The sequence below is a fragment of the Miscanthus floridulus genome, chromosome 5 (assembly GCF_019320115.1).
Source record: "Miscanthus floridulus cultivar M001 chromosome 5, ASM1932011v1, whole genome shotgun sequence".
Taxonomy (NCBI): Eukaryota; Viridiplantae; Streptophyta; class Magnoliopsida; order Poales; family Poaceae; genus Miscanthus; species Miscanthus floridulus.
In genome coordinates this window covers 41,077,116-41,149,204 of record NC_089584.1, presented here as the reverse complement: position 1 = coordinate 41,149,204, position 72,089 = coordinate 41,077,116, and the positions used below count along the sequence as shown (strand labels likewise).

The 72,089-nt window shown below is 43.3% G+C and overlaps 3 protein-coding genes across 6 annotated transcripts; 1 reads left to right on the top strand and 2 right to left on the bottom strand.

Moving 5' to 3' along the window:
- The first annotated feature begins 25,182 nt into the window (after positions 1-25,182).
- Positions 25,183-31,310, top strand: LOC136449870 (squamosa promoter-binding-like protein 1). 2 transcript variants are annotated; one of them, XM_066450089.1, is made up of 12 exons: positions 25,183-25,479; positions 25,567-26,214; positions 27,464-27,645; positions 27,752-27,967; positions 28,058-28,125; positions 28,599-28,673; positions 28,783-28,890; positions 29,000-29,117; positions 29,215-29,356; positions 29,437-29,578; positions 29,648-30,265; positions 30,637-31,310. In XM_066450089.1, exons 2-12 carry the CDS (start codon positions 25,700-25,702, stop codon positions 31,093-31,095), a joined length of 2,643 nt encoding a protein of 880 aa, XP_066306186.1. In that variant the 5' UTR covers positions 25,183-25,479; positions 25,567-25,699; the 3' UTR covers positions 31,096-31,310. The 2 variants fall into 2 exon arrangements, with proteins under 2 accessions (XP_066306186.1, XP_066306187.1); XM_066450090.1 differs by lacking the exons at positions 28,599-28,673; positions 28,783-28,890.
- Positions 31,311-31,877: 567 nt separating this feature from the next.
- LOC136449872 (S-adenosylmethionine synthase 4-like) lies at positions 31,878-35,033 on the bottom strand. Of its 2 annotated transcripts, none has more exons than XM_066450091.1 (2): positions 34,875-35,033; positions 31,878-33,274 (listed from the first exon to the last, which is right to left on the bottom strand). In XM_066450091.1, the coding sequence occupies exons 1-2, from the start codon at positions 35,015-35,017 to the stop codon at positions 32,074-32,076; spliced, it is 1,344 nt and encodes a 447-aa protein (XP_066306188.1). In that variant the 5' UTR covers positions 35,018-35,033; the 3' UTR covers positions 31,878-32,073. The 2 variants fall into 2 exon arrangements, with proteins under 2 accessions (XP_066306188.1, XP_066306189.1); XM_066450092.1 differs by having other exon boundaries at positions 34,820-34,957.
- Positions 35,034-42,219: 7,186 nt separating this feature from the next.
- Positions 42,220-44,565, bottom strand: LOC136452058 (transcription factor TIP2-like). Of its 2 annotated transcripts, XM_066452703.1 has the most exons (4): positions 44,433-44,565; positions 43,282-43,915; positions 42,709-43,149; positions 42,220-42,535 (listed from the first exon to the last, which is right to left on the bottom strand). In XM_066452703.1, the coding sequence occupies exons 2-4, from the start codon at positions 43,882-43,884 to the stop codon at positions 42,464-42,466; spliced, it is 1,116 nt and encodes a 371-aa protein (XP_066308800.1). In that variant the 5' UTR covers positions 43,885-43,915; positions 44,433-44,565; the 3' UTR covers positions 42,220-42,463. The 2 variants fall into 2 exon arrangements, with proteins under 2 accessions (XP_066308800.1, XP_066308801.1); XM_066452704.1 differs by lacking the exon at positions 44,433-44,565 and having other exon boundaries at positions 43,282-44,413.
- Positions 44,566-72,089: the final 27,524 nt, after the last annotated feature.

Here is a 72,089-nt window from a genome sequence, read left to right as displayed (position 1 = left end):
CAAAATACAATAAAATAAAGGTAGAAAGATACTTACCTGAATGGCGGGGGCTCCTCCCCAGGCTGGTTCTTGTCGTGTCTTCAATGTGGCTAGATGCCGAAGTGGCGGAACAGCGTGTCCATTTGTTGGAGTTGAAGGTTTTGTTGTTTCTGCACTTGAGCTACCTCATGTCCCATTGTCCCTTGCCATGTAGTGCGTTCATGCAAGGTCCCTTGTATTTCACTTGTTCTTTGTTCTAAGGTCTCGAGTCGGTTGTAGGTCTGCTGCATGTCATGATAGCCACGTCCAGAGAACGTCCTCCCTAGGATGAATGGTGTCCATAAGAATTTACCTCTTGTTCTGGCCAGCTATACTGTCCAGTGCTAGGATGATATAGTGAGGGGTGTGCTGCTTGCCATTGACCACTTGAGGCCTCCTGCCATCCACCTTCTGATCCTTCAGGAGTTTGTTGGCTCCAGGCGGAATGTTGACCTGCTGCAGGGTGAAACCTTCGGGAAGTTTCCCATTGTTCCCAATCGGCATAGCTCGTGTATGCTGCTTCTTCTGGTGCTGGATCCACGTTGGCATGTAGATGTGGCTGATACGCTCCACGTGTCATTCGAGCAGAGGCACTTCTGCGAGGTGCTGCATCATTTCTTTCTAAGGGCAGGGTTAGTGAATACACAGAATACAAACCGAAATTCCAGCTAAGTAACGGAATCTTGTTCGTATACCCGCGATAAATCATAGTATATGTATCATTTGCACCTGCCTTCAACATGTTTGCCTGGCGAAAGTATTCAAAATATATATACGTGCGCTGATCAGGAAGATAGAGAACTGAAGCGTTGGCTAGCAAGCCCAAATTATTAGCAATACAAGTGACTAAGGAAGTGCACTCAACGTCACCTGTCTGAGTGAAAATTTCTAACCATTAGGTCATCATGCATTTTACGGGTAAACCTTTTTATGCTTGACCATAGCATATAGCAATTTTAATTCATCAATTCTGACGGTACGAGTATCCATGCTAGGTGTCGAATATCGATATTAGGGATATTCAAAGTAAGGAAGTTAGCGTCCACGCTGATTTTCTCGGATGGCTAGAGACGTATTAAAAGGTCTCGCCCGACCCCAAGGCCGTGAGCTCCGTCTCGCCCGACCTCGAGGCCGCGGGCTCCATCTCGCCCGACCCCAAGAACACGGATTCCATCTCGCCCAAAGCCGCAGGCTCCGTCTCGCCCGACCCCGAGGCCGCGGGCTCCGTCTTGCCCGACCTCGAGGCCGCGGGCTCCGTCTCGTGCCGACCCCTTGGGTGCGGGCTCCGTCTAGCTCGACCCCAAGGACGCGGTTTCCATCTCGCCCGACCTCAAAGACGTGGGTTCTGTCTCTTCCGACGAGGGCCCATACCGCGGCCAACCACTCCAGGTCCAAGCGTATGGGCCTAGGTCCAAACTCTGACACTAGGGAAGAGGCTGGCACACCTTAGGTAACTCGTGGCCATGACGGGCCATATCTGGGGATTCACATCAAGAACACTGTCGGGCATGCAGGTGCTGTTCTGCCTAACTCTCGTACGGACGCTGACAGGCGCGTCAGTTCACCACGGTGTCTGCTGGGACGGAGTGGAACACCATGACCGGCAGATGACGCCTGCGCATGGCGCCAGTGACGAATAGGACCGCAATGTGGAGCCATCCCTATTGACATCTACAGGATCGGCGGGATCCGCATGAAGGAGAAGAAGGATCCGACAACCTTGGAAGCCTTCTTCTCTCTCTCGTTCTTCTCCTTTTCCTCCTGTGTAACCCACGCTTTCCCTTTGCCTATAAAAGGGGAAGCAGGGCACCCCATGAAAAGGGAGGCTAGACACAGGGGAGATCTTGACACAAGAGCACGACACGAACACACGGCTGAGCGGCAAGCGAGCTCTCAGCACCCGTTCACTCCTTCTACCAGAGACTTGAGATCATCTCCCTCTCTCACATGTTTGTAACCCATACTGCAAACCAAGTGCCGGTAACACAAGCAGCAGTGAACTCGACGTAGGGACGTTCTGCCCGAACTAGTATAAACTCTTGTGTCCTCCGAGCACACCATCCGAGCGAGACACGTAAATCCAAATTTACTCATCGGTGGTCCAAAAACACCGACAGTTGGCACGCCGGGTAGGGCTTTTTGCGCGTCTCGACGTCCACATCAGGCCTCGGATGGCTAGTTACGGCGTCAGCTGGGTCCCGGGCACGCACGTGTGCTTCGAGAACCTGAACTTCATAGTTACGACAGAGGGAGAGTTGACGTAGGTTCCCACCGCCGTCCAGCCTCTCCACTCCGCCAGCCTCAACGCGATCGCCGAGGCGCTTGAGGAGCTATAGCTACACGCATTGGAGGCCCGCACCCCTAGGAGCGACCAACTCCTCAGCTTCGATTATGGGAGGCTAGAGCGCCAGCTCAGCACCTTCCTAGGTCCTCGAGCATTTCGGGAGGACCAACGCCGCCTCACCTTCTTGTTCGTCAATGTCATGACGCAACTTGCTAGAGGAGAGCCGCTCTCCCCGGAATACCTCATCCGAAGCGCCCCGATAGCGCTCCCGTTCGGTCTGCACAACGCCGCAGAGACTGTAAGCCACCTTGTGGCATAGCGCACGCCTCCATCCCCTACGAATGATGAGTTCTTGGGGGTGACTAAATACATCGTAGAATATTTCCATGACCTTCTCGCGGGAGAATCAGAGTCGCCCTCTGACTCTGACTCTAGCAGGGGGAACCATCACCCCTCGCGAGAATGTTTCATGGCAGGTACCCTCTAGGGATACATCGAAAGCATCCACGAGGGAGGGGCTACCCCAACAGACGATCTCATCGATGAGGTCAAGGGGGACGCAAGGGCCCCACCTGGCCTATGGGTAGAGCAGCTGAGGGCGTGGCACCAAGAGCTCGAAGAAGCACAACACCAGCTCGAGCAGGAACACGTGGAGCTCGAGCGAGAGATCGAGCGCCATGGAGACGGTGGGCGTGCGCACGCCATGGCCTGTGATGTGAACCGGAGGATCATCAAGGACGATGAAGCCCTCCCACACTTCACTCGGGCAAGCCAAAACATCGCTGCCATGGTGGCCTTGCTCCAGGGGCTTTCGGAGCCCGCGACACCCGAGGATCGTCGGGCCTGTCGTGAGATTTGCATCCTACTCGAGCGTGTGGCGGCGCAGCATCCTGAGAGCTCGCTGTCCCAATGACGCGAGCTCGATGCCAGCGAGCTTGATGCCCTTAGAGCGACCCGATAAGGATGTGTCAGTCCACTAGGCGCAGCGAGGCGGTAGGCCACACGCTGTGGCTTCGGTGCATGAGCGTCTCGGCCTCCACCGTGACGCGCGCAACACCCTAGATATCCACAGGCATGCCCGCGGTGATGAGAGGGAGGAGGCTAGCCGCGGCTACCACCCTTGTTGTGGCGGACGCTATGACAGCGGTGAGGACCGAAGCCCGAGCCCCGACTTGCTGGGACCTCAGGCCTTTGGCCGACACATCCTCAGCGCCATCTCCCCACCATGGTACCGACCGCCAACCAACATCCCGAAATACTCCAGGGAGACAAACCCCGGACTGTGGCTCAAGGATTATCGGCTTGCTTGCCAAGCCGGTGGAGCGGATAGTGACAATTTCATTATTCGCAACCTTCCATTGTTCCTGACCGATTCGACGTGAAAGTAGTTGGAACACCTTCCGTCCAACTGAATCCAAAGTTGGGCGGACCTAAAAGAGATCTTCGTGGGAAACTTCCAGGGCACATACGCATGTCCTGGGAACCCATGGGATCTAAAAAACTACTGACAGAAGTCAGGGGAAACTCTTCGTGGGTACATTCGGCGCTTGTCCAGGCAGTGCAACGAGCTGCCTAACGTCGCCGACGTCGACGTCATAAGAGCTTTCCTGTCTGGGACCACCTGCAAGTCCCTAGTTCACAAGCTGGGATGTAAGGGCCCAGTGAACCACCAAGGAGCTCCTCGACATCACCACAAGCCATGCCTCAGGTGAGGAGGCGGTCGGGGCAATTTTCGACCGCCCCAAGGGCAAGGAAAAGTGCGATGAGGATGCCGGCGAAGGCGCCTCCCACCGCCCCAACAAGAAGAACAACAAGTAGTGGTGCGAGGGCTCACTCATGGCCACTACCAACCGTAAGGGGGGTTAGAAGCCCGCCGAGGGTACCCCGGACCACTTCGAGAAGCTGCTCGAAGGGCCATGCCTAAACCATGCTTTCCCCGTCAAGCACATATACAAGGATTGCGTCCTCATGAAGCGGTTCTTGTCTGGAGGCTCCAACAAGGGAGAGCATGGGAAGGAGCCCAAGCCTACCATAAACAACGCCGAGGGGGAGGACGGCGGATTTCTAATGCTGGATGGCTGCCTCATGATCTTCGGAGGGTCTGTGGCCTACGACTCCAAGCGCTGCCAGAAGCTTGCATGCCGCGAGGTCTATACGGCCGAGCCGACCGTGCCTTCCTTCCTCCGATGGTTGGAGTCCGCCATAACCTTTGATTAGACCGAACACCCGGAAAGCGTCCCACAGCCGGGAAGATACCCGCTCGTGGTCGACCCGATCATCGGCACAAAGCGGCTCACCAAGGTACTGATGGATGGAGGAAGCAGCCTCAACATTATGTACGCTGAAACGCTCGATGCCATGGGCATTGATCGATCGTGCATCCGGCTGATCGGGGTGCCTTTCCACGGCATCGTGCCTAGAAAGTAGGTCATGCCACTTGGGTAGATCGATCTGCCCATCACCTTCAGGAATTCGACCAATTATAGGATGGAGACCCTTACCTTCAAGGTGGTCGGGTTCCACGGGACCTACCACGCCATCCTGGGATATCCATGCTACGTGAAGTTCATGGTCGTCCCTAGCTACACCTATCTGAAGTTGAAGATGCTAGGTCCATGTGGGTCATCACCATCGGCACCTCCTTCCAGCACGCCTACGAGTGTGAGGTTGAGTGCTGCGAACACGCCGCGGCAATTGTTACCTCCAAAGAGCTTGTGGCCATTAGGGAGGAGGTCGTCGAGGAAGCACCCGACCCCTCTATTGGCTTCTGAAGAAGGCCAACCGCTTCGAATGGACGTCCGAGGCCCAGGAGGCACTTGACAAAGTCAAGTAGCTCCTGACGAAGGCTCCAATCCTAGTCCCCCCAACCAATGGGGAACCGCTTCTGCTCTACATTGCGGCCACCATATAAGTGGTCAGTGCCACCCTAGTGGTAGAGCGAGAAGAGGAGGGACATGCCCTCAAAGTGCAGCGTCCGTGGTGGTAGAGCGACATAGTTGTTCGATGAAAAGGGCGTACGACAAATAGGGAGCTGAGGCGTCCCTCAAGGATGCCATGGACCAGCTAGATGAAGCATGCGACGTTGCCCTCCTCCGCTCGGCCAAGTACCAGCAAGTGTTGCACCGGTACCACAACCATCGAGTGCGGGGTTGGGCCTTCAACATCGGGGACCTAGTGCTCCGCCTCATCCAGAGCAACAAGAACCGCCACAAGCTCTCTCCGCCGTGGGAGGGACCATACGTCATCACTGAGGTACTCCGACCAGGCACCTATAGGCTCAAGACCATCAACGGTGAAGTCTTCATCAATGCCTAGAACATCAAACAACTACGTCGCTTTTACCCTTAATCTACGCACGCTTTCTCTTATCGGTTTCGCTATCGACTCCTCAAACTTTATGACACCCGACCCCAGCAACGGCAAGGGGTCGGGCCTCACTCAGGGGGCGATAAGAGCATATCTATTTGGTATACATTCTCTATGCTCAACCCTTTCTCATGATAAGATCTAGAAGCAAGGTTTGCAGAAACAAACGCTGAGTAAAACTGGTCGGACCGCAAGAAACCTATGCCCCAGCGGCTATGGCATTTTTGCTCACCAACGTGATCAAAGTTTTTTGCCCGCAACCCAATCTTTTTAGCCTTAACTATGGAAAGAGTCAGAACACATTAAAGAGTATATCTATCTGGTAGACATTCTCTATGCCCAACCCTTTCTCACGTTAAGATCTAGAAGCAAGGGTTGTGAAAACAAATGCTGAGTAAAACTGGTTGGACTGCAAGAAACCTACGCCCCAACGGCTACGATGTTTTTGCTCACTAGCATGATCAGAGTTTTTTCACCCGCACCCCAAGCTTTACAGCCTTAACAATGGAAAGGGTTAGAGTGCATTAACCTTTTTATATGCTTCGCCTCGTTCAGAGCAACAAGAACTGCCACAAGCTCTCTCCATCGTGGGAAGGACCGTACGTCGTCACGGAGGTGCTCCGACTAGGCACCTATAATCTCAAGACCATTGACGGCGAAGTCTTCATCAACGCCTAGAACATCAAACAGCTACGTCGTTTTTACCCTTAATCTATGCACGCTTTCTCTTATCGATTTCATTGTCGACTCCTCAATCTTTAATGACACCCAACCCCAGCAACGGCAAGGGGTCGGGCCTCACTCGGGGGCTGATAAGAGTATATCTATCCGGTAGACATTCTCTATGCCGACCCTTTCTCACTGTTAAGATCTAGAAGCAAGGGTTGCGGAAACAAACACTGAGTAAAACTGGTCAGGACCGCAAGAAACCTACACCCCAGCGACTATGGCATTTTTGCTCACCATGTGATCAGAGTTTTTTGCCTACTCCCTGAGCTTTTTAGCCTTAACTACTGGAAAGAGTCAGGAATGCATTAAAGAGTATATCTATTCGGTAGACATTCTCTATGCCTGACCCTTTCTCACATTAAGATCTAGAAGCAAGGGTTGCGGAAACAAACGCCGAGTAAAACTAGTTGGACTACTAAGAAACCGACTGCCCCAGTGGCTACGACATGTTTTGCTCACCAGCGTGATCTGAGTTTTTTCACCCACACCCGAGCTTTACAGCCTTAATGATGGAAAGGGTCAGAACAGCACTAACCTTTTTATATAAAAAGAGGAGAAGAGCTAAAAATTGGTTTGGCCATAACAAAATTTAAGAGCTTGTACACTTATTACGAGTTTGCCACCTGGCTTATCTACCAAACTAATTTCTTGGGGGATGATCTCATCCTCTATCTCAGTAGGTAAGTCCTATGCTAGAGGGCCACCTCCTTCTCGATGTCGTCCAGCTCGGTGTTGGGGTAGATAGGCGTGAGAACCATCACAGGTAAGGTGGGATACGGAGCCAAAAATGCTCCTACGGCCCATTCAGGCCTAGGAGTTCGAAGGCTGGCCCTCCGATGGGTTCACAGACGCTCCAGGGTGCCCTTAGAGTGAGGGGTGGAAAGGGATGGGACCACTAGCGGCCAGTACCCGGGCGCATGAGTGCCGCGAGCATCCCGACCCATGTTCAAGTCTTGGTCGGTTCCAAGTCCATGGTTTTTCCTCGAAGAAAGGCAATGAGCCTTTGGGACTGGTCGAACGGACCCAAGAACTATATGGATTGGCCACTGAGAATCTAGAGTCGGTCACCAGCTAACCCATGCCAAACCACCACGAATGGGAAGCCGAGGCCCCACTCAGACTAGCTTGTTAATAGCTCATCCAGCACCATTTTTTTGTCCATCGAGGGAAAACGTGGCACGGCTTAGCCCCTCCGTTTTATCGAAAAAACGCTTGAGGAATGACGATCACAAAGACGAGCTGACCCCTCGATTGGACCCCTACATTGCGTGGGGGGTCGAGGGAAGTTGGACTCACAAGGAGACTGAATGCATGGTCGTAGGACGATGGCTCAAAACCTAGGGAGGGGTACGTACAAAAACTAAGAATAACATTTTTGAAATAAAAAATGCTTTCTCTTACTAGTTTTGCTATCGTCTCCTTGATCTTTAGTGAAACCTGACCCCAGCAGCGACAAGGGGTCAGTCCTCATTTTGGGGGCTGATAAGGGTATATATATCCATTCTGAAATATTCATCGTGCCCGACCCTTTCTCACATTAAAAACCTAGAGGCAAGGTTTGCAGAAAACAAACACTGAGTAAAACTGGTCGGACTGCAAGGAACCTACGCCCCAACGGCAACGACACTCTTGCTTACCAGCGTGATCAGAGTTTTTTGCCCACACCTCGAGCTCTACAGTCTTAACAACAGGAAGGGTCAAAACACATTAACCCTTTTACACATAAAAAGGGAGAAAGAACGAATTTGTTCAACCGAAACAAAAGAACAAGCTTGTTTAAACAAAACAGAAGGGTTGGAACTTGTCTGCTTATTACAAATGTGTCGCCCGGCCTATCTAACTAAACTAACCCCTTGGGGCGATGATTTCATCTTCTATCTTGGCAGAAAGGTCATGCTAGGGGGGCCACCTCCTTCTCGATGTCATCCAGCTCGACATCGGTATAGACGGGCACGAAGCCTTGGCTCATCGTCTCCAGATCGATGTTCTCGTAATGAGAACGGGTGATCACGAACAATCAGTGAATGCCAAAGCGAAGCACGCCCCTTGCCATATCACGTGCTCGGTCCATGATCCGGGTGGCGTGAACCACGAGCGAGCTTATCTCCTCCTCTAGGGCCAGCTCGAGCTCATCGTAGACCAGCTGGATGGCGACGCACAGGTTGTCATGTTCATCGCTCTCCTTCTAGAGGGTGTCCTTCACCTCGCTGAGCTCCTTCTCTAGACCACGGCTCTTCACCACCTCTGCCCCAAACTTGTTCTCGAGACCTACCCAAGTCACGTACAGATCGTGTTAAAAGGCTTACCACGGATTTCAGGCAGAAAGACAACAAGGGAAACTGGAGACTTACCATTCACGTCCGACCGAAGCTTGCGCACCTCATTGCGCTGCCGAGTCACCTTGGCCTTCAGGCGCCAGACCTCTTCTTGGCACTGATCGACCTCCACGGTGAGCCCGGTGGCCATGCCTTCAGCTGCAACCTTCAGGTCCCTCTCCCCCTAAAGCTCATCCTTATGGTGGTCGATCCACTGCTGAGCGTCGGTGCACTCCTGGTGAGCCAGGTCAATCCCCATACGAAGCTCCTCTACAGCCCAGAGCAAATTGTCCCACTCCTTCTGTAGCCACTCGGCCTCCACAGCGTCTATGCGCACCCTCTCCATCAGGACTGCGAGCTTCTCCTTGGCCTCGCGGGCATCGTTGCGAGCATCCTTCTCCATGACTCGGAGGTCGGCCACCTCTCGGGTGGTAGGGACAAGCTCAGCCACCTTCTGACAGGCGACAGCGAGCTGTGCGGCCAGCCCCTTACTCTGTCGCGTCTCCTCGGCAAGGAACTAGGACTTCTCACAGCAGTAGGCCATAAGGATCTGCGAAGAAGACACGACTTAAAGGCGTGGAAGGAGAACATGAGGGTCAAAAGTACGATCAAATCATATCTAGCTAACCAGGGTGACAATGTCGCGCATCGAGCTCAGCATGGTGGTCAGGGTGCGAACCACGTCCCCAACCTCCATGTGGATGCTCCCCCATTCCCTCTCCTCTACTACGTCATTGAGGGCAGCCACCTGGACCAAAGACCGGGATGTCCCCGTGCCGACCTCAAGTGGCGCCGACCTCTCTCGCAGTGGCAGCTCCTCCAGAGCGGCTCCTCTAGCGATAGAGGGGGCGGGTGATGCGGACACGGAGGCCTGCCCTATCGCCACATCCACGAAGGATGCCTCGGGTGCACCCCCTTCCGTCTGCCCCACCGCGGACATGGCCACCTGCACGGACGACGGCTCTAGGGCACCCTTAGAGCGAGGGGTGGAAAGGGATGGGCCCACTAGCGGCCAGTACCCGAGCGCACGAGCACCGCGGGCATCCCGGCCCACGTTCGAGTCTTGGTCAGTTCCTAGTCCATGATTTTTTCTCGAAGAAAGGCAACGAGCCCTTGGGACCGGCTGAACGAACCCAAGAACTATATGGATTGGCCACCAAGAGTCTGGAGTCGGTCACCAGCTGACCCATGCCGGACCCCCGCGAATGATAAGTTGGGCCCTACTCGAAACTAGCACTGTTAACAGTCTGACCGAGCTCCATGTTTCGTCCATCGAGGAAAAACGTGGCACGTCTCAGCCCCTCTGTTTTATCGAAAAAAACGCTTGAGGGATGACGATCACAAAGATGAGCCGACCCTCGACTGGACCCCTGCTACATGTAGGGGCTTGAGGGAAGTTGCACTCACAAGGAGACCGAACACATGGTCGCCGTACGATGGCAGACCGATCGAATCCTAGGGGACCGAAATCAAGAAAAATCTTTCCAACCTCCCGAATCCTATGGTTACATGCCCCCAAGAAGACCGATCATGACAAAAGGGAATCACCGTCCTACCAGGACATGCCACGGGCTACAAAAAGAAGGCCAAGGCCCTCAGAGTCCTCCCATCCAAAAAAGCCTCCAAAGGAGTATTCTACTCCTCCGCAAGCTCGGGGGCTGTTGTCGGGTATTAATAATAGGGATACCCAAAGCAAAGAAGTTAGCACCCACGCTGACTTCCTCGGATGGCTAGAGACGTATTAAAAGGTCTCGCCCGACCCCAAGGTCGCGAGCTCCATCTCGCCCGACCTTGAGGCCACGGGCTCCATCTCATCCAACCCCTTGGGTGTGGGCTCTGTCTCGCCCGACCCCAAGGATGTGGGTTCCGTCTATCCCAAGGCCGCGGGCTCCGTCTCGCCCGACCTCGAGGCCACGAGCTCTGTCTTGCCCGACCTCGAGGCCACGGGCTCTGTCTCGCCCGACCCCAAGGACACGGTTTATGTCCCGCCCAAGGTCGTGGGCTCCGTCTCGCCCGACCTCGAAGACGCGGGTTCTGTCTCATACGACGGGGACCCATACCGCTGCCAACCACTCTAGGTCCAAGCGTATGAGCCTAGGTCAAAACTTTGATACCAGGGAAGAGGCTGGCACACCTTGATGTAACTCGTGGCCATGACGGGCTATATCTGGGGATTCACATCAAGACCAGTGTCGGGTGTGCCGGTGCTATTCTACCTAACCCTCGTACGAACACTGACAGGCGCGTTAGTTCACCACGACATCCGTGGGGACGGAGTGGAACGCCATGACCAGCAGATGACGCCTGCGCATGGCGCCAGTGACGAACAGGACCGCGACATGGAGCTGTCCCTATTGACGTCTATAGGATCGGTGGGACCCGTATGAAGGAGAAGAAGGACCCGGCAACCTTGGAAGCCTTCTCTCTCATTCTTCTCATTTTCCTCCTCTGTAACCCACGCTTTCCCTTCGCCTATAAAAGGGGAAGCAGGGCGCCCCTACCTGGGGAGGGATCTGAACATAAGAGCACGACACGAGCACACGGCTGAGCAGCAAGCGAGCTCTCAGCACCCGTTCACTCCTTCCACCAGAGACTTGGGATCCTCTCCCTCTCTTGCCTGTTTGTAACCCCTACTGCAAACCAAGTGCCGATAACACGAGCAGCAGCGAACTAGACGTAGGGACGTTTCGCCCGAACCAATATAAACCCTTGTGTCCTCTGAGCACACCATCTGAGCCAGACGCGCAAATACAAATTTACTCGTCGGTGGCCCGAAAACACCGACACTAGGAAACATGGTCATGCCTAACCAACGATAATGTCATTGGTTCGAGAATAATTAAACTCTCTTTTCCCCGTAATCTCTTGCCAAAATTGCCCTCTTTCAAATTCAGGTAATGTTAAATCTAAATCAACTAAGCAGCGTGCATGAAAACCAAGTAAAAGGCTTAGTTCCTTCCAACTAGGAGCAAATTCTTTTCCAAAGAACCTAAACTCTACCCCAGTGTCCGTTATTTTTAGAGTGCATAAAAATTCTAGTGTAAGCAGACGAGGATCAGGCTCGGGCTACCGTTGATCGAGAGCCTGGTGCTCGGGTGAGCCCCGGGGTCCGAGCAGCTGTCGAGGGCGTTCTCGGGTTTTTGCCCGATCCTTGGCTGGAAGGTGCGTGCGAGCGTACCTGATGGGTGTTGCCCCTGAGCGATCCTGAAGGCAGTCGGGGGTCCTTCGATCGGGAACCTCTTACCCTGATACTTAACATATCCCTACGTTTGAGTCTTGTCACAGGTATTTAGCTTTGCGTGACAAAAAAATGAATGGTCTATGTCATGCTTCTTGTGAGCTTTTAAGGCATGCACATTGTTGGATAATCGATGGACCAATTGCATGTTAGATACCGAAAAGTCATTTTTATTTTTATGCATCATAGGTCCCGTTCGCTGGTCTGAAACTTAGCTGAAACTGGCTGGTTATGTGAGAGAGAAATACTGTAGCGGCTGAAAGATGCACAGTGCTTTGTAAGAGAAGCAGCCGACTGGTCTGAAAAAATCAGACCAGCGAACGTAGTCTCGTCGATAATAATATGCTACTCCTCTAGGTCACCGCTAAGTAAGCTATCAAATTAGATACATGATTGTCAAAATTGATATATTTTGGTTTTTTCCTCTTTGGAGACGTCATTGATGATGCGTGAAGTATTCAATCAAGAGCACAGAAGCTAGGACACTTGGCGAGGACTTATATTGTATACAGAGTATGGATGAAAACGGTACGGATATTTATTCGACCGTCCGTTCGACCGAACAAATATGAACACTTATCTGGATAGTTACTCGGATATCCGTAATTTTTTTCGGATACGGATACTAAAACGGATATCTTAGGCGGATATCAAATACGGATGTAATATCATCGATATCTGGCGGATATCGGATAATCCGGTTAAGTATCGGATATATCCGGATATTTAAAAACGGATATTATCCGGATATTATTCAAACGACCTTGGATGGAGAAATGATCAAAATAAAAATTGTAGAACTCAAAAAGTTATGAAACTTTGTTGTTTACAACTTTTTCGTTTGAAATCATTTAGTGCTTCAAAATTTAAACCGTCCAAACTTTCTCAAATGGAAAACTAGTTTATAGGCGTCAAAATTTAAAAATCACAAATTTGAACCATCCAAACTATCTCAAATGGAAAGTTGACCAAAACAACAATTGTAGATCTTGATGAGTTGAACAAACTTGGTATTCAAAACTTTTCAATTTAAAGTCATTTAGAGTTCATAATACTAGAGTCAAAGTGTTGTTTTTTCATTTGACCAAATTTGACTTGGTCAAACTTGCTCAAATGAGACACTAAATGACCTCAGATGAAAAAACTCTGAATACCAAGTTTGATCATCTCAGCAAGATCTACAATTGTTACATAGCTCATTTTCCCATTTGAGAAAGTTTTATCAAACACTAGTCACAAATTCTTGAATCTCATATAGACTTTCTGAAACTATGTCATACACTTGTGAAATTTGAACTATATTTTGTTCAAACTTTCTCAAATGAAAAAATGGCCTATATAAGGATTGTAGATCTTGATGAGATGAACAAATTTGGTATTCAAAACTTTTCAATTTGAGACAATCTAGGGTTCCGAAAACTAGTTTGTTAACGTCGAAATTTAAAAATCACAAATTTGAACCATCCAAACTATCTCAAATGGAAAGTTGACCAAAACAATAATTGTAGATCTTGATGAGTTGAACAAACTTGGTATATAAACTTTTCAATTTAAAGTCATTTAGAGTTCATAATACTAGAGTCAAAGTGTTGTTTTTTCATTTGACCAAATTTGACTTGGTCAAACTTGCTCAAATGAGACACTAAATGACCTCAGATGAAAAAACTCTGAATACCAAGTTTGATCGTCTCAGCAAGATATACAATTGTTACATAGCTCATTTTCCCATTTGAGAAAGTTTTATCAAACACTAGTCATAAATTCTTGAATCTCATATAGACTTTCTGAAACTATGTCACACACTTGTGAAATTTAAACTATATTTTGTTCAAACTTTCTTAAATGAAAAAATAGCCTATATAAGGATTGTAGATCTTGATGAGCTGAACAAACTTGGTATTCAAAACTTTTCAATTTGAGACAATCTAGGGTTCCGAAAACTAGTTTGTAAATGTTGAAATTTAAAAATCATAAATTTGAACCATCCAAACTATCTCAAATGGAAAGTTGACCAAAACAACAATTGTAGATCTTGATGAGTTGAACAAACTTGGTATTCAAAACTTTTCAATTTGAAGTCATTTAGAGTTCATAATACTAGAGTCAAAGTGTTGTTTTTTCATTTGACCAAATTTGACTTGGTCAAACTTGCTCAAATGAGACACTAAATGACCTCAGATGAAAAAACTCTGAATACCAAGTTTGATCGTCTCAGCAAGATATACAATTGTTACATAGCTCATTTTCCCATTTGAGAAAGTTTTATCAAACACTAGTCACAAATTCTTGAATCTCATATAGACTTTCTGAAACTATGTCACACACTTGTAAAATTTGAACTATATTTTGTTTAAACTTTCTCAAATGAAAAAATAGCCTATATAAGGATTGTAGATCTTGATGAGCTGAACAAACTTGGTATTCAAAACGTTTCAATTTGAGACAATCTAGGGTTCCGAAAACTAGTTTGTAAGCATCGAAATTTAAAAATCACAAATTTGAACCATCCAAACTATCTCAAATGGAAAGTTGACCAAAATAAGAATTGTAGATCTTGATGATTTGAACAAACTTGGTATTCAAAACTTTTCAATTTGAAGTCATTTAGAGTTCATAATACTAGAGTCAAAGTGTTGTTTTTTCATTTGACCAAATTTGACTTGGTCAAACTTGCTCAAATGAGACACTAAATGACCTCAGATGAAAAAACTCTAAATACCAAGTTTGATCATCTCAGCAAGATCTACAATTGTTACATAGCTCATTTTCCTATTTGAGAAAGTTTTATCAAACACTAGTCACAAATTCTTGAATCTCATACAGACTTTCTAAAACTATGTCACACACTTGTGAAATTTGAACTACATTTTGTTCAAACTTTCTCAAATGAAAAAATGGCCTATATAAGGATTGTAGATCTTGAATCCATGACCATGACTCCATGAGACCCATGAAGCCATGAGCTTGGCTATTTCTACTCATGCCGCGAAGATTGGTGCTTGTATGATGTTTGATGTATGATGTATCTGTATCTTTATCTTATTTGTTGCTTTACTCTTTAGTCTTTCGGCTTAATCTAGATGGATTATGGACTCATAGAGTGGTGTAATGGTTTGCGCACGTATGATATATATATATATATATATATATATATATATATATATATATATATATATATATATATATATATATATATATATATATATATATATATGTATATGCTGCTTTTACTCAATATCTGAATAGATATTTGTATCCGACCTTCTCCGAATCCGATTCATACCGTATTCGATACTCATTATTCATATCCGTAACCGAGTCAATCCGTATTCGTATATGTATCCGAACGCTATCCGTGTCCGAATCCGAATCCGAACAGAAATATGAAAACAAATATAATATGAGTGATATCCGTTCGTATCCGATCCGTTTTCATCCCTAATACAGAGGCATAGAATTGGAAGTGCTACAGTGCTATATTTTTTTTAATGGATGTACCTGGTGGCCAACATGGATACCAAAGGCCATTTTTATTTTTATGCATCATAGGTCCTGTTCGCTGGTCTGAAACTTGGCTGAAACTGGCTGGTTGTGTGAGAGAGAAATACTGTAGCGGCTGAAAGATGCATAGTGATTTGTGAGAGAAGCAGCCGGCTGGTCGGAAAAAAAAAATCAATAATATGTTACTCCTCTAGGTCACCGCTAAGTAAGCTATCAAATTAGATACATGATTGTCAAAATTGATATATTTTGGTTTTTTCCTCTTTGGAGACGTCATTGATGATGCGTGAAGTATTCAATCAAGAGCACAGAAGCTAGGACACTTGGCGAGGACTTATATTGTATACAGAGGCATAGAATTGGAAGTGCTACCGTGCTATTTTTTTTTAATGGATGTACCTGGTGGCCACCATGGATACCAAAAAGCCATTTTTATTTTTATGCATCGTAGGTCCCATTCGCTGGTTTGAAACTTGGCTAAAACTGACTAGTTGTGTGAGAGAGAAATACTGTAGCGGCTGAAAGATGCATAGTGATTTGTGAGAGAAGTAGACAGCTGGTCTGAAAAAAATCAATAATATGTTACTCCTCTAGGTCACCGCTAAGTAAGCTATCAAATTAGATACATGATTGTCAAAATTGATATATTTTGGTTTTTTCCTCTTTGGAGACGTCATTGATGATGCGTGAAGTATTCAATCAAGAGCACAGAAGCTAGGACACTTGGCGAGGACTTATATTGTATACAGAGTATGGATGAAAACGGTACGGATATTTATTCGACCGTCCGTTCGACCGAACAAATATGAACACTTATCTGGATAGTTACTCGGATATCCGTAATTTTTTTCGGATACGGATACTAAAACGGATATCTTAGGCGGATATCAAATACGGATGTAATATCATCGATATCTGGCGGATATCGGATAATCCGGTTAAGTATCGGATATATCCGGATATTTAAAAACGGATATTATCCGGATATTATTCAAACGACCTTGGATGGAGAAATGATCAAAATAAAAATTGTAGAACTCAAAAAGTTATGAAACTTTGTTGTTTACAACTTTTTCGTTTGAAATCATTTAGTGCTTCAAAATTTAAACCGTCCAAACTTTCTCAAATGGAAAACTAGTTTATAGGCGTCAAAATTTAAAAATCACAAATTTGAACCATCCAAACTATCTCAAATGGAAAGTTGACCAAAACAACAATTGTAGATCTTGATGAGTTGAACAAACTTGGTATTCAAAACTTTTCAATTTAAAGTCATTTAGAGTTCATAATACTAGAGTCAAAGTGTTGTTTTTTCATTTGACCAAATTTGACTTGGTCAAACTTGCTCAAATGAGACACTAAATGACCTCAGATGAAAAAACTCTGAATACCAAGTTTGATCATCTCAGCAAGATCTACAATTGTTACATAGCTCATTTTCCCATTTGAGAAAGTTTTATCAAACACTAGTCACAAATTCTTGAATCTCATATAGACTTTCTGAAACTATGTCATACACTTGTGAAATTTGAACTATATTTTGTTCAAACTTTCTCAAATGAAAAAATGGCCTATATAAGGATTGTAGATCTTGATGAGATGAACAAATTTGGTATTCAAAACTTTTCAATTTGAGACAATCTAGGGTTCCGAAAACTAGTTTGTAAACGTCGAAATTTAAAAATCACAAATTTGAACCATCCAAACTATCTCAAATGGAAAGTTGACCAAAACAATAATTGTAGATCTTGATGAGTTGAACAAACTTGGTATATAAACTTTTCAATTTAAAGTCATTTAGAGTTCATAATACTAGAGTCAAAGTGTTGTTTTTTCATTTGACCAAATTTGACTTGGTCAAACTTGCTCAAATGAGACACTAAATGACCTCAGATGAAAAAACTCTGAATACCAAGTTTGATCGTCTCAGCAAGATATACAATTGTTACATAGCTCATTTTCCCATTTGAGAAAGTTTTATCAAACACTAGTCATAAATTCTTGAATCTCATATAGACTTTCTGAAACTATGTCACACACTTGTGAAATTTAAACTATATTTTGTTCAAACTTTCTTAAATGAAAAAATAGCCTATATAAGGATTGTAGATCTTGATGAGCTGAACAAACTTGGTATTCAAAACTTTTCAATTTGAGACAATCTAGGGTTCCGAAAACTAGTTTGTAAATGTTGAAATTTAAAAATCATAAATTTGAACCATCCAAACTATCTCAAATGGAAAGTTGACCAAAACAACAATTGTAGATCTTGATGAGTTGAACAAACTTGGTATTCAAAACTTTTCAATTTGAAGTCATTTAGAGTTCATAATACTAGAGTCAAAGTGTTGTTTTTTCATTTGACCAAATTTGACTTGGTCAAACTTGCTCAAATGAGACACTAAATGACCTCAGATGAAAAAACTCTGAATACCAAGTTTGATCGTCTCAGCAAGATATACAATTGTTACATAGCTCATTTTCCCATTTGAGAAAGTTTTATCAAACACTAGTCACAAATTCTTGAATCTCATATAGACTTTCTGAAACTATGTCACACACTTGTAAAATTTGAACTATATTTTGTTTAAACTTTCTCAAATGAAAAAATAGCCTATATAAGGATTGTAGATCTTGATGAGCTGAACAAACTTGGTATTCAAAACGTTTCAATTTGAGACAATCTAGGGTTCCGAAAACTAGTTTGTAAGCATCGAAATTTAAAAATCACAAATTTGAACCATCCAAACTATCTCAAATGGAAAGTTGACCAAAATAAGAATTGTAGATCTTGATGATTTGAACAAACTTGGTATTCAAAACTTTTCAATTTGAAGTCATTTAGAGTTCATAATACTAGAGTCAAAGTGTTGTTTTTTCATTTGACCAAATTTGACTTGGTCAAACTTGCTCAAATGAGACACTAAATGACCTCAGATGAAAAAACTCTAAATACCAAGTTTGATCATCTCAGCAAGATCTACAATTGTTACATAGCTCATTTTCCTATTTGAGAAAGTTTTATCAAACACTAGTCACAAATTCTTGAATCTCATACAGACTTTCTAAAACTATGTCACACACTTGTGAAATTTGAACTACATTTTGTTCAAACTTTCTCAAATGAAAAAATGGCCTATATAAGGATTGTAGATCTTGAATCCATGACCATGACTCCATGAGACCCATGAAGCCATGAGCTTGGCTATTTCTACTCATGCCGCGAAGATTGGTGCTTGTATGATGTTTGATGTATGATGTATCTGTATCTTTATCTTATTTGTTGCTTTACTCTTTAGTCTTTCGGCTTAATCTAGATGGATTATGGACTCATAGAGTGGTGTAATGGTTTGCGCACGTATGATATATATATATATATATATATATATATATATATATATATATATATATATATATATATATATATATATATATATATATGTATATGCTGCTTTTACTCAATATCTGAATAGATATTTGTATCCGACCTTCTCCGAATCCGATTCATACCGTATTCGATACTCATTATTCATATCCGTAACCGAGTCAATCCGTATTCGTATATGTATCCGAACGCTATCCGTGTCCGAATCCGAATCCGAACAGAAATATGAAAACAAATATAATATGAGTGATATCCGTTCGTATCCGATCCGTTTTCATCCCTAATACAGAGGCATAGAATTGGAAGTGCTACAGTGCTATATTTTTTTTAATGGATGTACCTGGTGGCCAACATGGATACCAAAGGCCATTTTTATTTTTATGCATCATAGGTCCTGTTCGCTGGTCTGAAACTTGGCTGAAACTGGCTGGTTGTGTGAGAGAGAAATACTGTAGCGGCTGAAAGATGCATAGTGATTTGTGAGAGAAGCAGCCGGCTGGTCGGAAAAAAAAAATCAATAATATGTTACTCCTCTAGGTCACCGCTAAGTAAGCTATCAAATTAGATACATGATTGTCAAAATTGATATATTTTGGTTTTTTCCTCTTTGGAGACGTCATTGATGATGCGTGAAGTATTCAATCAAGAGCACAGAAGCTAGGACACTTGGCGAGGACTTATATTGTATACAGAGGCATAGAATTGGAAGTGCTACCGTGCTATTTTTTTTTAATGGATGTACCTGGTGGCCACCATGGATACCAAAAAGCCATTTTTATTTTTATGCATCGTAGGTCCCATTCGCTGGTTTGAAACTTGGCTAAAACTGACTAGTTGTGTGAGAGAGAAATACTGTAGCGGCTGAAAGATGCATAGTGATTTGTGAGAGAAGTAGACAGCTGGTCTGAAAAAAATCAATAATATGTTACTCCTCTAGGTCACCGCTAAGTAAGCTATCAAATTAGATACATGATTGTCAAAATTGATATATTTTGGTTTTTTCCTCTTTGGAGACGTCATTGATGATGCGTGAAGTATTCAATCAAGAGCACAGAAGCTAGGACACTTGGCGAGGACTTATATTGTATACAGAGTATGGATGAAAACGGTACGGATATTTATTCGACCGTCCGTTCGACCGAACAAATATGAACACTTATCTGGATAGTTACTCGGATATCCGTAATTTTTTTCGGATACGGATACTAAAACGGATATCTTAGGCGGATATCAAATACGGATGTAATATCATCGATATCTGGCGGATATCGGATAATCCGGTTAAGTATCGGATATATCCGGATATTTAAAAACGGATATTATCCGGATATTATTCAAACGACCTTGGATGGAGAAATGATCAAAATAAAAATTGTAGATCTCAAAAAGTTATGAAACTTTGTTGTTTACAACTTTTTCGTTTGAAATCATTTAGTGCTTCAAAATTTAAACCGTCCAAACTTTCTCAAATGGAAAACTAGTTTATAGGCGTCAAAATTTAAAAATCACAAATTTGAACCATCCAAACTATCTCAAATGGAAAGTTGACCAAAACAACAATTGTAGATCTTGATGAGTTGAACAAACTTGGTATTCAAAACTTTTCAATTTAAAGTCATTTAGAGTTCATAATACTAGAGTCAAAGTGTTGTTTTTTCATTTGACCAAATTTGACTTGGTCAAACTTGCTCAAATGAGACACTAAATGACCTCAGATGAAAAAACTCTGAATACCAAGTTTGATCATCTCAGCAAGATCTACAATTGTTACATAGCTCATTTTCCCATTTGAGAAAGTTTTATCAAACACTAGTCACAAATTCTTGAATCTCATATAGACTTTCTGAAACTATGTCATACACTTGTGAAATTTGAACTATATTTTGTTCAAACTTTCTCAAATGAAAAAATGGCCTATATAAGGATTGTAGATCTTGATGAGATGAACAAATTTGGTATTCAAAACTTTTCAATTTGAGACAATCTAGGGTTCCAAAAACTAGTTTGTAAACGTCGAAATTTAAAAATCACAAATTTGAACCATCCAAACTATCTCAAATGGAAAGTTGACCAAAATAACAATTGTAGATCTTGATGAGTTGAACAAACTTGGTATATAAACTTTTCAATTTAAAGTCATTTAGAGTTCATAATACTAGAGTCAAAGTGTTGTTTTTTCATTTGACCAAATTTGACTTGGTCAAACTTGCTCAAATGAGACACTAAATGACCTCAGATGAAAAAACTCTGAATACCAAGTTTGATCATCTCAGCAAGATATACAATTGTTACATAGCTCATTTTCCCATTTGAGAAAGTTTTATCAAACACTAGTCATAAATTCTTGAATCTCATATAGACTTTCTGAAACTATGTCACACACTTGTGAAATTTAAACTATATTTTGTTCAAACTTTCTCAAATGAAAAAATAGCCTATATAAGGATTGTAGATCTTGATGAGCTGAACAAACTTGGTATTCAAAACTTTTCAATTTGAGACAATCTAGGGTTCCGAAAACTAGTTTGTAAATGTTGAAATTTAAAAATCACAAATTTGAACCATCCAAACTATCTCAAATGGAAAGTTGACCAAAACAACAATTGTAGATCTTGATGAGTTGAACAAACTTGGTATTCAAAACTTTTCAATTTGAAGTCATTTAGAGTTCATAATACTAGAGTCAAAGTGTTGTTTTTTCATTTGACCAAATTTGACTTGGTCAAACTTGCTCAAATGAGACACTAAATGACCTCAGATGAAAAAACTCTGAATACCAAGTTTGATCGTCTCAGCAAGATATACAATTGTTACATAGCTCATTTTCCCATTTGAGAAAGTTTTATCAAACACTAGTCACAAATTCTTGAATCTCATATAGACTTTCTGAAACTATGTCACACACTTGTAAAATTTGAACTATATTTTGTTTAAACTTTCTCAAATGAAAAAATAGCCTATATAAGGATTGTAGATCTTGATGAGCTGAACAAACTTGGTATTCAAAACTTTTCAATTTGAGACAATCTAGGGTTCCGAAAACTAGTTTGTAAGCATCGAAATTTAAAAATCACAAATTTGAACCATCCAAACTATCTCAAATGGAAAGTTGACCAAAATAAGAATTGTAGATCTTGATGATTTGAACAAACTTGGTATTCAAAACTTTTCAATTTGAAGTCATTTAGAGTTCATAATACTAGAGTCAAAGTGTTGTTTTTTCATTTGACCAAATTTGACTTGGTCAAACTTGCTCAAATGAGACACTAAATGACCTCAGATGAAAAAACTCTAAATACCAAGTTTGATCATCTCAGCAAGATCTACAATTGTTACATAGCTCATTTTCCCATTTGAGAAAGTTTTATCAAACACTAGTCACAAATTCTTGAATCTCATACAGACTTTCTAAAACTATGTCACACACTTGTGAAATTTGAACTACATTTTGTTCAAACTTTCTCAAATGAAAAAAATGGCCTATATAAGGATTGTAGATCTTGAATCCATGACCATGACTCCATGAGACCCATGAAGCCATGAGCTTGGCTATTTCTACTCATGCCGCGAAGATTGGTGCTTGTATGATGTTTGATGTATGATGTATCTGTATCTTTATCTTATTTGTTGCTTTACTCTTTAGTCTTTCGGCTTAATCTAGATGGATTATGGACTCATAGAGTGGTGTAATGGTTTGCGCACGTATGATATATATATATATATATATATATATATATATATATATATATGCTGCTTTTACTCAATATCCGAATAGATATTTGTATCCGACCTTCTCCGAATCCGATTCATACCGTATTCGATACTCATTATTCATATCCGTAACCGAGTCAATCCGTATTCGTATATGTATCCGAACGCTATCCGTGTCCGAATCCGAATCCGAACAGAAATATGAAAACAAATATAATATGAGTGATATCCGTTCGTATCCGATCCGTTTTCATCCCTAATACAGAGGCATAGAATTGGAAGTGCTACAGTGCTATATTTTTTTTAATGGATGTACCTGGTGGCCAACATGGATACCAAAGGCCATTTTTATTTTTATGCATCATAGGTCCTGTTCGCTGGTCTGAAACTTGGCTGAAACTGGCTGGTTGTGTGAGAGAGAAATACTGTAGCGGCTGAAAGATGCATAGTGATTTGTGAGAGAAGCAGTCGGCTGGTCAGAAAAAAAAATCAATAATATGTTACTCCTCTAGGTCACCGCTAAGTAAGCTATCAAATTAGATACATGATTGTCAAAATTGATATATTTTGGTTTTTTCCTCTTTGGAGACGTCATTGATGATGCGTGAAGTATTCAATCAAGAGCACAGAAGCTAGGACACTTGGCGAGGACTTATATTGTATACAGAGGCATAGAATTGGAAGTGCTACCGTGCTATTTTTTTTTAATGGATGTACCTGGTGGCCACCATGGATACCAAAAAGCCATTTTTATTTTTATGCATCGTAGGTCCCATTCGCTGGTTTGAAACTTGGCTAAAACTGACTGGTTGTGTGAGAGAGAAATACTGTAGCGGCTGAAAGATGCATAGTGATTTGTGAGAGAAGTAGACAGCTGGTCTGAAAAAAATCAATAATATGTTACTCCTCTAGGTCACCGCTAAGTAAGCTATCAAATTAGATACATGATTGTCAAAATTGATATATTTTGGTTTTTTCCTCTTTGGAGACGTCATTGATGATGCGTGAAGTATTCAATCAAGAGCACAGAAGCTAGGACACTTGGCGAGGACTTATATTGTATACAGAGGCATAGAATTCGAAGTGCTACAGTGCTATATTTTTTTTTAATGGATGTACCTGGTGGCCACCATGGATATCTCGTGCATACATGTAGGCCCTCCCGAGAGTGTGAGCTCGGGTTATGGAGAGGCAAATAAACTAATTAAGATTTCGATCTCTATTTTATCTCGTAATACTGCTTTTAATAAAACCTGTTAGAACTCTTATTCTATAGAGAGTGGAGGATATGCCTTTACCTTTCATAAGGTAGTTTATAATTGCATGTGTGGGTCAAAGTTGAGAAAACTTAGGCCCTGTTTGGTTCCAAATAAGTCACTTAATTATAAGTTAAAAAGTGAAAAAAGTGATTTATTTTGCCAAACACCACCAACTTATAAGTCACCCCTGCTTATAAGTTTTAAGTTGGTTCACCCCTGCTTAAAACTTATAAGTCACCCTTTTTCGCGTGGGCCCACACCTTTAATGAACTTATAAGTCATATACAACCAAACAGACATGACTTATAAGTCACTGGTTTTCAGTCATCTGACTTAATAAGTCACCTGACTTATGGAAACTAAACAGGGCCTTAACTTATAAAAAAAGCTAAAATGGACTATATAATTTAGGACAACAAATAATGTTAGTTCTATTAAATGCTCTTTCCGTCCATGAAAAGATGCAATTCTCACTTCTTTTGAGGAGTTAAAATGATTTAAAGCCTGAGCAAAGTTATATAAAAAAATATTAACATTATGATACAAAATTGTGTTATACGGTAATATTATAATCATCAAAATGGCATGAGGCTTCGCAGAGACAATACACCATGGAAACCTATTTTAATACGTACGTTTTCATTTCTTTATTACCTAGAAAAAAATCACATAGTATGTCCAATTTCAGTCGCCTGATGAACATGCAGAGACGAAAAGGCCTGCAGCGCAGCCTCGGTCGTGGGGCCGACCGCCCAGCGTCACGGAAACGAGGGAATCGCCGCCCTGCGTCAGCAGGTCATCCTGCTCTTCCAAGTTCCAACCGGCAACCGGACCCTTGGCCGTGGCGTCGCTGTCCGAGCGCCGGACAAAGAGACCACGAATGGAGACGAACGCTCTACTGGTATAAATAAGGATAGATTAGAAAACGTTAAGACTACTATTTACATAATACAAACTATCATTATTTATGGTTTGCATAGAAAATTTTTTGTTTTCATTATGCCTTAGCTTTATTTTCTCTCTCTTCTTTTTTTAGCATGAATCACGTTTTCTCTCCAAACATATATACAGAGCGTCTATTTTTTTTTATTCGATTCTGTAAAGCACCTGAGCTATAAGGGCACTCACAATGCAGACTCTGCCATAGAGTCTAAGTCATTTATTACCTCGAAGATATCGTAGACTTGGAGTCTAAATAAGACTTGGAGTCTAGTTTTTTCTCCCTCTCTCTTTAATAAATAGACTGCCACATCAGCAAAGTATAATAAATAAAAGGGTAATAAATAGACTTAGACTCTGTAGTAGAGTCTGCATTGTGAGTGCCCTAAGTAAAAGTATAGCATCAGGGAAAGCCTTCAGACAGGCGTGATGAAAAAGAGGCGGCGGTGGTGTGAATAAGTGAATATGCCGGGGGCCAAGGGCCCTGCCTCCCCAGGATACTTCGCCCCCCGTTCCACCGCGAGCCGCCGCTGCAGGATCCGGGAGACGAAAAGTAGTAGTAGCAGCCCCATCCCCAATCGGTCCTAACGCACGGCACCCAATTCTTGACTCGGCTCTCTCCATGAGCTACTACTCCATCTCCATTTCTTCAATCATTTCTCGCCTTTCAGTTCAAGGGCGTTGCTTCCCTTGGATAACCACGGCATCGTTATAGCCGCCGGGCCCGAGCTAAGGTACTTCTTGGTTCTTGTCCTCTTCATTAGTTTCAGGATTTGTCCCAATCCAAGGTTGGTAATTCTCTCTGTTTGTTTCGTCTGTAGTCTGGGATGTAGTTGAATTCAGGGATCTTTGGATTCTTGTCATACGTGCCAACAACAGGAGGATCAATTCCCCTCAAAAGAGCAGCAAAGGAAGAGCAAGAGGGGCGACAGGGAGGAGGGGAAGGCAGTGGAAATGGAAGCCGGTTTCCTGTGGAAAGAGAGCGGCGACCAAGCCAGTGCGGCCAGAATGACCGGTGGGAACAGGAACAAGAGCCTCGACTGGAATTTGAACGACTGGAGGTGGGACACCAACCTGTTCCTGGCCACGCCGGCGGCCGCCGCGCCGTCCGAGTGCAGCATCAGGGAGCTGAGCCGAGCTCAGGGGGAGATCGATTTCGGCGTCGTCGTTGACAAGAGGCGGCGGCTCTCGCCAGTGGAGGACGGCAGCGCCGGCTGCAGCAATTCTGCGGTAGCCGATGGGGACAACAATCACGTGGTGTCTGTTCAGAGAGGGCGGAGCAGTGAGGAGGAGGAGAGACCCAGGAAAGGTGCCAGTTCGAGCACCACTTGTCAGGTTGACGGCTGCCACGCCGATCTCAGCGGTGCCAGGGACTACCATAAGAGGCACAAGGTGTGTGAAGCCCATACCAGGACGACTGTGGTCTGCATCAAGAATGTAGAGCATCGGTTCTGTCAGCAGTGCAGCAGGTTGGCCACCAATTTCGTTGTGAGATTACAATTGCTGATCATTTTTTTTTCTCCCGCGCATCTTTGTATTGGAGAAAGAAAAGAAAGATTGATCCAGTACAAAAACCCAAAGCGGCAAAGAAAAGAGGGAAAAAAAACACACCAGGACACATTACCCGGGTGTCAAACACACAACACAAATGAATTGCTGATCATTTAACCTTGAGAAATACTGAACATATTAGTTTTATGCCCCATGAAAGGAACCCAGTTCATGCTGATTATTATCTTGAGAAATTCCAAGCTGATTTTTGTGCTTGGTAGAACTCTAGGTGATGCTGATCATGTACCTTGAGGAATGCTTATGCCCCCACACATAATACTAGTTAGTATAATATAAAAGTGCTTTTACCTTGATCTGTGCTATTGCTATCGGTACAATATCATTCTATGATTATCTCATATTTTTATCTTCTGCTACTATTAGAATACCTTTTGTTATTGAAGAAAGATATTCTTCTGCTTCGATGTTACCACCTCCGTTTTTCGTTTGTTTGTGTTTTACTTGTGAAAAGTATTCTTTCTTGTTTGTCGTTCTAGGATTCCATGTAGAGACAGCTATATGTCTCTAGTTCATTGGCCGCAAATAGTTAGTTGAGAAGACACTAAATTAAGGATGTACTTTTAGTAGAGGTTTGTGCACTTTTCTTAATATCCTTACATCAAGTCTAAAACAGTAGACTCAAAAATTTGTAGGGAGTTGTTGAAGTGATGGTTTCAGTTGATCGGCATTTGGGTAAGGAATATATAGCTAAAGGTTCATTTAATGATGTGTTATCATAATTTCTCACCTCTATATATCAGAGACAAGAGCACATAGATAATTCAATGAAATTGCTGGGGATATCAATAGAGTGGTGTTGACTCGTTTGATTAATGAGAGGCCATTTGCTCTAGTCATTGCTATACAATTCCCTTGTAAGTTGTAACATCATGATAGGCTGCAAAATTGAAGTTTGGTGTTGCTCTAGGCAGTGCTATATAATTCTCTTGTAAGTTGTAACATCATGAGAAGCTGCTAAATGTACGTAGAAGAAAAAAAAAAACAATCATGGTTCTTTCTTCTACATACATCTTGAGTTTAGCAGCTTATCATGATCTTGAGTTTAGCATCAAACATGGAATCCATATTTTAATATTGCAAGCATTTCTCATTTCCTTTCATTTGCTCATCAGCTGAAGAAAGTAACTATTCTGTATGCCATGATAGGTTTCACCTTCTTCAAGAATTTGATGAAGGGAAGAAGAGCTGCCGCTCGCGTCTAGCAAAACATAATGGAAGGAGAAGGAAAGTTCAACCACAAGCTGCTGTGAATGGGAATTCCATGAATGAAAATCAATCCCTAAGTAGCACCATATTCCTTCTGTTAAAACAACTTTCTGGGCTAGAGCGTAAGTTCTCCTTCAATTAGCAATTTTAGATGCAAATATCTCAAACCACATGCAATCCAGAGTTCCAGACATAGTCATTCTAACTGTGTGCTTGTGTGGATGGCAGCTGGTAGCTCTTCTGAGCAAATCAATCATCCTAATTCTTTGGTTAACATTTTGAAGAACCTTGCTGCTATTGCTAGCACACAGTCATATCAAGATATTCTAAAGAATGCAAATTCAAATTCAATATCGGCAAATGCTGGTAATAATGCTGCAAATGGTTCTATTGTGCATGAGCAAATTATACGATCAACTCCTATCAGGAGGGAATCATTAGCAGGTAAAACATTTTATCATTTACTTGATGCTGTTTAGCGTGACAAATACCAAAGTTATAAAAGAAAATGATTTGAATAACTTGTTTTCTCAGAAGAGCCTCCAGTGAAAAGGCGAGTACAGGATTTTGATTTGAATGATGCTTGCACTGAAGAAGCTGAGGTAAATTTTTAGTAAATTTCGTAAACTACAATAATCTTGAACAGACATCGCAAAACTGCACCTTTTGCAAACCAGTCTAAAAAAACTACACTTTCATTGTCAATCTATGTCTCAACTCTCAAGTATATTTTTGAGAAGCAACTTCGTGAAACTACATTTCTATTGTCCAGCTGAATCACAAAACTACACAGTTATTGCCATTCAATATCACAAAACTACAATTTTTAGCTGTTAAAAAGTGTATTTTTCCAGTACGAATTGAGCGCAAATGTATGATTTGATGATGCTATTTGACAATAGAAGTATAGTTTTGTGAAAGTGATTTCTAAAAGTATAGTTTTGCAACAGGTTTTCCAATTTTAGTATAATTTTCTGAAAGTTACTCTGAAATTTTTAGATTGATTCTCCAAGATGTATTTCTGATGTTTGATTCCTACTTAGCCCAATACCTCTTATGCACATAACATTTGCAGAGCCGAACAGATAAAATTGTGTTCAAGCTCTTTGGAAAAGAGCCGAAAGATTTTCCTGTAGATCTACGGGAACAGGTCATTTATCATGTTACAAACTGGAATCATGTTTCTCTAACAACTTTATCAGTGTGAAGATTTTATGTTGCTAATGCAAAATCGTTCATTAAATGGTTTGAATTTACAGATTAAAAACTGGTTGTCTCATTATCCAACTGATATGGAAAGCTATATTAGGCCTGGTTGTGTTATTCTAACTATTTACCTTCGCCTCCCTAATTGGATGTGGGATGAGGTAGTATTGCACTACATTAACTGCGACTTAGATATGTATTTGTTTTCTTTATAGTATATGGTGCAGAAGCAAATCGCTTACTTACTCTTATTTTCCTTTTCTATTAAAGCTTGATGATGATCCAGCTTCTTGGATAGAAAAGCTTCTTAGCTTATCCAATGATGGACTTTGGAGAAAAGGATGGTTGTATGCTAGGGTACAGGACTGCCTAACACTGAGTTGCAATGGTCCGTTCGTCTTATCTGTAGTCATTATTCTGCTTCCTTCTCTTTTCATATATTCGAAGACCAGCTTCATTTGTCTTTCTTTCCTTATTTTTGGTAGGTAGTCTTATGTTTGCATCTCCCTGGCAACCGGTAATTGGTGACAAGCTTCAGAGACTCTGTGTAACTCCTATTGCAGTTGCTTATTCTTCATCTGTAAAATTCTCTGTGCGAGGTTTCAATATAGTTCAGCCAACCACAAAGTATGTATCTCTTTTTTTCACATTTAAATGTCTCGTCTAAACCAACTTGTGTGAACTGATAAATCTGAATTTTGTTTTAGATTACTTTGTGTGTTTGGTGAAAAATATTTAATTCAAGAAGAGACACAAATGCTACTTGAAGATTCAACTATGCAGCAAGGCCCTCAATGCCTAACCTTCTCATGTTCCTTTCCTTGTACAAGTGGAAGAGGATTCATAGAGGTGCATGGTTCGTGTATTTTTTTATGTCCTCATTTTTTGTTCACATTACAGACTTGACTCCCTTTTCAGGTTGAAGATTATGATCAAAGCAGCCTTTCTGTTCCCTTTGTTGTCACCGACAATGATGTATGTTCTGAAATTCGGACGTTGGAGCATGGATTGAATTTAATTTCATTTGATGAAACCTCGGAAAGAATAGATGATCTGATGGCTTATCGCAGTCGGTCGTTACATTTTTTGCATGAAATCGGATGGCTCCTTCAAAGGAGCCACGCGCGAGCTACGTCTGAGCAGCCACAGTATTGTCCAGACCGTTTCCCTGTTGCAAGATTTAGATGGCTGCTATCCTTTGCAATTGATCATGAATGGTGTGCTGTTGTAAGGAAGCTTCTGAACACCATGTTCCAGGGTGATATTGATCTAGATGTCCTGTCACCAATTGAATTTGCCTTGGGAGAAAATCTGTTGCTTACTGCTGTCAGGAAACGCTCAAAGCCTTTAGTTGAATGTCTATTAAGATACACAGCAACAAATTATGCTCCAGTGGGCAGTGGAGACGGTGCTCCAGTTCAGTTCTTGTTCACTCCTGCGATGACAGGACTGTCAAATATTACACCTCTTCATATTGCAGCCACAATCAGTGATGCTACTGGTGTTTTAGATGCTTTAACTGATGATCCTCAGCAGGTAACTACTCTAAATTATCATGTTCTTAACTGTAGCATCACTGAGTAGCAGATTTCTGATTCTTAGTGTACCACATTTAAAATAAAAGCTAAGACCACCATTTATTGTAAGAACCTAAGTCTGCACATGAAACATTTTCATCCGAAATGCATTATGTACTTCTCAAAAAAAAAAGGACTTCCACCAAAACATGGTTTGTGTGTTACATTGATTGTCGAATAGATCGTGTAGGGTATATAATATCACATCAGAGTTCTGCGTAAGGTGTATGAATAAAAAAAATTACCTTAAAACTTTTCTGTTTACTTTTGAGAATTTGTGCAAGCACTGAAAAAATTGCTGTCTGGCTTCTTTCTGCCTAAATGCCTCAGTTGGGAATCAAAGCGTGGAAGAATGCTCGTGACGCCACTGGCTTCACTCCTGAGGAATATGCTCGACAGAGAGGCCACGTATCCTATATTCAAATGGTACAGGACAAAATTGACAGAAGGGTGAGCAGAGATCATGTCTCGGTTACCATCCCCACCACAATTGATACTGTCGGAAAGCATGCTAGCGGATTGAAGTCTGCCGATCAAATCACATTTGGTGTGGAGAAACAACCAAGCATCAACCAAACATCGAGCTGCAGACAATGTGTCCAGCAGGTCCAGCAGCTTGCATTTTTCCATCCCCGGACAAATAGGTTTTTGTCTAATAGGCCTGCGATGCTTTCCTTGGTCGCCATTGCTGCCGTCTGTGTCTGCGTGGGATTGCTCATGAAGAGCCCGCCACAAGTTGCTTGTATGAGGCCTTTCCTCTGGGACCATATACGTTGGGGCCCCAATTGATAGACTGCACAAGAGCCAGCCCAATTGTATCAGTGTATGATGAAGATGTTTGCGCTGAGCGAAGCTAGATTCTAGTAATGTACATGTTTCTTAGACTAAAATGTCTAAATTGAAATTTTTGTTACAATATAACCTGTGAAGTGCTCTAACTTGCCTAGCTTGTAACTCCAATATTGCATTTGCATCCTGACTGAGGTAAAGCTTTTACTTGTATCCATTGAGAGGAAGAAAACCTTTTACTTCTGCATTCTGTTTTTTTTTTGGGTTGGGGGATGTAGCTGAGAATGGCAGGTAGTAGGTAACCAAATTCTCACCTGTTCCTTTTTTTTTCTCGAATAACCTGTCCCGTTAATTATCGTCTGTAACAGTAATTAATGCCGTTTATCAGTGGACCAAGAGCGTACTCAGTGTGGAGAGCTCCTGCTCTGTGCGAGGTCTGGGGAATGGTGTCAGTGGTAAGTCTTACCATCGCCTGTGCAATGCAAGGAGACCGCGACTCAAACCCGGAATCTTCCGTGACTCAAACCCGGAATCTTCCAGTCACAGACGGTAAGACTACCGATTACATCAGGCCCGCCCTTCATCAATGGACCAAGCAAATGGCATTAGTTTTTTATAAGAACATATTAATTGTTTCAGACCACCAGAAAGCTGGTCAGAACTCAGAAGTGCCCAATCAGAAGACGGTCACCACCTGTGCGTACAAGGGCGTAGGATGTTTCATGTCTCCGGTACTCTCCCATCTTTGGCTCGACCGACATTACATGACAACGAAAAGAAAAGGCATCACAAACCCCACAACACAAGCTTGTTGAAGAGATAAACAGTATGCATAAGGTCTTACACACTTTCTACTCGAGCAGTGAGTGGGGAAGTGAGATAACATGTAGTGACAGGTAGACTGGTATCAAAAGTAACACTGCAACTTTATATAGATAAAAAAAAGGTTCCAATGTAGAGCTGGCTGCAAGTTTTTGATCAGGCAGAAGGATTCTCCCACTTGAGGGGCTTCACAAGCTCCCAGGTGAAGTCCGGGTCATCCCTGCCAAAGTGCCCATACGCCGCCGTCTTGAGATAACGGCCATTCCCACCTCTCTTCAGATCAAGGTCGATGATGATCATCCCTGGCCTGAAGTCAAAGTTCTCCAGCACAATCTTCAGAATCTCCTTGTCAGGGATCTTGCCTGTCCCATATGTGTCAATAAACACTGACAGCGGTTCAGGCACACCAATGGCATACGACACTTGGACAATGCAACGGCGGGCAAGACCACTGGCCACAATGCTCTTGGCCACCTGCCTTGCAATATAGGCTCCACTGCGGTCAACCTTGGTTGGGTCCTTGCCAGAGAAAGCACCACCACCGTGGGCACCCCAGCCTCCATAAGTGTCAATGATGATCTTCCTGCCAGTAAGACCTGCGTCACCATGAGGTCCACCAATGACAAAGCGACCTGATGGATTGAGATGGAAAATGGTCTTCTCATCAAGGTACTGCTCTGGAATGACAGGCTTAATGACATGTTCCTTCAGATCAGCAGCAATTTCATCATTGGTAACAGTCTCGTCATGCTGGGTAGAGATGAGCACAGTGTGGACACGAATAGGGACCACGGCACCATTGTTGTTATGGTACTCAACAGTCACCTGGGTCTTCCCATCAGGCCTCAGCCATGGGCAGGTCCCATTCTTGCGGACCTCGGTTAGGCGAGCACCAAGCTTGGTTGCAAGAACATGGCTCAGGGGCATCATTTCAGGGGTCTCGTCAGTTGCATATCCAAACATGTGCCCCTGGTCGCCAGCACCAATCTCCTCAGGACGCTTGGTGAAGTGACCATGAACACCCTGTGCAATATCAGGTGACTGCTGTTCAATGTTGACAAGCACCTTGCAGTGGTCAGCATCCAGCCCTACATCATTGGACACAAAGCCAATCCCACGGCAAGTATCCCTGACAATCTTCTCATAGTCAACATTGGCTTTGGTAGTGATCTCACCAAAGACCATGACCATGTTAGTCTTGGTGCAGGTCTCACAAGCAACCTTGCTGTCAGGGTCTTCAGCGAGGCATGCATCAAGCACTGCATCAGATATCTGGTCACAGAGCTTATCAGGATGGCCTTCATTGACGGACTCGGATGTGAAAAGGAACGTGTCAAGTTCAGCCATCTTCGTGGACCTGCATAACATGGTAGCATGCACAACTCAGAAGTCAGAAGAAACACAGTACCTGGAAACTTATCCAGATTCAGACTTCAAGAAAATTCCAATGGCTTCTTTGAGTGGACATATTTGATAAGTGGCATAAATCTACATTAGTTTCAAATAGAACTGATTCAAATCAATGAAGGATAAGAAAACTGCTGAATATACAAGCAGATGAGCTTTTCTGATATGGTACAGATCTCAAGATGAGGTACTATCTGTATAGAACCTAACTGACCAAACCATATGACTTGAAATTTCATTTCAACGAACAGAATTGTCCTGTCCAAACTTTAGTACAATCCAAGGAATTCAGTTGCAGAAGATGCTATGTAGGAATCACAAAGGACAAAAATAAAACAGCGCTAAAAAGAACTGCTAGCAAACAAACGAACAGAATCTGGAAATAAGTTATTCAAAGTCTCAAACAAGGCAAATATACAAAATCCAATGACTTGTTCATCAATAACACCATTTAAAATTACCGATCACATTGAAAATGTGTCCAAGTCAATTGCCCTGTTCGCTTGGCTGATAAACCATGGCTGAAAGTATTGTTGGCTGATTTGTTGTGAGAGAAAAATATTATTCCTTGGCTGAAAAAGTACGGCTTATAAGCCAATTGCTGCTCAGAATTGAACCTACTCAACAGTGGAAAACTTAAGAAATATGCTAAATACTACTACTACTTGAATCTGCTAGAAAAGACAACTATAAATTTACACGAGTTAACACAAGATTCCACGAAACAACAAGAGGCCCATTGGACTCCACTTGACTTCACACGAAACAGTCTGTGACTAAGCCAATCCCACATGGTACAAGCATCTGAGTCAGCCATCACCAGCTTTGTTCTTCAATGGACAAGATTCTACGCAGCGAATAAGCATAAAAAACGAACCTTTCCACCCCGCCTATCTAGGTGCGGAAGAATCAAAGTTGCAAAATTTCAGTGCGCGACAGTAAGATTCCGCTATAGAAGCACACATTCACCATTGATCGACGCTGATCCTACAATGCTAGTACTTGATACTATACTACAAGGAGAAATGGCTACACAACCTTCCAAGACCGCCGCAAGAAGAAACAACGCCAGGTGACTAGATCTGGGCCACCAATTAGAGAGGACTTGGCTGTAACCTACCCGTTCGTGATCAACCCGGCTAATAGACAAAAAAAAAAAAAAAAAATTGAGCAGAAAAGGTAGCCGCTAATCTACAGCATGTTCGTTTGGCTATGGCCAATCGTAAACGATTATAAATTTCTAGCCGGAACAGTATTTTTCTCTCAAATAAATAAGTCAGAAGTACTTCTTCGCGAACCAGTCCCGAACCCGCAACGATATGAACCAGCCAGCCGAACACGATATGAACCAGCCAGCCGAACGTGCCGCTGGTTTCCGGGAAAAGCGGACGCGTTGCTCAGTGAACGGGACAAAACCCCAGGAGACGCGGAAAGAAACAATCAACAACCAATCAATCTCTCGCAGAGTATAACAGAATAACGAGAGGCATAGTACCGGTGGCCGGACCGCCGGAGTAGGAAGGACATAGACGGGCAGCACGGCTCCTCACCTTAACTTCGCGGCGGCGGCGGCGGCGGCGATGCGAGGGGAAGACAGAAACGGAACGGCGCTGCTACTACGGAAACGGCGTAGTAATAGCAGTAGATCCGACACAGTCACCCAGAGGGGCGTGATCGTGCTCGCGAACGCCATTTATAGCTGGTGCGACGGGGTTCCGGGCGTCGACCTGGACCCGGTCCACCGGATGGGATCGGACGGCGGATGGGGAGGTTGGGTGGCAGGAAGCGACCCGTATTAAGCTGGCGAGGGGGGTGAAGGTCGGTCGCGTCGCACTGGCTGGGTCGGGCCCGGCAAGAGCGAGTGGAGTTGGAACCCATCTCCCTCTCTATAGGCTGTGGCCTGTGGGTGTTTCGTCACCGAACCTAAAAGGGCCCATTCCATGAGAGCCCAACATGGTTTGGTGATTTTCCACGTCTGGCCCGACTGACCGTCTGCTTCGATCGTATTATATGGTACGCTGACCTGGCAGTCAAGTAGCCAGAGTACTAAGCTAACAGCTTTTTTTTTGCTAGCGATGTTAGCAGGTGCTCTGCCTTTTCATCTCAGTAGAAAGAAGGAAAAGTATCTACAGTCTACACGGAGGCAAACTGAGAAAAAAAATCTTGGAAAACCAGGCTAGCGCTAGTATTTCGTATTGTTATTCCCTATGACACTCATGACAATTATAGTTTATTAGTGTGTCTATGGCAGGATGATATTTCTTGCTTCTTTCTCTTCTTTGGTTCATGCGTGCCAACACTAGAAGAGGCGTTTTCCATTTATAGAGGCAGACCATTTCCAAAGGCGGTTGGGATACTGGCCTCTATTAATCTCATTAACATAGGATACACATTTAGAACGTCCATCTCTATTAATGTTTTTAACACACGCATGTGGCTTAATTAAGACATTTGTCTCTGTTAATAATTTTTGGAATTACCAAAACTCCCACCTCCTCTGTTATTTTCACATACAAAATACAACTAATCCCAATCCAGAATAGACACACACAACCACCAACAACATGTAGTGTTTGCTATGTCGAAGAATTGTATGTGTATTGGTATTGTTCATAAAAAAATAATTTACTAATATTGATACATCATCATGGAATGTTCCAATCAAAATGTATAAAATTATCTAAAGTACACCAACTTATAGATTATATTGTCATGAAGTATTAAAATAATTTAAAGTAAAATGCCAATATGTACTAATGAATTATTAAAATAATTTAAAGTACCAACATATAAATTATATTGTTATAAAGTATTAAAATGATATTGGCTAATTTGAGAGGGAGTATGTGTCACTATGTACATTTGAGGGATATTTTATTTCATTTCTTATGATGATAGAGGTCAGTAATTTAAATGTAAATTAAAGGGATTACTTATATTATTTTTTATAATAGTAAGTAGATGTGTGTGTAATTTAAAAGTAAATCTAGAGGTTACTTTGCACTATCTTTCATACGACAAATGTGTAAATTCATATAAATTTATGCAATTATTTTAATTATCTTTTGATAATGACAATGGTGTCTGATGCAAATCTTGGAGTTAGTCTCTATTTTCTAAATGGCATATGTGAGTAACTTTTTTAGAATAATTGATCCGATGGCTATTGTTGGTGATGTGATTAGAGCTTAGTCCTACTAAATTAAAGGCCAAATGTTTTAGAATTTTATGGTGATCTTTGGTATTTATCTTTTTTCTAGCGTGTTTGATGAGAATATTTGTGGAGCCTCCTTTGAAGCCTCCCGTTAGCAATCCTAGTAAGATTCTATTTTCCAACTAAAATTATGTCCTCACTCGTACTTTCCTCAGTTCCGCTTAAATTGAGGCCACGCACAATATAAACTAAAGGCTCTCCAAAATTGCAGTGGTTAGTTGACCTAATTTTTTTTATAATTTGACCCTTTTTTAAAGAAAATATACGTTTGCCCCCCTGGGAGACGTAAACTCATCTTTGGACCCTGGGGGTCGGCGCTAGGACTCATGGCGCCGAGGTAACACGTCTCGGCGTCACATATCTTGGCTTCGAGGTTCCTGGCCGAGCATAGTAGGGCATGCTAGGTGGCGTTGACGTGGCCGGTACCTCGGCGCCAAAATACATAGCGCCGAGGTCGGCGCCACAGATCTTGGCGCCGAGCTCGGCACCACAGATCTTGACGTCGAGCTCGGCGCCACGCACTCTGACGTCGAGCATGGATTCAAAACCCACGACCAAGTTTTCCTTGTCGAGGCTGCTTTCATTTCTTTCTCCTACCTTTTGGGTTCTTCCTCTTCCTAACCCGCCCAATCTCTTGAATCGACGAATTTGACCTTGGATACTTGGATTTGATCCATACATCTTCACGAGCAAGGTATCCTCTCTCCCCTTATCATTTTTTACGCATTGATTTAGTATATATTACGTCTATTTTGCAACCCTAGATACGTTATTACCTAATGTTTGAAGTGATTTTTTTTATTTTTTGTATTAGGTAACGGTAGGATGCCAAGGCGTGGTAAAGCTAGTAAGCCAAGGTAATCTCTTATCATCGTGTTATATTATGTTTTCATTTATGTGCAACAAATAGAAAACCCTAGGTATATGGTTTAATGTTCATTGCTTTCGGTTCTTAGAATAAATTTGGTTCAATTGTAGTTATGGTCGAATGACCGGAAATGCCTTCGACCCATTGCCTCTACCTAGTTATGGCAGCGATGGAGGAGAATCACAATTGAAAGGTCCTAATATGGCTAGAGGGGGGGGTGAATAGCCTATTTAAAAATCTACAAATTAACTAGAGCAATTTGATTAGTATGACAAATAGCGTAAATGCAAACTTGCTCTAGCTCTACAAGGGTTGCAAGCCACCTATCCAATAATTCTAGTTGCAATGATTACTTAGGCACACAAACTTGCTACTCCAAAGAGCTCAACTAGATGAATGTAAATAATAAAGCAAGCTCTCAATTCTAATTACACTAAAGAGCTTGTATCAACTAGTTTGTAAGAATGTAAACAAGTACGTAGGGTGATTATACCGCCGTGTAGGGGATGAACCAATCACAAGATGAAGATCAAGCCAATCACCGGGAGAATGCAAATGACAAGAGACAACCGATTTTTCTCCCGAGGTTCACGTGCTTGCCAACATGCTAGTCCCCGTTGTGTCGACCAACACTTGGTGGTTCGGCGGCTAAGAGGTGTTTCACAAACCTCGTCCACACGATAGGACACCGCAAGAACCGACCCACAAGTGAGGTAACTCAATGACACGAGCAATTTACTAGAGTTACCTTTCGGCACTCCGTCGGAGAAGGTACAACTCCCCTTACAATCACCGGAGATGGCCACGAACAATCACCAACTCGTGCCGATCCTCCACCGCTGCTCCAACCGTCTAGGTGGTGGCAACCACCAAGAGAAACAAGCGAAATCCACAGCGCAACACGAATACCAAGTGCCACTAGATGCAATCACTCAAGCAATGCACTTGGATTCTCTCCCAATCTCACAATGATGATGGATCAATGATGGAGATAAGTGGGAGAGCTTTGGCTAAGCTCACAAGGATGCTATGTCAATGAAAATGTGCAAGAGTTGTCCCTTGAGCCGGCCATGGGGCTATAAATAGAGCCCCCATCAAATAGAGTCGTTGTACCCCTTCACTGGGCAAAACACGCTCTGACCGGACGCTCCGGTCATACTGACCGGATGCTGGCCCTCAGCGTCCGATCGCCCGATGGACGTCACGCGTCACCAGCTTCAAACGCTGTTCGTCAGATTTCAACGGCTACGAAGCTGACCGGACGCTCCGGTCAAAACTGACCGGACGCTGAAGCCCCAGCATCCGGTCGTTTCCAGTAAGCTCCCCGAGGCATGTTTTTTCGACCAGACGCGTCCGGTCCACCTTGACCGGACGCAGACCAGCGTCCGGTGCTCAACCCTACCCACTGTGCCGTCTGACAGCTCGACCGGACGCAGCCTTTCAGCGTCCGGTCGCTGAGTGACCCAGCGTCCGGTCAGTAGACCGACGCCAGCATCATTTCGACCAACTCCATTTCAACTCTAACTTCTTCACCCTTGCTCAAATGTGCCAACCACCAAGAATTTTGCATCCGGCGCAATAGAAAATAGACATTTCATTTTTCTAAAAGCACCGAATCCCGCCTCGCAAGCTCGGCGGGAGGGAGAGAGGGACCCAAACCCATCTCAACCCTGCAAACACCTTGTGCACATGTGTTAGCATATTTTCACAAATATTTTCAAGGGTGTTAGCACTCCACTAGATCCTAAATGCATATGCAATGAGTTAGAGCATCTAGTGGCACTTTGATAACCGCATTTCGATACGAGTTACACTCCTCTTAATAGTACGGCTATCTATCCTAAATGTGATCACACTCACTAAGTGTCTTGATCACTAAAACAAAATGGCTCCTACATTTTATACCTTTGCCTTGATCCTTTTGTTTTTCTCTTTCTTCTTTTCCAAGTTCAAGCATTTGATCATCACCATGCTATCACCATTGTCATGATCTTCGTCATTGCTTCATCACTTGGAGTAGTGCTACCTATCTCATAATTATCTTGATAAACTAGGTTAGCACTTAGGGTTTCATCAATTAACCAAAACCAAACTAGAGCTTTCAACAATGCCTAGAGGAAGGGAGAGTGGCCTCATTGCACTCAGTAGTCTTCATGACTTGCTAGTTCTATGGTTTATTCATGAACAATGTTGTCTAATCTTAGACTTTACATTATGTTGTCATGTAATGCACTTTAAGTATGGACGTACCTAGGGCATGTTCTGCGTTATTTAGTTTATCGTCATGTACTTCAAATGTTGTTATGTTGATTAATGTGCTCTATTATTGGACCTTTCATAGTGTTGTTGGTTTCATTATTTGTTGTCATAATATTGAGTTTAATATTGCATATATAGTGAAAAGAGCTCATGTAGTGCAAATAAAATGTAATGAAGTAGTGGATTACCTAATTCAACACACACAACACATGAAATGGCATGTGATAACATGTACCAAACTAGGGTACAGAGGTCCTGAACTAAACCTAACATGCCTTAGGTAATTGAAGCAAACAACAAAGCACATGAAATGGCATGTGCCAAACAAGGGTACATAGTTCCTTCGACTAACCCTAACATGCTTTAGGTGATTAAACTAAAAAAACAAACGCATGGATGTGGCCCGTTCAAAAGATTGGTTTGTCCTAGTAGTGTGGCCACATAGCAAATTCCTGTTGTCAGTATAACACTATGCTCTACTCAAAATCTATCATGCAGATATTTTTTCACTGATCTCTTTGCATAACAAATTTAGAACTATAGAACCAAACTTGAGCTACATGTGCAAACATTGAACATCTCACATGCTGCAACTGTGAGAGCACAAGCAGATAACAAGTGATGTATAGGCTGCTGAGAAAATTGCAGAGTAGTCCCCAATTTGGACCATCAGTGCCGCCAGAAAAGACAATGACCTCATTTACTGTATTCAGAACTTGGCATGTGTGCACGTCATAATATTCAATAAAGTATACAACAGTTCAAACACGCTTACTTGTGCAAGTCTATTGACGTCGAGAACGGCTCCACGGGCCACTTCTACCTCAACCCAAATTGGCGTGCAACCCGGTATGGCAGGTGGAACTCAACCGCATAGAAACATGATGCTGAACCTAGACGTGGCCTGCTAGCGGGCACCTGGGCGGCGGGGGCGGGGGCAGGGGTGGCGACCGGTGCCTCTGGTGCCGGTGGCGGTGCCGCTGCGTCGGAGGGGAGGAGGGGACGACGCGTCGGAGGCGGACGCGGCCTGCCGCTGCGTGGCAGGCACCGTTGACAGCAGCGGCGAAAGAGGAGGAGGAGAGGAGAGGGACAGGGAGGCGACCGGTGCGCGGGGGACGGCGAGCGGTGGAGCGGGTGGCAGCCGGCGGAGGAGGCGCTGGCGACGGCGGGGCTGACTGGCGGCGACGGCGAGAGGGAGAGACAGAGAGCGTGAGAGAGGGAGAGATAGAGCGTGAGAGAGAGCTGTGGCGGCCACACACGGTTATCCATGCTCGGCGCCAAGATCTGTGGTGCCGACCTCGACGCCATGTATTCTGGCGCCGAGGTACCGGCCACGTCAACGTCACCTAAGATGCCCTGCTGTGTTCGGCTAGGCAGCTCGAAGCCAAGATCTGTGGCGCCGAGACGTGTTACCTCGACGCCATGAGTCCTAGCGCTGACCCCCAGGGTCCGTAGATGAGTTTACGTCTCTCAGGGGGCTAAACATAAATTTTCTTTAAAAAAAGGGCCAAATTGTAAAAAAATGGGGGTTAGTTGAAGTTGGCTTTGCAGTTGAATTAGAGGTTGAACGTTTGGCCAAAAATAGATGGAGAAACAACAAGATTTTTCTTTTAATTATTTGTTTTTTGTGTTCTCTTTTTTGAGCACCTATTGAGCTGAAATATTGTAAGAACTAAATTGTATGTAGTCACGGTGGCCGAAGACAATTTTGTTCTCGTAAGAAAAAACCATCCAAACCAGAATGTACTTGTCAAGTTCATTATAGTTTTAAATAGCGGGCTATTGAAAATAGTGGTAACTTTTTTTCAACGGCTATAGGCTATAGTGGTGCTATAGCGGCGCTATGACAGTTAGCGTTTTTGTAAAGAAAATATGAAAACACCAATAATTGATGAAAAACATGGTAAATATGAAATTCGATGAACAAAAAAATGTTTCTAAGGTTACACAAGTCTAGGTAACATTACTAATATGAGATTACAACATGATTTATGAAAGTTCAGTGTTTAATTATCCAAAATACCAAATTAGTAGCAAATGATAAGTAGGAAATAACAAATTAAATTGTCAAAATCTATTAGTGATGGTAAAATCTGAAATAGCGCCGCTATTTCAATGCCAAAGCTATGCAATTAGCGGGGCTATAGCACATAATAGCGGTTAAAGTTGGCATAGTGGCACAAATAGAAATAGCTTAGCGTTGTGTCTCTCCGGCCGCCATAGCGCCGCTATGGCCTGCTATTTTTTTCTATGAGTTCAGTATAAATTAGCTTGTAGACTGTAGAGAATAAAGATGATAACAAAGTCAGTCATGAAGCTTTAGGGGAAAACATAATAAAAGCTACGTATTGTTGTTTTCCCTTATAATACGACAATATATCGCGTGGAATTAAGCTGACAGCTGACCAAAGGATCACCTAACCAGATGCATCGAGAATTATACCGGTGAACTGAAGCAAGTGAACCTACTCATCCTATCTATATGCATATATGGTCATCACATCATTTCTTGATAAAAAATCCAATAATACCGACAAATAGACCAATAATAATACACATAAATATAGTAATCTCACAGGGGCCAGTGTGCCAATTTATTCAATCTGACCAAAACAACCTTGATATTTTAGAACAACTCAGTCTCTAATTGTTGATCATAGATCAAGCAGAGTAAGTTGAAGCAAAGATAGAACGTAACAACTAAACTAGTCTTGCATCCAAGAAACGCTGTAGCTACTAGCAACGAAGTACGTAGAAGCTAGCAGGCATCAGTATAGGCTAGAAGTTGAAGTGGTAGCCTAGTACTCGTCCACCACTTCCATCAGTCTACTGGCCACTGCACTCGCAAACACTGAAGAACCCTTGTGAATCTGCATCAAAGTGAACAAATTAATTAAAGAGAAAAAGTATATATTGTCATCTGAAAATTGCATTAATTTTTGAGCACGTAGGTACAGTAGCAAAGAACTTAAACCTCGGGAAAAGTAATGCATGAAATCGTCAGGATACAGAATTACAGATCGATGGCGTCTAATTAACGTACCTTAGTGTTGAACATATAGATGTGGCAGTCACCGATCTTGCCACCGGAGAGGTGGACGAGGTCAAGGCGGAGGCCGTCCAGCGCGCGCGACGCAGCCGCGAGGCACCCATCGCGGCGGCGCTTGGTGAGCTTGATGTTCACGTCTTCCTCCACGATCCGCACGTCCACGGACGTGTCCTTGCTCCGCCGCTGGATGTACGTGCTCCGGATCTGCTGCCGCTGCACGGCCGGCGGCGGCGGCGGTGCCACCTCGCCCTCCGAGCTCTCCGCCTCACCGGTGGCAGCGGCGACCACCACAGCGGCGGGCGCCGCGTCCACGACGTCCCCCTGCAGCTCCCTCCGGCGACGCTTCTTCTCCACCAGCAGCGTCAGCTCCTCCACCGTCCTCCCAAGCTCCTGGATGTACTCAATCGCGTCCGAGATCACCGTCGCCCTATCAGGCTGCATCAGTGCCAAAAAATAAACAGCAAGAATCGTGAATTAATGTAAATTGAGGTGGATGAACAGAAGAGATGTTTCGTCAAGAAATTTGTTCCGATAGCAACCAAATAGAAATACTCCAGTACGCTGTACCTTTGTAACGTTGGGTATGAGGTGCATGAGGGCGGTGTACTTCTCGGTGAGCCGCTGCCGGCGCTGCTTCTCCTTCTTCTCGACGCCGTTGGCCAGCCCAGCATGGAAACCACCGCCCAGCGCCCTGCCCCGCTTCCTGCCGCCGGTGGCCCGTGGCGGCGGGGAGGTCTCAACAAAGGGCCCGCCTGGCATGTAGGCAGCGGCCGAGTCGTCGTCTTCGGCGGCCCCGAACACGAGGGCGCTGGTCCTCGTCCCGCGGAGGTACGGCTCGGCGGTGGTGTAGTGGCCGGCGCCGCCGTTGCCGCAGTAGTCGCGCAGCATGTTCATGGTGTGCTGGTGGTGCCCAGAGGGCGGCAGCGGCTCGTACTGCAGCGCCGGCTGGTGAGGATCGACACCGCCGACGCCGAGGAAGTAGTCGATGGTGGACTGCGGCGTGACGGAATTATTGACCGCCGCCACGGCGTCCAGGGAGTGGAGCAGGTGGAAGCTCAGCTCTGCTGGGATGCTGCTCGCGACGCCGGAGACGGCGAGGTGCGGCTGGCCGGCGGCGTCCAGGTCCGGGGTTTCGTGCGCCATCAGGAGCTCGCACTGCGGGTGATACATCGCTCGTCCTGCTGCTTAATTGCACACTGAACTGAAACACACAAACAGAAATATAGATCAGTACATCAAGTTCCAACAATAATGATTCAAGAAATGGGGAGAAACTAAACAGCTTAAAACGAAGAAGATTGCGGACATGAGGAAACGAAAAGGAAGAAGATTGCGGACATAGGAAACGAAAAGGAAGTGTAGTGACTGATCTGTGAGCAAATAAAAGGATGAGTACTGGCTGAGATGGAATATAATGCATCATGAGTTCAGTACATGCATGTGGTTGAAGCTTTGCCCTAGCTAGAAAGGGCCTTGCATTTCTGATTATACCCAACGAACAGAAAGCAAATACAAGGAGATGGGCTGGGGAAGAACAACTTCGATCAAAAATTCAAAAGTTCATCTGGTCGACGAAAATTGGATTGTGTAGGGAAAGGAATTAAGGAGATCGAGTTAAGTAATAACCAAAAACAAAACACAACAGGGTGCAATATAATAGCTAGCTAGCCCAAAGAACAAATGAACAGGCAAGACGCACATTAACAGGAGTACCAAACCTTTTTCTTCAGAAAAGAGATAGCAACACTAGCACTGAAGCAGTGCAAGATTAAACTAAGGAAGCTGGCGAGGTTGGTTATAGCTCTTGCCGATATATATGAAGTGGAGGGCCGGGTAGAGAGAAGAAGAGGGAGGGATCGGGTATATAGAAGGGGGCAACCTGGTAGGAGAAAGCAGCTGTTGGTTCCCTCCTTGTGGATCGGCAGAGCGACAGCTACATCGCCGGGGCTGCCTTTCAGAAGGAAGAGCCAGTTTGTTACTGAGATTCCTCCCCGGAGGGCCCACTTGGCGAACCAAAAATCTGCCATACACCGCACACACTGACAATTCTAGTGGTACAGGCTCATGCAGGATTCAGAAAGGTGGCCTCGCATTGGCCATGTATGTACCCACACCGACATGCAACGATTTGGTTTCCTTGCGTATGTACACCACTACTTGCCTACCAAGGGAGGAGACCATGAGAGATTATAGCCAGCTGCAGATCGATATGACTACGCAAAAAGGGCATCATCACTGAGCTTAATTGGACCAGTGTCTTGTATTTTAGCCCCTACGAGTTGGTTGATGTTTAGGTGCAGGTGTTAGTGTTGTCTTTATTTGAGTGCAACATATTGAGCTGCATAGTGTTTTGTTTTTGTTCACATACCAACTAGCCAAACGTAGCTCGTTATTTCCGAGGAAATTATAAGTCTAAGGTTTAATTATTTACCACAGTGTAAATAATTTACTATGTGCAAGTGAGATTTTTCTTTAGATAAAGAAAAACGTTGAGGCTCTTTTTGCACCATGATGCATACAACCACCGTCACTTACCACCATTACAAAATACTACTACCTAATGTAAAATCATAAAGTTTGAATGGCATAATAATAAACAAAAATAAAACGTGGTGGACGACAAGTAACATCAAACACATAGCCTACATGTACTGTGAAACCAATTGCAGAGAACTCCATGGCCACCACCTCCATGACATGGCCATATGGCATGCCTTCGTGAATCGTGATATCTTCTCACTATGCCTTGTTTTGCAACAATCTCTACAATATCAACCAATATGTGCCTCTAAATAAAATTTGCATATATAATTAAGAAAGATGTTACAGATAGTTTCGACATAACCATTCGCTCCTCTAAAGAGGGCACACAGCCACCTCAGAAGAACTTTTCTTCTGTTTAACCCCTGTATTGATGAGCCAATAATCATCCACGACAATTGATGTTAAATTTCGCGGAGCATCTAAACCAAGAGCAATTTTGATGTGCAAGTGAGATATGTAAGAGTAGGCTAGTTTGCCATGCTTTGCAAAGTCTCGGCTGTTCAGTTCTAGGGACTAATTTTTAGTCCCTGTCACATCAGATATTTGGACACTAATTTGAAGTATTAAACATAGACTAATTATAAAACTAATTGCACATATAAGACAAATTTGTGAGATGAAACTATTAAACGTAATTAGTCCATGATTCGACAATATGGTGCTACAATAAACTTATGTTAATGATCGATTAATTAGGTTTAATAGATTCATCTCGTAAATTCGTCTCTATATGTGCAATTAGTTTTATAATTAGATCATATTTAGTCCTCCTAATTAGCATCCAAACGTCTGATGTGATAGGGACTAAACTTTAGTCTCTCGTTACAAACACCCGCGAAGATGCATCTTGACAGTTGAAATTAAATCTGTTGGTTTTGAGATTGTACAGAACCAAGCTATAGCTAATTTCATATATCCACACGATCTAATAAAAACAAAAAAACCTAGTATTGAGACGGCTGGCGTGTATACATTGCCCGGCCCTAACTGACAACAATACGTCCAAGGATCTCCCTTTTCCTACGAACCTGATCCGAGTAATCATTCATCGGTGCACTGTGTACTGGAGAGAGAGAGGGGGGGGGGGGGGGGGGGGGGGGGGGGAGGGTGGGGAGAGAGAGGAAAACTGTAAGAGCATCATCATGCGATGTTAACCGGGCACGCGAGCTGTTAGACCGGTGCCCTCGGAGGTTGGCTCACGCCTTTTTCCATCTTCTCACTCTCACCTCATCAGCGCCCGTACGATCGAGCCCCATCCAGACGTCACATTTACACTCTGGTACAGATTAAGCTAATTACCATTACGTAGAGAAAATTAATAACAAACATATATATATCATCACATAAATTATTTGTACCGATCGATCCATTGCATCACCAAATATTCCTGGACCAACGCAACTCCGGGCCCGGCGCTTGCTTTTTGACCAATTCATGCATGCTTCTTCTTGGTGAGATGTGGTCGATGCTCACCAGGCTTTTGCCTCGTCCTCCAACGTAGTACTACCAGCCTGAGGATAAGGGCATTGCCTCACCATATTTCTGATCGATCAACGTCGTCTATCATTGCAGATTTGCAGGCCCTCTTGTGAGCTTTACGCTAGAGATTTTCGGCCCTTGCATTGTCCTTCCGAGATTGCTACTGCTACATGCATGGACATGCTACAAATATCCTGAGCAATATATGGCTTCCACTCCATTACTTCTTCTTTTTTTATATCAAAGAAGCATATTGGCGAGCACTGTCGTTTTGGCAACACAAATGCATGGTTTTGCCGCGGTTTCAATCATCTCCGACGACCAACGGCTGTGACTTTGACAGAGTCAAGAAGGAAAAGAAGAAGAACAAAAAAAACTAGTACTAATTCAAGTATTATTTGGGGTGAGGCAAGCTATGATGGTATGATCTCATCACCTCTCTGCAAGAAAGGCTCCATCATGCATGGCCGTTGGAATAAGTCAGGAAAGGTTAGTGGTAGTGGGGTTTGAGTTTGACCTGTGATCACACCCCGTGAGATCAAAGAACAAGACCATATCTTGCATCAGTCTTCAGCCATGCATAGCCGGCCGGCAACATGTTTAGTTGAAAATTGAAATTCCGAAGCCATTTTGAATGTTTTGTGAACGTGTAGAGCTAGACTGCAATTGCCCATCAACGTGTAATGGGCCGGTAGGGATGTTTTGGCCCAGGTCGAATAAGAAACCAATAAATAGAAGAAGAGAAGGAGTTTGGCTAAAAAATAAAAGTATTTTATCCCAAATAAAGTTCGAAAACATTTATATTTTTCTAAACCAGTTTCCAAACATGTTTTCAACCTACTTAACTATAATAACTTTTCAAACTTACTTAAAAGTTCAAATTTTATTTACAAATACCTTTGCAACAAAATTTTGAAACACATTTTTCTAAACATTTTTACATTGTCTTAAGTATCGTTTTTAAACAATTTTGAACTAAATTTAAAACAATAATCTTGAACTAAATTTATACTTAGTTTTTTTTAAAATAATTCATTATATTTTATACTTTCTTTCAAAACATATTTATGCAAAGATTGTAAAGTAAAATTAAATTTATTTTTGAAACAAAAACAAGGACCTAATTTCAATTTGTTTTGAAGTCTAAATTTTGAAATTTTATTATTTATAAATTATAAAAATTAAATTCATTTTTAGCATAATAAATAAATACAATCGCTATGAACACAACAAATAAATCAAATTGAATTAAAAATTTAGAAATAACATTTTGCCCTATATTATTTCACAACAAAATAAGCTTGGGAAATTTTAGAGAATGTTTAAATCAATTATTTATTTAGTGTTTTCTATGCACATCCTAATCTAAAACTTTTTAGTGGTGACAATATGACAATTCTTAGTTACGAGTGTTACTACATTTTGATCTCCCAACTCCTAAAAATGCTTATGAAAAACAAAAGCACCTAAGGAAATAAAGATATTTGTATGATACGTCCTTGTCCCCAAATAAGTGTCGTATTGGATTATGTGTCAGTCAAACTTTTACTAAATTTATAAAAAATATTAGCAATATGTATATCTCCAAATATATTTATTATGAAAATATATTTAACAATTAATCTAATAACTAGGAATTTGACATGCACGTCTAAATAAACTAGATGGATTCTCCGCATGTTGCTACGGGATATCTTGTATGTATAAGACTTAATAATGTTGGCATCACTAAGAAAATGTTTATATTTTACATGACATCGAAATTATGTAACAGAACCGTCTAATTTATAAGAGCACAAGTATAATGCAGCCCATAAGTAGTCGCACTATCATACTTGAGCCCATATAAACCCGATAGTCCGTCGAGTACCACAAAGGGTCTCGATTCATCGCTAACATACAACCAAGATCGTACATGATTCAACATACATGCCATATGTTACATAGAGTTCACAAATACATTGCTATACATCATAGTGCGATTAAAGTTATTACAAACTAAGTTTAAATAAAGTAGTAGCGAAAGCAAAGTAGTTTTTAAACCAACATCTCACACCATTGTTTAATATAAGCCAGTTTATGATCATCACCCACAAAAACATCACAGATAAGATATATAAGTAGAAGCACCTTGCTCGGGGCCTACTCCTCGTCCACAGCGGGAATAGAAGCAATTAATACAATAGCCATGATAAATAGTGTTATCTGCAACAAGTGGAAAATAAACTCTGAATACAAGAAGGTACTCAGCTAGACTTACCCGTCATAAACTAGAAATAAAGTGACTCCAAGGATCATGCAAGGCTTTATAAGTGGAGCTAGCTTGACAATATTTTACATAAAAAACCACTAATTCAGCTATACATTTTATAATTCGGTCATCAAGTTAATTATAGCTATTCATCTCTAGATTAGCAACTAACCTATGCCAAACATGTGGTATATTAGTAGTGACAGAACAATAGTAACCATAGCAATTTATTATATAATTCTCAGAACCATTCCACTTGCCTATTATCACTACGATAGAAGGAAGCTCAGACAAGTTTCTCACTATCCGGGAGAGATGGTGATTCGAATCGATTGCAACCAGCTGGGCAGTATTCCTAACACAAACCCAGGTAGATCAGATCAACGGTCACCTTAGGTCACCTTTGGTACAACTCGGGTCTAATTCACGGGTTCAATCAGCGCCGCACAATCAGAGACACTACCGAATGCCAGGTCGATCAGGACTCTAACCTGCTCTTGGCCTCACACCGGCTCCCCGCACATCCTTACTACCTCCACTGTGCGCACTCTAATAGAACAAGGCCTGGCCTGAGTTGAGTTAGTCGGCTTCACGGTCGGAACGAGTTATCTGGCCAACTAAGTGAGAGGCATGCGTTCAAAATGACCGAGGACTAACAATGATGCGGTCCTTAATCGGCGTAGATGGAATCACATGAGTCAACCTACAACATAGAATCCGTCCGGCCTCGATTTACAACATCCCATGGTTCTTTTACACGATAGCGAATATAGCCAACCGTGGTTCAGTGTCCTACCTATATCTCGCAGGTGACAGAAAATCACCTGACTTCTACCGAGCTAAGCATTGCTAAGCAGTTATTCGATCTTGGACCTACATAGGATTCAAGGTATATTTCTAGACAAGGTAGTTCTATGCATCAAGTGTTTTCAATCAACTCTTATAACCTAATGCATCAAATATAAATAACTCAAGTGATATTTTATAAAACATAGCTAGGCTTAAAATGCTCTGGAGCTTGCCTTTCATGAAAGAAGTGGGTCGGTAGTCAGGGCACTCTGAAAGTTCGTTAGTGGCAGGCTCCTCTCCTTTGAGAGTTGTAGGCTGGGGTGCCTCTTGATTGTCCCTTGCCTCTTCTTCGAATTCCAGTAGGGTTACTCCTTCGGGTGATCCTATATGTATGAGCATGAAATAAGATATCATGGATGCATAGATAATGACACGGATGATATGATATGATAAAATGCATACTCATAAGTGTCCTTAACAGCAATGTATTAAAGTGATAACAAGATAAACTTTCTTTTACTGAGTAGGTGCATATCTCTTCTCTAATAATTAAACAAATTTCCTTTTAAGCAATTTCTGGATTGTAAAACAACAGCCACTTGTTTTGACCATAACTAGAGTTATACATATCCAAACAATATGATCTTGGACTTTCTAGAAATCTTATAAAATTATACACAACTTTCTTATAATAATCTTAAGATGATTCATTAGCTATCTAGGTCAAACAATTCAATCTTTCAGATCTATCTAGAGACTAAGCAAATCTAAAAGCAAACTTTTAGAAGCTATAAATCTTAAACCATTTAGCCTATAATTATGAAATTTTAGGACAAGACATATGGGTAAGTTATCTACAACTTTGTTATTAACAAGTTTCATAGAAAAAATCATTATCATCATGAAATTATCACCACAATAGAAACTACACATGCAGCCATCTAGTTGAATTATAGAGCAATAATTAACTAGCTACCTATAACCAATTAACTTTGAGCATAACTACCAATACCAACAGACCATATGCATCACAAGCACCCTAGAAAACATCATGGTAAAACCCCAATAACTTATTTACATGCATTTATTAATTTCCTTATATAATAAGGTGATTTAAAGGATAAATATTTTTATTGCTCCATAAATTATGAGACAATTACAGTAGGTTATATATGACCCCAATAGTCTACTGTACAATTGTATTCCATTTGAATAAGTATATCAACCTTTACAAAAATGATAAGTTGCATAGGCTTATTTTAGCAAAAATAGTTTAGCCTACTGAAAAGTGTCAAACAATAGATTTCATATTTCCTTACTTTCATCCTAGCATAAAAACACTATGTAGAAATTTTCATTACCATAAGTTATGTATTTTTATCCCATTTATTTTTACTAGAAACTAGCAATTAAGGTGAAATAGAAAGACCATATTCCAATTATGCCCACTAATAGGTTTAGTATTTTTTCTAGAAAGAGCGTGTCAACACAAGACCAAAAAATTAGAATCATAATTTTAGCACCTCTATAGCTCAAGTTATGCATTTTACAAGATAAAAGCTATTTTAAAAGCACTTAAACAACTTAATTTAATTCACACAAAAAACTACTCCAAAGAGCAAGTTTCATATTTTTATTAGATAATATATTTCAAGATGAAGCTAACAAAATTTGATTCACTCTATTTGTATACTCCTAGCTCAAGATATGATTTTTGCAAGATTGCATTGAAATCTGAAAAACAAATAAAAATAAAACACCAAACCCTATTAAACGCTACGTGCACCCGGTCCAGTGCCCCACAGAGGCACCAATAGCTGGGCTCCACATTCAATGGACCCCATGCGTCAGCAACACATCGCATGGGCGGTGGTTTGACCAGTGAAAACTCACTGACGGCGAGGTCACCGGTGGTAGCGTCACCGGCGTTAGACTCCACTCGCCATTCTGAGTCGACTAGTGCCCTTGGTTGGCTTAGAGGCTTGTCGGAGCTAGCTCAACGGCGGCCATAGTGGATGGCGGTGCTGCACGGTGGTGGGCTCATCATCTCCGATGATGATATGCCCAGGTGGGCACTGCTGCGGCTTCAAGGTTACCTAGCGAAGACCTAGGGTTAGGATTGAGCCAAGGTGGAGCGGCGGTGAGGTTTGGCCGTGTGCATGGCATCGCGGTGGCGAGAGAACGGTGGTGAGCAGCCGCGTTTCGACGCCGATATGCCGGCATTGGCTCAATGACCGGTGGGATGAGCTAGACGTGACCCTAGGCAACCCTAATGAGAGAAGAGAGCGAGCGAGATGGCTCGGTGGAGCATGGCCACAGCGAGTGCGAGCTCGACGGTGCTCTGGCGATGGCTGCGGTGACGGTGAACTTGTCCTGAGGCTTTACCTAGGCTCGATTGATTCAGCTAGTGGCTCGGGAAGGTGGAGCGGCTCACGGTGGAGCTATGGGCGAGGTGGATTGGTGGCGGTGTTGCATGGGCGACGAGTGCTGCCGGTGGAGGCACGACGACGGCGCTACTCTACTGTTCCGCCCGACGTGTGTGAGAGAGCGAGAGCGAGGGAGATGGAGAGGGCGAGTGAGTGAGAGTGGGAGAGAGTGAGCAAGCGCCCGGTGCCTTTCTCCACTTCAGCACGGTGACGCGGGGCCAACGACGGTGTATGGCCGCCATGCGGCGCGCGCGCGCTGATGCCGGTCGGCCACTGCTGCTGCTCGTCTGGTTTCAGACCGGCGATGGCCGACTGACACTGCCACTTTGCACCTCTATATCTCCTAATCCAGTTTGAGTTAGCAAAAAGTTCATTAATAGAAATTATAGAGCTATAAGAGATCTACAACTTTGCTTTAGAAAGTTTAGTCAAATTCCCAATGGTTTTCAAACTACAACGCTCTAAAGTGGTATACTTTGAAACTGTAAGTCATTAAAGACAAAAAAATTCACAAGTCCCTAAAACAACATTTGATTGATTCTTGTGGGTCCTATTTGACCATGTTAGGCACTGAATTAGCTCCTTATCCTTAAACAAAGTTTGTTTCACATAAGATAAGCTACAACTTTTATTAAGGGTGCACTACCATGCAAATACTCTATGCTATAGTTCAATTTTGGTCAAAGTAATCATGAAAAATGACATTATGAGTAAACTAGGACTTAGAAGCAAAATTAGTCCATGTCATGAATACAAATATTGTTCCATTTGCCATCCTAGATATGTCTAAGGTGTTTTTATGACCTCACAACCATCCCTCACATTGGTCACACATAATCACAAGCATATGCATGTATATAATCAACATCACATGTGACAATATGCAAAGAATAAGATGAAATTCCATATGCTCATGCTCATGAATACTTGGATGATGCTTGTGCTCATGAAATGCAAGTGCCAAATGCAATGCTTAACACTAGGGTGTTACAAATTAATATACCGAATTACACATGAAAAAGAACTTGCTGAATTATAACAATTTTGGCACAGCCCACAGCCATTATTGATTCTCCCTTGCAAATTTAATTAACATACATAATTTCTCACCATTCTAGCTCTTCTTGTATCATTAGAAATAATTTCAATTTTTTGTCTTTTTATTGGCCAAGAGAGAGATCTTATTTTGACTCTTTCACCATGCAAGCCTAAAAAACGCAACGTGTGAATGAATGGCCTCTTGTCTAAATGTGAAGCTGGAAATAGTTGTTATACATGCTTTGATATCTATTTGTGTATTTTTAGATAAAGATCTAACTGTGTATATGTGTATGGTTGTGAGGAATTGTAGGGGAATGGGAAAAAAAAAGACCTACATGCTCAATCTCAATAGTTTTGTTGCTCTATCATAGTGTCAAATTCACAACCATATATTTTTGGAATTTTCTCAAGGAAAGTAGGCAGCAAGAAACTTTATTAACTACCATCAAATTGGAAAAAAAAATCAATACATGTATACATATTTTGAATGCACGCGTATAGTGCCTAGTATTGCTTGAACCAATCCAAAAAGAGAGAGAAGCTAATAAGAAAGTACCTGCAATGTAAGACTGCTGATGTCTCAGTTCTATAGGGAAAAAATTGACTAAAATTGTGAAGGCAACGACAGAAGGCATGAACTTCTGAACTAAGCCCAATATGACCTTATCTTGGAACTGCTGACCAACATATATGCTTGTCAATTGCAATTGGCATATCTGCGGTGCTAATGAGCTCACCTCAAGAGCGACGCCGAGAAGGCCTTGACAAAGCTATCAATTTCATGGTAGACGGTACTGATGCAGCAGCTCACAGGTGGAAGTCTTTCCATATGGTGAAGGAGAACCGGATACTATGAGAGATTTGACGAAGCAGATTGCCCTTTTGTCAATGGTGGATAATAAAGGGCAAAGGCAATGATCCATCACTTAATGCCCACTGGCAGAAGGTGAGCAGACGTGAGGAGACGAATTGTTTTGGACGGCTACGGAAGCAAAATTATGTGGAGCTTTGATGACCTGCTTGTCCGTCTGTCCCTGGTGGATAATAAAGGTCGTGAACTCACTGATCATGGTGGATGACGTGGCTTAAGGAGATGCTAGAGAAATAAGCTAGTAGGATTTTGTTTTATAAGAGTATAGGATTCGGTGCATACCCTCCCGAGTATCACTTTTAGAAAATGGAATTGTTTCCGGCGTTTGCAACCACAGATAGCTAAATTTTTACACTTCTTTAGCGAACCACACACAACTAAGTTTTTATACGTTTTTAGCTAATGAACTGATTGGTTAGAGAGGATCGATAGGGTCTTTGCCACAATTGATTGGTTAGAAGTCTACCCTGACCACCACTTGCATGCGCTGTCCACTGATTGTTCAGATCACGCTCCGTTGCTGTTGCAGTCCGCACCACCACCTGGGCAAAGAGGAGATTTCTCTTTGAAACCATTTGGACGAGGTTCGATGGGTTCATGCAGGTCGTGCGTGACGCCTGGGTCTGCCCGTTGGTCAACGCGGATCCTTTCCGCGTTCTGGATAGCATCAAGCTGCAGCTCATTCTTGATAGGAAACTTGTTGGAAGACTAGAGGCCACGCAGGACCGTAGAGCCCTATCGATGGAAGAAGCGGCCTTGAGAAGGAGGCTAAATTTGGATCTCTTAATTGACTCTGTTTCGTTTTTCTTCCAGGCTGCTAGTCCAAAATATGTCACTGCATAATTATTTGGCTTGTGATTGTACTCACTGATTAGTTAGTTCCATGATGTTTGTAAGAAGCTGGCAGGTGCAGTAGGAGAATATATCATCGACAATATAGGGCTTCACAAGCAGCTTTTTTTAGACAAACAAAACTGTTTTGGAAAAGGTGTTTGGCAAAGTAGCTTCACCAACAGCTCATGAGGGAGAGAGTTGGGATAAGCTACTATTTTCAGCTTCATCCCAACTCATGTCTTTGTGAGAGGAAGAAAAAAGTGAAGCTGTTTTGGAAATCAGTGTTAAGCAAAAAAAAAAAAAACCAGCTCATGAAGCTGTTGTTGCGAGCTGTGCCAAACAGGCCCTATATCTCTACAACTAGAAAATCTATAACGGAGACTCTACCGGCAGACATCGCGCGCTGCCCCCCTTCGCTCTGCCTCTCTGGTTTGTGACCCCAACCCCACGTAGTCTCCGGCTGGAAAACAAACATGACTCGATGGGTTACGTAAATTATTTATAGTAGGAGAGAAAAGAGGAACGAAATAAAAAAATACGGCTAGCGACACTTTCCTCACAAAGTCTATTCATCGTCGGTTCGTACATCACCGACATCCTAGAGCAGCGATCAAGTCCGTGTTAGTTTGATCTCCACCAATTGGCCCAACGATCAATTGGGCCCTTAGATCCGCGCCCTGATCCGGAGTGCCCAACTGCTCCATGGTTGGTGGGCCCCCGTCGCATAGCACCATAAAAGGGAGGTGGGGGCCGGGGCACACGGTACGAGGTTGTCCTGAGCCGCCGCAACCTACCTACAGAGAAACCTAACCCTGATCTAGAGGGAGCGGTGCTGCCAGTGGCGGGAAGTACCACCACCGGACCATGGCACCTCGCGTCGCCATCGGTCGCTGTCACTGCACTACGCCTGCACTGCTACTACCACTCTAGTGGGCCACGTCGCTTGTGGCGCCGTGGCCAGTGGCTACGTACTGATGAAGTACATCACCAAGTCTCCCTCTCCCGATTCATGCATTAAGCTAAGTTCTACTCACTAATCTACACCTAGAAGAGTTTTCGATTCCTTCAATGGTACCAGAGCCAAGGTTGCTAGTTTGTAGATCTAGTTAGAGGTAGCTAGCAATTTAGAAGTAGATGAGAAAGATCCAATTCGGATCGAGACAGACGGTCCCCAACCCTAACCCTAGAAGGGGAAGAACAACAGAAGAAAGAGGGCTTGATTCAGCCCGATTCGGATTGACCCAGACACGAACCCTAACCCTAACTCGTGAAAAACAGTCGGGGAAGATGAATAGTGTGAAAGCTCTAGTTTGGTTTTAGTGAATTGATGAAACCCTAAGTGCTAACCTAGTTTATCAAGTGATCATGAGATAGGTAGCACATTCCAAGTGGTGAAGCAAATGAAGATCATAGCATGATAATGATGAAGCCATGATGATGATCAAGTGCTTGGACTTGGAAAGAAGAAAGAGAAAAACAAAAAGCTCAAGGCAAAGGTATAAACCATAGGAGCTATTTTGTTTTGATGATCAAGACACTTAGAGAGTGTGATCACATTTAGGTTTGATAGCCATACTATTAAGAGGGGTGAAACTCGTATCGAAATGCCATTATCAAAGTGCCACTATATGCTCTAACTCATTGCATATGCATTTAGGATCTAGTGGAATGCTAACACCCTTGAAAATGTTTGTCAAAATATGCTAACACATGTGCACAAGGTGATACACTTGGTGGTTCGCACATTTAAGCAAGGGTGAAGAAGTTAGAGGTGAAAATGAGTTAGTCTTGCTGGTCACTAAGTGACCGGACGCTAGTCTCAGAGGGACCGGCGCGTCCAGTCAAGTGTGGCAGCAAAGACGCTGGCGTCGGTCATATGACCGGACGCTAGGTCTTGGACTGACTGGACACTGAGGTCTAGCGTCCGGTCCTGTTGTCGGGCAGCGCACAGAGGCAAGGGTCTCTGATCGGACGATGGCAGGGTCCGGTCATGCTTGACCGGACGCGTCTAGTGGGCAAAATGCATTTCTGGAACCTTACTGGAAACCACCGGACGCTGGTGGCTCAGCGTCCAGTCAGTTATAGCGCAGCGTCCGGTCAACTCAAGTGGTCGTTGAGATCGGGACACGTGGCTGTCGTCGGGCAATTGGACACTGAGGTCCAGCGTCCGGTCAACATGACCGGAGCATCCGGTCAGCCCGTGTTGTGCCCAGTGAAGGGGTACAACGACTCTATTTCGTGGGGGCTTCTATTTAAGCACTATGGCCGGTTGAAGCTCACACCTTTGGCTATTTTCATTGACATAGCAACCTTGTGAGCTTAGCCAAAGCCCTCCCACTCATCTCCATCATTGATTCATCATCTTTGTGAGATTGGGAGTGAATCCAAATGCATTGCTTGAGTGATTGCATCTAGAGGCACTTTGTGGGGGTATGACCCCCAAGACATGGGCCGTACCATCGGAGGTGGCCCAACCCATAAGATCAAGGCATGCACGGAACTGCTCGGCGTGCACCACAAGACATTGTATAGTACCAAATAGGATACTTTACTTGTAACCCTGTCCCTCCAGACTATATAAGGAGAGGCAGGGGTCCCCTAGCGGACAAGCTACTTGGTCGTCCAGATCAATACAATACACCAAAGACATAGGATGTAGGGTATTACGTCGATCAGACGGCCCGAACCTGTCTAAATCGCTGTCTCTATGCCTTGTGTCACCATCCGGTTCCTGATTACACGCACCCCCACCGACAAATCTACCATCGCGGGATACCCCTCGGTGGACTGCCGATGATATTATGTCGATAGTTGGCGTGCCAGGTAGGGGTGTGCACTTGATCCATGGTGAGCCAGATGGACCTCAAATCAACAGCGCGTTCTCGTCATCAATCTCGTGGAGATCCATGCCAGTCCATGACAACGATTCATCGCTGGCTACATCAGCCCCCGTAAAAGCAGATCCGATCTCGGAACCACCTCCGAGGTCGCCTTCACCAACAACTCACCACCCGCCAGGTGTTCGCCGTCAACGCCAACCAGATAACGCCGTACGCCGCCGACCAGACGCTCCGTCCAAAGCTAAGTCACGCTTTAATATTCTTCTAAATATTCTCCGATCTTCGTATATCGCCATAATGTTTCTCTGAACTGTTTTCTCCATATTTGCTCTCCAAACGATTTTCTGAACCCCCGAACAGTCGTGTTGATGCTTGGACGCCTCCAGAGACGGCCATGTCTCCGGATTCTCCCTACACATGCTACGGGCTTCACGCTCTGTGTTATGGGTGGTCGGCAGCGGCTCCTTGGTCACGCCTGTTCCTCCTACACGTGCACAGGCTCCACGCTCGACGTTATGGACTATGGGCTAGCTAGGGCTAGAGACTCAGCTACACACTAACTGTTCGGGCGGTTTATATTAAACATAAATATATTTTCACGCCAACTAATCACCGAACTGCATACGCCGTTTCATCACCATTGCTGATTTTTCTCCGGAGTTCATTTATTTTTACATCATGTACTACCCATTCTACATGTTTGTATTCCAAGGTCATCGTCAAGGTGATCGGACCACCTGGTGCTCAGACTTCTCCACCGATCAACTAGTCGGACCGCTTGGTTCATGGACTCCGTTGCCGACCAGTTGATCGGATAGTTCGCCAGTCGTTTCTACTCAATGTTCACTTCGCCGCCGACCAGTCGACCAGACTGTTCGTCGCTTGTGCTTCATCGCCAGCGACGCCGGTTACTCCTTGGCCCTTGGATTCTTTGTGCTCGAGGGCTAAGTGGGCACACTTCACCGCACGGACATCGTCAGCTACGTCGGTGCTCGGACATCGCCGCCTACACCAGGGACTCCTCGGTGCCCGGTCATCGCCAGCGATGCCGGGAACTCCTCGCTCCTCGGTGCTCGGACATCGCCAGCTTCGCTGGGGACTCCTCGGTGCTCGGTCATCGCCAGCGATGCTGGGGACTCCTCGCTCCTCGCTCCTCGGTGCTCGATCATCGCTGCCTATGCCAGGGACTCCTCGCTCCTCGCTCCTCGGTGCTTGGTCATCACCGCCTATGCCAGGGACTCCTCGCTCCTCGGTGCTCGGTCATCGCCAGTGATGCCAGGGACTCCTCGCTCCTCGGTGCTTAGACATCGCCGCCTACACTGGGGACTCCTCGGTGCTCGGACATCGCCGCCTACGCCAGGGACTCCTCACTCCTCGGTGCTCAGACATCGCCAGCGATGCCGGGGACTCCTCTCTCCTCGGTGCTCAGACATCGCCAACAACGCCAGGGACTCCTCGCTCCTCGGTGCTCGGTCATCGCCAGCGACACTGGGGACTCCTCGCTCCTCGGTGCTTGGACATCACCGCCTACGCTGGGGACTCCTCGGTGCTTGGACATTGCCGCCTACGCCGGGGACTCCTCACTCCTTGGTGCTCGGTCATCGCCAGCGACGCTAGGGACTCCTCGCTGCTCGGTGCTCGGTCATCGCCGCCTATACCGAGGACTCCTCGCTCCTCGCTCCTCGGTGCTCGGTCATCGCCGCCTACACCGGGGACTCATTGCTCCTCGGTTCTCGGTCATCGCCAGCTACGCCGGGAACTCCCTAGGTGGTCGGACATCGCCAGCTACGCCGGGGACTCCTCGGTGCTCAGATCTTGCTACGTCTCATCGGTGTGCTATCAAGCTGCTCCATGCTGTTCGGATCAGGGTGCTAATCTTGGGCAACACGTCTGGGGTCTTGATACGCGCATGTCAGATGACGTCGGCAAGATTTCATACTTCTTTGACCCTGCTACAAGATTCATTCTTCATCTTCCAGCAGGCTCGGGGACTAAGTGGGCACACTTCACCTTACGATGAATGTGCTTATTCTCATCTCGAGGCTACGCCCGGGGACTGGCTGCCTGCTCAGTTGGTCTTCTACTTTATGACCCTGGCACCACGTGACTGTGTCACCTACTGTCAGGCTCGGGGACTAAGTGGCCACACTTCACCTTGCGATGAATGTGCTTGTTCTCATCTCGAGGCTACACCCAGGGACTGGCTGCCTGCTCGGCTGGTCTTCTACTTTATGACCCTGGCACCACATGACTGCGTCACCTACTGTCAGGCTCGGGGACTAGTTGTGGGGGTATGGCCCCCAAGACATGGGCCGCACCATCGGAGGTGGCCTAGCCCACAAGATCAAGGCATGCATGGCGCTGCTTAGCGTGCACCGCAAGACATTGTATAGTACCCAATAGGATACTTTACTTGTAACCCTGTCCCTCCAGACTATATAAGGAGAGGCAGGGGTCCCCTAGCGGACAATCTACTTGGTCGTCTAGATCAATACAATACAACAAAGACACATGATGTAGGGTATTACATTGATCAGACGACCCGAACCTATCTAAATCGTTGTCTCTGCGCCTTGTGTCACCATCTGGTTCCTGATTATGCACATCCCCACCGACAAATCTACCATCGTGGGATGCCCCTTGGTGGACTGTCGAGCATATTCTGTCGACACACTTGGTGTTCGTGTTTTGCTGCGGGATTTGCTTATTACTCTTGGTGGTTGCCGCCACCTAGATGGCTTAGAGCAGCGAGGATCGTCGAGCGGAGGTTGGTGATTGTCTCTGGCTCTGGTCGTGGTGATTGTGAGGGGTTCTTGACCTTTCCCCGGCAGAGAGCCAAAAGGTACTCTAGTGGATTGCTCGTGGCTTGTGTGATCCTCATCTTGTGTTGGTTGTGCGGCACCCTATTGAGGGTTTGGCGTGTGAAGCCAATTAGCGCGTGAACCTCCAAGTGAGTGAATCGCCACAACGAGGACTAGCTTGCCGGCAAGCAAGTGAACCTCAGTAAAAAACATTGTGTTCATTTATTTCGAGGTGATTAGTCTTCATTGTTATTCATCCTTGTGATTGATTGGTTCCTTTATCTTTACGGCGGTATAACCTTCTTGATCACTCTCTGTATGTTACCACAAACTAGTTGACAAGCTCTTTAGTGTAGCTAGTTGTGAGAGCTTGCTTGCTTGGTTGGTGTGGCTCTTTAGTTAGCCTTTGAGAGCACACTAACATAGAGTAGTATCATAGCTATTGTGTGAATAGATACTATCTAAACTAGAATTGTGGTAGGTGGCTTGCATTTTGAGTAGGCTAGCACAACACTTGCTTCGCCTCATAATTGTCTAACCATTTTGTTAAGTGTTGTTGTAGAAATTTTTGTTAGGCTATTCACCCCCCTCTAGCCATTAGGACCTTTCAATTGATATCAGAGCCGAGGTCATCGTGATTTGAGGCTTAACAACCTTCGGTGTAAAAATGGCTCAAATCAACAACACCAAGAAGCCACCCTAATTTGATGGATCAAATTATCCATATTGGAAGTCAAAGATGACCACACATATAAAGTCAATCAATAGAAAGGTGTGAAAGGTGGTAGAAACCAAAATTGAGATTGGTGATCCAGAGAATCCCACCACGGCCGAAGAAGTACTTCTCTAAAACAATGACATTGCTCTAAGTGCTATTCATGATGCAATTGATGAAAGAACATTTGAGCAAATCAAGAATATTGAGATGGCTCATGAGGCTTGGAAGAAGTTGGAAGAATCATTTGAGGGCACTCAAGCCGTGAAGGGTGCAAAGGCATACATTCTCAAAGAGAAGTTTGCAAGCTTCAAAATGAAGGAGGATGAGAGTGTGCCTGAGATGTTCCATAGGCTTCAAGTGCTTGTCAATGATCTCAAAGCACTCGGAGAAGAGGTGAAGGACAAGGACTTCTCCCACAAGTTCTTGAGATGTTTACCTTCAAGATTTGGCACATTGGTCACTATTCTAGTGAGAAGTGGTTTGGACACCATGACACCAAACCAAGTATTGGGGGATATAATGACCGATGATACATATAGAGATGAAGATGAGAAGGAAGAAAAGAGGGAGAAGAAAGATGAGAAGAAGGATGACAAGAAAAAGAGCGTGGCATTCAAGGCCACATCATCCAAAGGCAAAGCCAAGCAAGAAACATCAAGTGAAGATGATGATTCATGGGATGATGATGATGATGAGAAGATGGCTCTCTTTGTTAAGAGATTTGGCAAATTCATGATGAAGAAGGGCTATCGTGCTAGGAGAAAGAAGTCTTCATCCAAGAACAAAGAAAAGTCTAGAAGATGCTTCAAGTGTGGAAGCAAAGATCATCTTGTTGCTCAATGTCCATACAATAGCGACAATGATAATGACAACAAGAAGAACAAGAAGAAGGACAAGAAGGAAAAGAAAGAGAAGAAGGACAAGATGGCATTCAAGAAGAAGAAGGGTGGTTCATATGTAGTCACTTGGGATAGTGATGCTTCCTCAAGTGATGATGATGATGATAATAGTGATGATAACAAGACCACCAAGAAGAAGGTTCTTACAAGCATTGCTATCAATGAGAAGCCTTCTCTCTTCGAATCTACATCATGCTTCATGGCTAAGGCCACTAAGGTACAATCTTGTGATGATGAAAGCGATGAAGAACATGATGATGTAAATGAACATGAAAATGAAAATGATAGTGATAGTGATAATGATGAACCTACTAAAGATGAATTATTTGACATGCTAGAGGATGCTAGAGAACACTTTGACATCAAGAGAAGGGAACGCAAAAGCTTGCGTAAAAAACTAAAAGACCTTAAGCAAGCCTTTGATGAGCTCAATGCATCTCATAAGAGGCTAGAGGAAGTCAATGAGAAGCTTGGCAAAGCTCACAAAAAGCTTGAAAAGGCTCATTCCTCTTTGCTTGATGAGCAAAATAAAAAGAAGCATGTTGAAACTTGCAATGTAGGTTTAATGTGTGATATAATTGATGAATCACTATCTATGCCTATCATTGTTGCTTCTACTAACCCTTCTTGTAGCACCTCCACTTCTACCTCATCTAGTAGTGATGGTCTCACTTGTGACACCTCACTAGTGGTTGAGAATGAGAACCTCAAGAAGGAGGTCAACAAGCTCACTCACACCTTAGCTAAAGCTTATGGTGGTGAGGACCGCTTGCTTATATGCTTGGGTAGCCAAAGAGCTTCTCTCTACAAAGAGGGATTGGGCTATACCCCCAAGAAAGGCAAGGCGGCCTTTGCTCCTCACAAGACTAGTTTTGTGAAGAACAATGGTCGGTTTTGCACTAGTTGCAAGCAAGTGGGTCATAAAGAGCATGAATGTAAAAACAAGAGCAAAAATGCTAATGTATCCTCCATTAAGCTTGATTCTTTCTATGTGCTTACTAAGGGTACAAATGGTGTGAAGGCTAAGTTCATTGGTAAACCATGGATGGACTCAAAGAAGAAATCCATTTGGGTACCAAAGAGCTTAGTGACTAACCTTCAAGGACCCAAGCAAATTTGGGTACCTAAAAAGAATTGATCTTCTTTTGTAGGTTAATTACAAAGCTAGGGGAAGGCATTGGGTTCTTGATAGTGGGTGCACTCAACACATGACCAGAGATGCAAGAATATTCAACTCAATCAACACCAATGACAATGATGGTTATGATAGTATCACATTTGGTGACAATGGCAAAGGCAAGGTCAAAGGGCTTGGTAAGATTGCAATATCCAATGACATGAGCATATCCAATGTGTGCTAGTAGAGAGCTTGAACTTCAATTTGCTATCCGTGGCTCAATTGTGTGATCTTGGATTCAAATGCATATTTGGGGTAGATGATGTAGAGATCATAAGTGTAGATGGCTCTAACTTGATCTTCAAAGGCTTTAGATATGAGAATCTATACTTGGTTGATTTCAATCCTAGTGAAGCTAAATTATCTACATGCTTGTTCACTAAGTCTAGCATGGGTTGGTTATGGCATAGAAGGCTTGGTCATGTTGGAATGCAACAATTGAATAGATTGGTTAAGCATGACTTAGTTAAAGGCTTGAAAGATGTTGTGTTTGAAAAGGATAAGCTTTGTAGCTCTTGTCAAGCCAGCAAACAAGTTGGAAACACCCATCCTAAGAAAAGCATGATGAGCACTAGTAAAGCATTTGAGTTATTGCACATGGATTTGTTTGGGCCAACACAATACACTAGTATCGGTGGAAACAAATATGGCTTTGTGATTGTGGATGATTATACTAGATACACTTGGGTATTCTTTCTAGTGGATAAAAGTGATGTGTTTGCAACATTCAAATCATTCATCAAGGGCATTCACAATGAGTTTGAAACAACCATCAAGAGAGTAAGAAGTGACAATGGTAGTGAGTTCAAGAACACTAGAATTGATGAGTTGTGTGATGAATTTGGAATTAGACATCAATTCTCGGCCAAGTACACTCCACAATCAAATGGCCTTGTTGAGAGGAAGAATAGAACACTTATTGATATGGCAAGGTCTATGCTTAGTGAGTACAATGTGAGTCAATCCTTTTGGGCCGAAGCTATCAACACGGCTTGCTATTGTAGCAACCACCTCTATTGTCACCCAATGAAAGAGAAGACACCATATGAGCTCTTGAATGGTAGAAAGCCCAACATTGCATATTTTTGGGTCTTTGGTTGCAAATGTTATATCTTAAAGAAAGGCACTAGATTGGGCAAGTTTGACAAGAAATGTGATGAAGGATTCTTACTTGGTTATTCCACTACAAGCAAAGCATATAGAGTTTGGAATTTGGATAGTGGTACTCTTGAGGAAGTTCATGATGTTGAATTTGATGAAACCAAGAGTTCACAAGTAGAGAATGAGAACTTGGAAGATATTAGAGGCATTCAACTTTCAAATGCCATGAAGAACATGGATATTGGTAAATTGAGGCCTAGGCAAGTGAATGATGATGAAGATGATCAAGTGCAAGTGCTCTCTAACTCAAATGTGCAAGATGATACAAATCAAGTTAGTGCAAGTGGATCTCATGATAGTGAACAAGATCAAGTGGCTAGTACATCATCTCAACCCAATGATCAAGCAAGTGCAAGCAATCAAGTTCCAATCCTCCAACCAACCAATGTTGCAAGGGATCATCCATTGGACACTATCATTGGTGATATTTCAAGAGGTGTGCAAACTAGATCAAGATTGGCTTCATTTTGTGAGCATTTCTCATTTGTGTCATCCATTGTACCAAAGAAGATAGATGAAGCATTGAAGGATGTTGATTGGGTAAATGCTATGCATGAAGAATTGAATAACTTCACAAGAAATCAAGTATGGGAGTTGGTAGAAAGACCAAAGGGACACAATGTGATTGGAACCAAATGGGTCTTTAGAAACAAGCAAGATCAAGATGGGATAGTAGTAAGGAACAATGCAAGATTAGTAGCACAAGGCTATACACAAATTGAAGGTCTTGACTTTGGAGAAACATATGCCCCGGTTGCTAGATTGGAAGCAATTAGAATCTTGTTAGCCTATGCTTGTGCCCACAACATCAAGCTCTATCAAATGGATGTTAAGAGTGCATTTCTAAATGGCTACATCAATGAAGAAGTATATGTTGAGCAACCTCCTAGTTTTGAAGATGACAAGAAGCCCAACCATGTATACAAGTTGAAGAAGGCTTTGTATGGATTGAAACAAGCACATAGAGCATGGTATGAGAGATTGAGGGATTTCCTACTCTCTAAAGGGTTCACAATGGTCAAGGTTGACACCACTCTTTTCATCAAGAAGATTGGAAAAGACTTGTTTGTGTTGCAAATCTATGTTGATGACATTATATTTGGATCAACCAATCAAGATTTTTATGATGAGTTTGGAAAAATGATGGCTAATGAGTTTGAGATGTCCATGATTGGAGAGTTGAGTTACTTCCTTGGTCTTCAAATCAAGCAAATGAAGAATGGCACTTTTGTAAGTCAAGGCAAGTATATCAAGGACATGATCAAGAAGTTTGACATGAGTGATAGCAAAGTCATTAGCACACCAATGGGAACAAATGGTAACTTAGATAGTGATGCAAGTGGCAACATGGTGGATCAAAAATTGTATCGGTCTATGATTAGAAGCGTACTCTATGTGACCGCATCAAGGCCGGATACCATGTTTAGTGTATGCATGTGTGCAAGATTTCAAGCCTCACCAAGAGAAAGTCATTTGAAGGCTACAAAGAGAATATTGAGGTACTTGAAGCATACAACAAATGTTGGTTTGTGGTATCCCAAAGGAGCAAAGTTTGAGCTAGTTGGTTACTCCGACTCGGATTATGCGGGATGCAAGGTTGAAAGGAAGAGCACCTCGGGCACATGTCAATTGTTGGGAAGATCACTTGTTTCATGGTCATCAAAGAAGCAAAATAGTGTTGCATTATCAACCGCCAAAGCCGAATACATATCCACCGGTAGTTGTTGTGCACAAGTACTTTGGATGAAGGCCACTTTGAGTGACTTTGGAATCAAGTTCAAGAAAGTGCCATTGCTATGTGACAATGAGAGTGCAATCAAGTTGACCGACAATCCTGTTCAACATGCAAGAACAAAGCATATTGATGTCCGCCACCATTTCATAAGAGATCACCAACAAAAAGGGGACATTTGCATTGAGAGTGTAGGCACCGAAGATCAACTTGCCGATATATTCACCAAGCCATTGGATGAGAAAAGGTTTTGCAAGCTAAGGAATGAGTTGAACATATTGGATTTCTCAAATATGTGTTGATGCACCCCCACTTATATGACATGCCTCTCTTTCTAGCAATCCAAGGTAAAAGTTGATTGGCATGACATACATCCTAGCTAAGGACATGTTTAGTGCATCTAGTCACATCCTCAATTTTATTAAGGACCTTTCAAGTGGTTCAATTTTATTAGGCTCATTCATGAAAAGAAAATGAATTTGATGTTTATATGGTATCACTATTGCTTCTATGCTTGACTTGATCTAGTGGTAGCATATGACATGTTTATGGGCTTGTAAACCTAGTGTTTAATCTAGAAAATGAACTCTAAGTGTTTAACTCAACATGGTACAAGATAACCCTTACATGGAGGTGTGAAGAAGCTTGTCCTTGGATCAAACTGAGTTAAATATCTTTGGTAAATATTCTAGTTTGAACCAAATTTGGGAAAATAATCCTCACCCCATTGATTGACATTGATATTCTTGACCCTACAAGTGGTATTATCTACTTTTTGAACCTTTGTGGTCATTGATGACAAAGGGGGAGAAATAGTGTACAAAGATAGTGAAAAGACAACACAAAGGGGAAGAGAAATAAAGATACAAGTGATAGGGGGAGAACTTGACATAAGGGGAGAAATATGACAAAGGAAAGGGATCAATTAAAAAGTTGAGCACACAAGTAGGGGGAGCAAGCTCATAAACTTGTATGGTGCATTTGTATGTGCATTTCATATGTTTGCTTGCATAGCACAAGTTTTATATTTCAATATTCATGCTTGTGTGGTGTATGCTAGTTGTAGGTTTGAATGATAAAATGAAAAACTAGCATGCATAGGATATCGAATGATTTCATTTCCAAGTATTTCCAAGTGGTATCTTTTCAAAGTATGTTTCCAAGTGGTATAGAACTAACCATGGTGCTAAGGATGGTATAATGGTGCACTCCGATTGGTATCACGCTTCAAAGGTCCATCTTTTATACCTTAGCATCATTTGGTAGACGTTGTCTCCTATATTTCCTATCTAAGCATATGTGCAAAGCTACAATCCAAACTTTTAGCACATATGTAGGGGGAGCAATTGCTACCATTTGGGGTTCATGAAACTTGTCCATATTCTTTTACACATGGTAAATATGCTTGGACAAGCAACATGAATTCAATTGAATTTCAATTTATATCTTTGTGAAAGGGTTGTCATCAATTACCAAAAAGGGGGAGATTGAAAGCTCTAGTTTGGTTTTGGTGAATTGATGAAACCCTAAGTGCTAACCTAGTTTATCAAGTGATCATGAGATAGGTAGCACATTCCAAGTGGTGAAGCAAATGAAGATCATAGCATGATAATGATGAAGCCATGATGATGATCAAGTGCTTGGACTTGGAAAGAAGAAAGAGAAAAACAAAAAGCTCAAGGCAAAGGTATAAACCATAGGAGCTATTTTGTTTTGGTGATCAAGACACTTAGAGAGTGTGATCACATTTAGGTTTGATAGCCGTACTATTAAGAGGGGTGAAACTCGTATCGAAATGCCGTTATCAAAGTGCCACTAGATGCTCTAACTCATTGCATATGCATTTAGGATCTAGTGGAATGCTAACACCCTTGAAAATGTTTGTCAAAATATGCTAACACATGTGCACAAGGTGATACACTTGGTGGTTCACACATTTAAGCAAGGGTGAAGAAGTTAGAGGTGAAAAGGAGTTAGTCTTGCTGGTCACTAAGTGACCGGACGCTGGTCTCAGAGGGACCAGCGCGTCCGGTCAAGTGTGGCAGCAAAGACGCTGGCGTCGGTCATACGACCGGACTCTAGGTCTTGGACTGACTAGACGCTGAGGTCTAGGGTCCAGTCCTATTGTCGGGCAGCGCACAGAGGCAAGGGTCTCTGATCAGACGATGGCAGGGTCCGGTCGTGCTTGATCGGACGCGTCCGGTGGGCAAAATGCATTTCTGGAACCTTACTGGAAACCACTGGACGCTGGTGGCTTAGTGTCCGGTCAGTTATAGCACAGCGTCCGGTCAACTCAAGTGGCCGTTGAGATCGGGACACGTGGCTGTCGTTGGGCGACCGGACGCTGAGGTCCAGCGTCCGGTCAACATGACCGGAGCATCCGGTCAGCCCGCGTTGTGCCCAGTGAAGGGGTACAACGGCTCTATTTCGTGGGGGCTTCTATTTAAGCCCCATGGCCAATTGAAGCTCACACCTTTGGCCATTTTTATTGACATAACAACCTTGTGAGCTTAGCCAAAGCACTCCCACTCATCTCCATCATTGATTCATCATCTTTGTGAGATTGGGAGTGAATCCAAGTGCATTGCTTAAGTGATTGCATCTAGAGGCACTTGGTGTTCGTGTTTCGCTGTGGGATTTGCTTGTTACTCTTGGTGGTTGCCGCCACCTAGACGGCTTGGAGCAGCGAGGATCGTCAAGCGGAGGTCGGTGATTGTCTCCGGCTCCGATCATGGTGATTGTGAGGGGTTCTTGACCTTTCCCCAGCAGAGAGCCAAAAGGTACTCTAGTGGATTGCTCGTGGCTTGTGTGATCCTCATCTTGTGTTGGTTATGCAGCACCCTATTGAGGGTTTGGCGTGTGAAGCCAATTAGCGCGTGGACCTTCAAGTGAGTGAATCGCCACAACGAGGACTAGCTTGCCGGCAAGCAAGTGAACCTCGGTAAAAAATCATTGTGTTCATCATTGATTCCGAGGTGATTGGTCTTCATTGTTATTCATCCTTGTGATTGATTGGTTCCTTCATCTTCACGGCGGTATAACCTTCTTGATCACTCTCTTTATGTTACCCTAAACTAGTTGACAAGCTCTTTAGTGTAGCTAGTTGTGAGAGCTTGCTTGCTTGGTTGGTGTGGCTCTTTAGTTAGCCTTTGAGAGCACACTAACATAGAGTAGTATCATAGCTATTGTGTGAATAGATACTATCTAAACTAAAATTGTGGTAGGTGGCTTGCATTTTGAGTGGGTTAGCGCAACACTTGCTTCGCCTCATAATTGTCTAACCGTTTTGTTAAGTGTTGTTGTAGAAATTTTTGTTAGGCTATTCACCCCCCCTCTAGCCATTAGGACCTTTCATAGTGGCAGAAGGGTTAACCCAAACCCTAACCCTAAAAAACCAAGGACAGAAAGGAGAGGACCTACTTGGGCTTCTCCACCACCGTTGCACCGCCGTTGCACGGGAAAAAAGCCCCGACGCCATGCGGGTAGCCGAGCCACCTCTCACCGACGAGACACCGAGGTGCGTGCTCGGAATTCGGGGCGCAGCCGCAAAGCCGCTTGACGGCGACGCACTTAGCCTTGGACGAGCGCGCGTGCCGGCGAGGGGCCCCACAGCGGCGCCGCTACCTTCTTTTTCTCCGGACGCCATGGGGTGCCGTCGCGTCGTGGTCTTCTCTGACTGTGGCACTAAGGAAGAGAAGGGGAAAGGGAAGAGAAAGTAAGAGGAGGAAGGGGAGCCGAACTTGGTCCGGTGGCTGTCTTCCTCATTGGCGCCGATGGCCACTGTGCCCGCCGCCGCTGACGCCTGCGCGGCACGAGAGAGAAGGGAGAAGGTAGAAAATGGAGTCTAGGGTTTTGGGGATAAGCCGCGGCCAGGTTTTGATCTCACGATGTTCACGCCTGGCCGTCAGATGGAAACCAGCGGCCGAGATCGTCTGGACCGAAAAGAGCCCAGGCGGGAAATGGAAATCCTGGCCTAGGCCCAGGTTGTGGCCTGGGTGCGGGGAGGCACCACGCGCGCTGCTGTGCGTTGCTGGGCCACGCGCGAGCGCCTGAAGGATCGGGCCAAATGCATAGTAATGACTATAAATTTGTTAATTTATTTTTAGAAGCGAGTCTTGATGAATTTTGATTAGTTTTTCACCTCTATTCAATTTTGAACCAATGGGAAAATTGTTCAGGAAGTAGATGAGTACAATGAGATGCTTCTAAAAGGTAGATAAACAATTTATCAAGTTTCCGCTGCAAAGTTTAATGTTGATTATCTTCTAATTAAATTCGAACCAACAGGAGAATTTGATTTGAAGAGCAGTTATATTTAGTAAATTATGATCATGTTTATCCTCTAATTTAATTGAAACCAACGGAAAAATTTAAATTAGAGGAGTAGTCCATTCTTTGTTTAAGTAAGATTATGGTATTGTTATTTTCTGACCAACGTTGATGATGATAATATTATAATGAATTTAAGTTTAAAGTTTAAATCTCTGATAAATTTTACACCAACGTGGTGAATTTTTCAGAGAGCAGATAAGGACCAAGAAATGCTTCTGAACTAATAGAATGTATTTTATTAACATGTTTCCACTGCAATGAAGTTGATTATCTTTTAATTAAATTTAAATCAACGGGCGAATTTAATTTTGAAGAGTAGTTATATGGATTTCAAGTTAATTTCTGAGTTTTATGTATTAATTCTATTTTCTGCCCAACGGTGATGTAAAATTGATTTAGAAGCATATCATTTATTTTATTTTTTAACAGACGAGATCACTCGGCTGCATACCAACGGGCTGCAATGTTGGGGTATGTGAATAAAAAGGCTTGAGTCAAACCAGTTCAGGAGAGTTTTTTGTTAGTTTACTAATTTTATTATTAAATTGGAACCAACGGAAAGATTTAATTGTAAAATGAAGTATAAGTGAATGTTTTAGTCGTCGTGACTAAGTTTTTGTATAGATGTATCGGGCATGGGGAGAAGTTTTGGCATAGTACTTATGCTAGTCAATCCTGCATGGCGGGAGAAGTTTTGTGATGATTCATATTTTTTTGTATCCCGCATAGCGAGAGAAGTTTGGGTAGCTCTTATGTTATCCTAGTATTGACCATGGCACAATAGAAATGTATCGTCATGGTCAATATTGACCAAAGGATAAGAAAAAGATGCAAGCATGACTTGCAAAAGTACTGCTAGTGAAAGGCCTCGTTGAATTCTTAAAGTGAATTAAGGAAAGTGTACTCCTAAACGGATCAAGAAATAAATTTGTTTACATGACACAATCATATGAATGAAGTAAGTTATAAGTGTCTCCTCGTTTACATACTTTCTGAATAGTTAACGAAATTGTGGCAATAAAGTTCATGTCATATTTCGAGGGGGAGAATATTAAGATCAATTAAGAAAAATACTCTTAATTAAGAGTGAGATAAAGATCAATTAAGAAACATACTCTTCATTAAGAGTGAGATAAAGACCGTTGGAGGAGTACAACGGTTACAACAATAATACCCCTAAGCAAAGAAATAGCTAAATTCCTGGATCTTTTAAAGTTCTGACAGAAAAATAGCGTAGTCAGTCTCAAAGATGTTAAGGTGGTGCTTAAAGCGCCATATGAGATTTTAACGGATTAAACCCAAAATAAGATATTTAAAGATATACTATCTTTAGAAAAGATGGAATGGTCTGGGGGAGCATGGTATGTAGAGGTATGTAGAGACCTAAGACTTGAAGAGAAGCTAGACTGCATGCCCACTTTAGTGATTCAAAAACAATGAATCTCTCAATACCTGTTGATGTTGTATGACTTATACAACA

Coding starts and splice junctions, on each gene's coding strand:
- LOC136449870 (XM_066450089.1), top strand. CDS start 25,700: ATGGAAGCCGGTTTCCTGTGGAAAGAGAGCGGCGACCAAGCCAGTGCG. Junction 27,646..27,751: donor ACAACTTTCTGGGCTAGAGC/GTAAGTTCTCCT, acceptor TGTGGATGGCAG/CTGGTAGCTCTTCTGAGCAA. Junction 29,357..29,436: donor ATAGTTCAGCCAACCACAAA/GTATGTATCTCT, acceptor ATTTTGTTTTAG/ATTACTTTGTGTGTTTGGTG.
- LOC136449872 (XM_066450091.1), bottom strand. CDS start 35,017: ATGGCGTTCGCGAGCACGATCACGCCCCTCTGGGTGACTGTGTCGGAT. Junction 33,275..34,874: donor GCCGCCGCCGCGAAGTTAAG/GTGAGGAGCCGT, acceptor CATGTTATGCAG/GTCCACGAAGATGGCTGAAC.
- LOC136452058 (XM_066452703.1), bottom strand. CDS start 43,884: ATGTATCACCCGCAGTGCGAGCTCCTGATGGCGCACGAAACCCCGGAC. Junction 43,150..43,281: donor TCATACCCAACGTTACAAAG/GTACAGCGTACT, acceptor GCACTGATGCAG/CCTGATAGGGCGACGGTGAT. Junction 42,536..42,708: donor TCTATATGTTCAACACTAAG/GTACGTTAATTA, acceptor ACTTTGATGCAG/ATTCACAAGGGTTCTTCAGT.